At 37.0% G+C, this 72,089-nt stretch overlaps 1 protein-coding gene and 1 non-coding gene across 5 annotated transcripts; one reads left to right on the top strand and one right to left on the bottom strand.

The window, feature by feature from the left end:
- Positions 1-15,522: 15,522 nt before the first annotated feature.
- LOC120068143 (ribosome biogenesis protein WDR12 homolog) lies at positions 15,523-21,848 on the bottom strand. Of its 4 annotated transcripts, none has more exons than XR_005479107.1 (16): positions 21,474-21,848; positions 20,507-20,679; positions 20,298-20,398; positions 20,014-20,120; positions 19,517-19,552; positions 19,346-19,431; positions 18,052-18,110; positions 17,857-17,967; positions 17,614-17,736; positions 17,192-17,335; positions 16,420-16,528; positions 16,209-16,345; positions 16,083-16,118; positions 15,905-15,998; positions 15,742-15,804; positions 15,523-15,650 (listed from the first exon to the last, which is right to left on the bottom strand). XR_005479107.1 is itself a non-coding variant. In XM_039019847.1 (15 exons), exons 2-14 carry the CDS (start codon positions 20,667-20,669, stop codon positions 15,906-15,908), a joined length of 1,305 nt encoding a protein of 434 aa, XP_038875775.1. In that variant the 5' UTR covers positions 20,670-20,679; positions 21,474-21,848; the 3' UTR covers positions 15,523-15,804; position 15,905. The 4 variants fall into 4 exon arrangements, 2 of the variants coding, with proteins under 2 accessions (XP_038875775.1, XP_038875785.1); XR_005479110.1 differs by having other exon boundaries at positions 15,742-15,794; XM_039019847.1 differs by having other exon boundaries at positions 15,523-15,804.
- A 15,436-nt stretch (positions 21,849-37,284) lies between these two features.
- LOC120070378 lies at positions 37,285-37,391 on the top strand. Its single transcript, XR_005479874.1, has one exon. It is a non-coding gene; the product is annotated as a small nucleolar RNA R71 (small nucleolar RNA).
- Positions 37,392-72,089: the final 34,698 nt, after the last annotated feature.

Raw genomic sequence — 72,089 nt, 5'->3', positions numbered from 1 at the left:
AGTCTAATGTTTAAGATCTAATGAGGTAAAAAAACCTTAAGCAATTAAGGTTTTCTATTTATAGTTTGGTCATACAGTCGTTAAACTTTCGACATGATATTTTGATCATGCACAATAACCAAGCTCTTTAACTAACTTATTTTTATACTTGTTGTTAAAACTACTCGCCACATGTCACAAGTAGAATATGTGATGTGCATCTTCCCAGCGTTGTTAGGGTTTTGCAAGACAGATATATGCCTTGTGTCTATCTAAATTACACACATCTCCTTCCTTCCATGTATCACATTATCCAATATATTTTTCAAGAACCAACCCCATAAATTGGTGCTTTTTCCTGGTACAATAGCATATGCAACTAGATAAATATGTCCATTTGTATCGACTAAGGTAGTTATCAACAGTTTTTCACCATATTTTCCATACAAATGTGTTCCACCAATCTGAAGTAGTGGTCTGTAATGCTTAAAATCTTCAATAACAAGTCCAAATGACCAAAACACACTATATACACGACAATCCTATCATCACCATCTACCTCATATAGCCTCCAATCGATAACTATATCAGGTTTTGTAATTTCTAATATATTCATCCATCAAGGTAACAAACTGTACGATTCAATCCAATCTCCAAATATCTTGGCAATTGCTTTCCTTCGTCCATCTCATACTTTCCAATAATTGAGAAATAGCTCTATTTTTTCAATATAATAATTTTGTAATGTTCTAACATTAATAGATGAATTTTTTTTTAACAATGCTACTCACCTCAGATACAATTAGATTGGATTCCAATTGATTGTGATCTTGACTCAATCTTACATATACATTAATGAGGACTATTATATTGTGTAATTTCAAATTTTATCATGTCTTTTATTGCAGCCAGCATGAAGTCTCCACGTGCAACCATTGTGATATCTTTTGCACCTAACAGTCCAAATCATTGTATTTGACTCAATGACTTCAAAATTTTGATGATGAATGATTGAAGAGCTTTTAACTGTGTTTTTTAAATCAAGTTTTGAGTTAAATATCATCTTCTTAACACAAGGATTCAAACCAGTATTTTCTCTTTCGATGGTGAATCTAGTAAAATATACACGTCGTTTAGGGCTATCTCAGTGAAGGTTTCAGGGACATCATGAACACCATGAAGTTCATGAGGTTCTTACTCTATAACACTATTGTCATCATCTATTTCAACTTATTCATCGTTTGTGGTGGTAGTTGGGTCCAAAATTTCTTTTCGACATTATGACTTTCAACCTCAATAGTATTTTTAATTTCTCTCATTGAGGTTGGATTTGAGATATTTGGTTGAGAGATATAAAGATCCACTGTATTTGGAGGAGATGGAGCATTGCTCATCATGAATCTTAAATCAAGTTCACTTCATAATGAGATAGGAATGTAGAAAGTAGATCCTGCCATATAACTATTGTATCTAAATATTACCAGGTTCACTTCATAATGAGATACGAATATAGAAAGTAGATCCCGTCATATAACTACCGTATGTAAATATTACCTCTACTCCATCATCTCTATCTATAGATATGCATCGCATAATCCCTCGATAAATGCATTGAATTCAATTTGACAATTTAAATGAAGACATGGTTGCTCATCATATTCTATATCGTTTGGTTCATTAACAATGTTTCCATTCATATAACATAAAAACACACAACATCCATTGTAGTTTGGTCAATTACATATGATAATTAGAAAATATTATATAAGTAGATATTATAAATATGTAAATGACAATAAACCTCATTTCAATAAAAATAAATAACTAAATGCATCACCTTTGAATGATTGTTCGTAGGATTTTTCTCTTAAATAACTTTCACCATAAACAAAATAATAATAATAGAAAAATAAGTACAAAATCATGTTAAATTTAATTTTCAATAAAATAATATAATAACTTATCAAAAGAAAAATATTGTACTGAAATTGTTGAAAAACAGAAGAACAAAACTAGGTCGAGCAATACGAAGAAGATGAAAAGGATAGTTGGAAGTCGAGAGTGGAGTAATACGAAGAAGATGAGAAGGTTTGCCGGATTTTTATGGTAACAATTGTAGAGGGGATTTTTTTTTTTTTTTTAATTATGATTCGGTAGACATTTGGGTCATCCAATTTTTATTTATTTATTTATTTTTTTTGGTTATCTAATTTTTACCAATAGTTTAAAAAATCAAGTCAAATTTTGGAAACTAAAAAAAGTAGGTCTTCTCTGATAACCATTTCATTTTTTGTTTTTGATTTTTAAAAAGTAATCATATTTTCTCCTAATTTCTTATATTTTCCTTACAATAGTTGAATTCTCAACCAATTTCAAAAAATAAAAACAAGTTTTTAAAAGTTACTTTTTGTAGTTTTCAAATTTTGGTTTGATTTTTAAACTATTGATAAAAAATAGATAACAAAAGAAGAATTTTGGAGGTATAAGTAGTGTCTAAAGGCTTAATTTTCAAAAACAAAAAATCAAATATCAAATGGTTACCAAACGGGGTTATAACTTTTTAAAACTTGTTTTTGGAATTTAGCTAAGAATTCAACCATCATACTTAAGAAAGATGCAAATTATTGAAATTGGAGGCTTAATGTTCAAAAACCATAAACAAAAAACGAAATGGTTATCAAATGGGATCTTGGTTTTTAGTTTTTTTTTTTTTAAAAAAAAAATTAAGCCTATAAACACTCTTTCTAACTCTAAATTTATTGCTTGTTATCCATTTTTTACTAATGTTTTCAAAAATCAAGTCAAATTTTTAAAAATGATGATTGTTTTAAATGACAAAACTGTTGGAAATATTTTAATATATAGCAATATGTCACTGTTTATCAATGATAGATACTGATAGACATCTATCAGTGACAATGATAGACACTGATAGATGTTTAATATTATCTATCATTGTCTATCAATGATAGACAATGAAATTTTGTTATATTTTTCAATATTTTTCAATAGTTTTCTATATTTATAAGCAGGCATTTTTAAAACTTGCTTTTGTTTCGTGAATTTGGTTTAACATTTAACTCTTTTAATGTAAAACATAGTAAGAACCTAAGAGGAAATAGATTTTATTTTTAAAAATCAAATAGTTACCAATTTTTTAATTTTCAAAATTTGACTTGATTTTTTAAAAGTAAATGATAACACCTGAAACGTATTATTTTCTCGACCTAAGTTAAGTTAGTTTAGAGTTTATTGAGCTTTAAATTATTGTTTTGTAGGGGTTGATGCTACACAAAAGTAGATCGGGCTTTTGTGTCCATATCACATTTAAACGAAATATTTTGAGCTTAAAATCATCAACCAGATCATAAATGATGCAAAAAGATAGTTATGCCCCTAAGGAAATCTTAATACTTCCAAAGATGCTCCACGATGCTTTAGGATAGTGTGTGAGCATTGCGACGCTCTCACTTAACACTATAGGGCTCTAGGGGAAATTTTTGCTACTTTGCGATACTAATTAGTGTTGGATGAGATGCCCTAAATCTCGTGGAGTCCAGTAGTTTGTAAACACCTATATAAACAAACATTATGTGATGTAATAATATGAGATATTTTATTCACTACAGTTTTTGAAATATGAGATATTTTAGTTGAATTAACCACAAACCAATAAATTAAGATCCCTGAAATTAAGATCCCTGGATTTGTTGTAACTTAAGTATATATGTGATGACATACAAGTATCGTGCTTTAAGTGATAACCTAAATGGTCTGTACTATATGGATAAAGGAAGGAAACCTTATCTTGTTGACGCTACGAGTGTGGCCTGCTTTGTAAATATTACAAGTATTATAAAATGTTACAAATAGTCTGATCCTGACCATTCATATATTAGACATGCGAGCGGGATGCTCTATACAAAATATTTAATGAAAGAGACTTTCATTTCACTAGGATAACCATAGGTAACATGACCTTGATCCTAAGTGAGTTGGGAACTCTTGCCTATAAGGGCGGTCCTTTAATTTGTATGGGTGCGAGTGGCCAGATCGCCGACTCAAACCTACCACTTTGGGGATTTTTCTGATTGGGGAGTTGGGAACTCAGCTACACAAGATGAAATTCACTTCTCCCTCGATTCAGGGGTAAGTAGATAAATTGCTCCATTAAAGGCTGATTCCGGGGCTTGAACAATATGGCGTCACACCTTCTCTTGGCCCGAGAAGGATTTACTCATAGTAAGACTATGATGTATTGTTCATTAGAGGAATCAGTGGTACTTAAGAAGTTAGATGTAATTACAGGGGCAAAACGGTAAATTGGTCCGGCTGTACTTATGAGCGATTTGTGAAGGATCATTGTACTGTTGATTGGTTATATCCAATGGACACAAAAATATATCTGTAGTGCGAAGAATGCAGCTGTCGGTCTTTAGTGGAATGTCCGATAGTTAACGGATGGTAGATATCGTGATTAAAGAGTTTAGTCAGTTATTCATGTACCGTTAAAGCTCCAAGCTACAGGTCCATAAGGTTCATTTGATAGCTCAATAGATTCATGTTGAGAATCAATTTTTAGGTTAGTTTGAAGTGTTCAAATTAACAAGAGGAAATTTGATTATATATGATATAATTAAATTACATCAATTGGAGTCACCGCAATTGGAGGTGGACGCAATCTCTGGATTTATCGCTTATTTTTCTCCTTCTTCTTCTCGAGTCACCGCAATCCCAAGTTCCAGCACAATTGGAACAGTTCGACTAGGCTTCTTCTTCTCCCCTACCACAGTCTTTCCACTCCGCAATGTCACGACTTGACATTGCTCTTTACCCGTACCCTCTAGGTTGCGTGGGAGTTCCGTTGAACTCGACAAGGCCCCTTCCGGTCTGTTCTTGAGTTCGCTCACAATCTGGCCCATCTGTAGCTCCAGGTTATGGATAGACGTTGCCTGGTTTTGAAGCACAGTTTCGCTCTTCTCGATATATTGCTTCAACAAAATTTCCAAGGAGGAAGATTGCGGCGCTTGCGAACTGCTGGCTTGATTACTCGTCTGACCGTTATTTCGTGGAAAAAATTCGGGTGGCTCTTCTTTTTATGCCACTGATTGAAAATTTTGCTGTTAATTTTACCACGCAAAATTGGGATGGTTTCTCCACCTAGGGTCATACGTGTTAGAGAACGGATTATTCTTCACAAAATAAATAGACTGTGGGTTTTGCGGGCATTCCTCCATTGCATATCCTTCACCGCAAATCACACACCTTGCGACAGTCTGATTGATTGTGTTCACTTGCCCACTATGCGGTGTTGGGTTGTTGATTGTGATTCCTTGTATCAAGTTCATCATCGCAGTCATCTAACTTTGAAGTGATGCGATAGCACTAGTGTTTGCGTCATTATCCTTTATTCTCAATCTCTGATCGTTCTTTCTCCAATCCTCATGATTTTTAGAGATGCGATCGAGGATGTTCTTGGTCTCATCATACGTTTTGTCTAGCAGACCTCCAGCGGCTACCGAATTGGCAGAGGTCTGCGAAGCAGGGTTTAATGCCTGATAAAAGATCTCCATTTGCAAGCAGTCTGGTAATCCATTGTGTGAACAGTTCCTTACCAGTCTCTTAAACCTCACCCGGGATTGCTGAGTCTGTCTCTTATACACATCTAGATGTGTATAAGAGTGCGAAGCAGGGTTTAATGCATGATAAAAGATCTCCATTTGCAAGCAGTCTGGTAATCCATTGTGTGAACAGTTCCTTACCAGTCTCTTAAACCTCACCCAAGCATCACTGAGCGACTCGTCCATGTCTTATTCAAAATTGGTTATTAATTTACTTCTCTTGGCAATCTCAGTTTGTGGGAAATATTTCTTCATAAACTTCTCTACTACTTGTTCCCATGAAGTGATCTCCCACGGTTTGAGAGAGTACGCCTATTTTCATGCCTAATCACACAAAGAAAATGGAAATAAAGTTAGTCGAACTTCTTCGGTAGAGATATTCGGGAACACAAAAGTGTTATAGATTTCTATAAAGCTCCAGAGGTGGGTGTGCGGGTCCTCGCCTCGCCTTCCTCTGAACTGTCCAGCAGTCTGGATCATCTGCAGCATCACCGGTTTCATTTCGAATCGAGATCCATCTAGAGCAAGCCTCATGATTCCTAGGGAGAAATCATAGAGGTTGGGCGATGCATAGTCCTGAATGGGCCTATTGCGATCATTTGCCAGTAGGATTGGATTCTTCATGACATTATTTTCATTTGGTGCTCCATTTTCAGGCTGCTCCGCCATATTGTCTTTATCTGGTTATTGTCGGCGGCTATCTCTCAATCTTCATCGGAACGTCCTCTCAATCTATGGGTCGTAATTCGCCAGAGACTGAGAGCTGCAAAGAAATCAGAGAAATTACCGTTAGCACACTGAATTGCCGAAGTCCCCGGCAATGGCGCCAAAAACTTGATGCATTATTTTGTGCGGTGAAATTAATGAAATGAATTGCGGTGATGAGAATGCATTGTGCAATAAGTTTTCTCGGCAGAATCCAAGTATAAATCCTACTAAGTTTCCTGGTAAGTCCAGGGTCGAACTCAGGGACTAGGAAAAAACGGTATGCGGTGATAATTTTTAAGAAGACTTTACGGTAACCAATAAACCAAAGAGTTGTTTTGGGTTGTTGTTTGCGGTATAAAAAGTATGCGACATATTTGAGAAAAGATTGATTATGCGGTAGATACACTGAGTATGCGGAGGAACGGGTTAAGAAGGTCTTTAGCTAGCGTTTCTCGGGAATGCGTCAAACTGTGCGATCATGCTACACTCATGCGACAGCAAATCATTTTCCAATGCAAATGCGGTGCTCCTAGTTCTAGGACCCATGCAATGAATGTGATAACGTCCATAGAGCTTATTCCTAAGTCTCTACTTCTTGCCTATGCGATGATGTAAGATGCACACAAAGACAAGATGACAGCATACAATCATAATCTATCTCTAGGATGCATGCAATGTATTGATAGCAAACAGTGCTTATTTCTAAGCTCCTATCTCTTGATTATGCGCTCTAATCTAACTCTCCCGAGCCTAGATTCTAACCTGACTTTTTCAAGTTTAGATTCTGTCCTTAGACTATCCTTCCGAGTATCTCTAATGGACGAATGATGCATACATAATACAAGATAATCGCATAGAATGAAGATCCCCAGTTATGCTAGCTAAGTGATTCTCAACCCATTCGAAAAATTTAGCTACTCATGCGTAATAAACAGAGAGTGAACAGATATAAAGAAGTAAATTCCATTTCTATAGATAAGTTCAAAGTACAAGATGACAATGGAAGATAAGGATAGAGAGCCTGGTAGCAATCTCTTGCTTCCTAAGGCTTTTACACTGTTACTCTATTCTGTTCAAAAGATATTCCTACTTCTGTAGAAGTTGACCCTCTCTCTGAATCGACGCTTCCGGCATTCTTCCAAGTTCACCGGAACGATCTCTCGGCACAATCTCGCTTCTCTCGCTTCCACCTTCTAAATAAAAGAAAAACTAAGAACAAGGTTACTTCTAACTATGGAGAAAATTATCTAACTGTTGAACTAGACGAACCCTTTCACTGAAGATTGCCTTCGGTATTTATAGAGCTTCAGGGTAAAAGGCTTCTTCTCTCTTATGATTGCACTGATGGGATAACATTAATTCTCTATCTAATGCGTCGAATATTTGTCACCAAAAAGTTGAGTGTACTTGCTACAGTAGTTCGTTAGCGGCATGTCAACTTAATTTGGAATCGACCATCATCAGTTTTCTATCCCATCGTGATTTATTATGCTTTTCACCCAGATGCACCCACCAAGTTGCGCTGGCTCTATGCGGCAATCCTTCTTGAGCAGATATTTGTGAGCACAAATCACCACAAAGCCTTACGGTAATGTTGCGCTCGACCGTTGCTTTTTTGTGATCACATTTTTCACCTTACGTCAACGCATATTCTGCACAAAAAATACAAAAGTTAATTATTTTCATGCGATGAATGCATACAACCGCAATGTTATGAACTTAATGCTTTTTGGACGCAGTCTTATATATTTTATCAACGCAAACCTGCATTGTTTAATAACTTAGCACTGTAATAACGTGTATTTTTGCCCGTTATCAATGTGCGAGCCAGTGGAGGTTATGAGTATTGCATCACTTTTTACTGATGATTACTCAAGGTATGGGTATGTTTATTTGATGCAACATAAGTCAGAATCCTTGAAAGTTCAAAAGAGTTCAAGGCTGAGGTTGAAAACGCATTAGATAAAGGAATTAAGACACTTCGATCTGATCGGGGTGGAAAGTTTTTAGATTCTAAGTTCCAGAACTATTTAATAGAACATGGAATCATTTCTCAACTCTCAGCACTTGGTACACCTCAGCAGAATGGTGTATCGGAGATGAAAAACAGAACCCTGTTAGACATGGTTCGGTTGATGATGAGTTATGCTTCCTTATCAGACTTGTTTTCGGGTTTTGCAGTAGAGATTGCAGCCTATATCCTCAACTGTATTCCTTCCAAGAGTGTTGCCAGAACACCTTTGGAGCTGTAGAAAAAGTGTAAAGCTAGTTTGCATCACTTCTGCATCTGAGGTTGCCCAACAAATGTGCTTGAGACTAATCCTAAGAAATTGGAACCACATTCAAGGTTGTGCCTATTTGTAGGCTACCTCAAAGAGACACGAGGGGGTTGCTTTTATGATCCTAAGGAAAACAAGGTGTTTGTATCGACAAACGCAACCTTCCTTGAGGAGGATCATATAAGGGAGCACAATCTAAGAAGTAAAATTGTATTGAGTGAACTTTCCAAAGACACTACTGAAACTTCAACAAAAGTTGTTGAAGGGTCTGCTACATCGACAAGAGTTGTTGATGGAAGTTCATCTAGTAGGTCAAATCCACCTCAAGAGTTGAGGGAACCTTGCTATAGTGGGAGGGTTGCGAACCCATCTGTTCGCTATATGAGTTTAACTGAAATCCTGGCTATGGTAGCCGATGGCGAAGTTGAGAATCTGTTGTCTTATAAGAAGGCAATGAAGGATATTGATAGAGATGAATGAGTCAAAGTCGAGGATCTCGAGATGGAGTCTATGTACTTCAACTTAGTATGAGATCTTGTAGATCAACCTGATGGGGTTACACCTTTAGGTTGTAAATGGATCTATAAGAGGAAATGGGGTGCTGATGGGAAGGTGCAAACCTTCAAGACTAGACTTGTGGCAAAGGGTTATACTCAGGTGGAAGGAGTTGACCATGCGGAGACTTTCTCACCTATTGTCATGCTTAAGTCTATTCGCATCCTTCTGTCCATTGCCTTATATTATAGGTATGAGATATGACAAATGGATATCAAGACTGCTTTTCTGAATGATAATCTTGAGGAGACCATTTATATGGTGCAACCCGAGGGATTTATAGCCCAAGGTTAGGAGCAAAAGGTTTGCAAATTGAATAGGTTCATTTATGGGCTGAAACAGGCATCTCGATCTTGAAACATAAGGTTTGATACTGCAATCAAATATTATAGCTTTGACCAAAACGTTGATGAGCCTTATGTCTACAAGAAAATCATCAAAAGTTCAGTAGTTTTCCTAGTGTTATATGTAGACGATATCCTACTAATTAGGAATAATGTAGGTTTACTGACTTCAGTTAAGAACTGACTAGCAACCCAATTCCAAATGAAAGATTTGGGAGAGGCTCAGTTTGTTCTTAGGATTCAGATCTTTCAGGATTGAAAGAAAAAAGTGCTAGCACTGTCTCAAGCTTCATACATTGACAAGATGTTGATCAAGTATTCGATGTAGAACTCCAAAAAAGGCCTTTTGCCTTTCCGTCATAGAGTTACATTGTCTAAGAAACAATGTCATAAGACTCCTCAAGAGGTTGAGGAAATGAGACGGTCCCCTATGCATCTGTCATTGGCAGTTTGATGTATGCGATGTTATGTAATAGACCTGATATCTACTACGTTGTGGGGATATTCAGTAGATATCAGTCTAATCCAAGACAGGGTCACTGGACTTCCCTCGAGAACATTCTCAAGTATCTTCGGAGAACAAGGGAATACATGCTTATGTATGGATCTAAGAATTTGATCCTTACTGGATACATGGGCTCTGATTTTCAGACTGATAAGGATACTCGAAAATCTACTTCAAGGTCAGTGTTCACTCTTAATAGAGGAGCTGTAGTATGGCGAAGCACTAAGCAGGGGTGTATCGCTGACTCCACTATTGAGGCCAAGTATTTAGCGGCTTATCAAGCTGCTAAGGAGGTCGTTTGGCTCAGGAAGTTCCTGACTGATATGGAAGTTGTTCCAGACATGTATAGGCCCATCACCCTTTATTGTGATAATAGTAATGTTGTGGCGAATTCCAGAGAGCCTAGGATTCACAAGCGTGACAAATATATCGAGCGAAAATACCATCTCATCAGAGAGATTATGCATCGAGGGAATGTGATTGTCACAAAGATAGCTTCGAAGCACAATGTTGTCGATCCGTTTATGAAGGCTCTCACAGCTACAGTGTTTGAGGGTCACCTTCAAAGCATAGGTCTACGAGGCTGTTTGCGGCTGGACTAGGGCAAGTGAGAGTGTTGTTGGACTGGGCTTTTGTGCCCTAGTTTATCATTTTGTACTCATAATTTTCTTATACACCGCACTAGCTTTAGGACAAGTGGGAGATTGTTGGGTGAGATGTCCTGAATCTCATAGGGTTCAGTAGTTAGTAAACACCTATATGAACAAACATTATGTGATGTAATAATATGAGATATTTTATTCACTACAATCTTTGAAATATGAGATATTTTAGTTACATTAACCACAAACCAATAAACTAAGATCCCTGGTTATTGTTGTAACTTAAGCATGTAAGTGATGTGATGACAACCAATAAACTAAATGGTCTGTAGTATATGGATAAAGGAGGGAAACCTTATTCTGTTGACGCTATGAGTGTGGCCCGCTTTGTAGATGTTACAATTGTTGTAAAGTGCTACAAATGGTCTGATCCTGACCATTCATATATTAGACATGCGAGCATGGATGCTCTATAAAAAAGAGTTTGTATAAGATCGAACCATGAATCGTTTAGTATCGTTATATAACGCCGCTCATGACAGAGACTTTCATTTCACTATGATGACCATAGCTAACATGACCTTAATCCTGAGTGAGTTGGGAACTTCTGTCTATGAGGGCGGTTCTTTGATTTGTATGGGTGCGAGTGGCCAGATCACCGACTCAAACCTACCACTTTGGGGATTTGTCTAATTGAGGAGCTGGGAACTCAGCTACACAAGACGGAATTCACTTCTTCATTGACTCAGGGGTAAGTAGATAAATTTCTCCCTTAAAGGCTGATTCCGGGACTTGAACAATGTGGCGTCACACATTCTCTTGGCCCGAGAAGGATTTACCCATAGTAGGACTATGATGTATTGTTCATTAGAGGAACCAATGGTTCTTAAGAAGTTAGAAGTAATTATAGGGGCAAGACGGTAAATTGGCCTGGCTGTACTTACAAAGGGTCATCGGTACTATTGATTGGTTATATCCAATGGACACAAAAATATATATGTAGCGCAAAGAGTGCAATTGTCGGTCTTTAGTAGAATACTTGGTAGTTAACGGATGGTGGATATCGTGATTAAAGAGTTTAGTTAGTTATTCACGTACCGTTGGAGCTTCAAGCTACAGGTCCATAAAGTCCCCTTGGTAGCTCAATGGATTCATGTTGAGAATCTGTTTTTGGGTTAGTTTGAAATGTTCAAATTAATAAGAGGAAATTTGATTATATATGATATAATTAAATTGCATCAATTATATGAGGTATAATTGACTTAATGTATTAGATACATTAATTGGATGAATTATTATTAAATGCTATAAGGGAGAAAAAGAACTATGATTTATATATTGCATGAGATGTGATATTAAAACTATAAGTTATGAATATATATTATTTATATTTGTAATTAAATCCATTATGAGATATTTGGTTTCGATTTTTTCTCTCAATGATCATCTAAGTGGGAAAGTTGTGATCAATTATATGGATAAAACGAAAATCGTTTTCATTTTTTCACGATCTGATCATTAAGTGATTAACAATCAGACGCATAAGAGAAATAGCTATACGATAGCTTGAGAGCATAAACGATCGTGCAACGAGTTTACTATATGATAGACACTTGTTTTCTAAACGATCAAGTACTCGGTCTATACGATAGATTTTAGTCATCTCCTACTTACTCGATCGTCTACACAATCTGTCAATTACTCCTACCCTCTATCAAATCCATATAGAGCCCACAACTCCTGGATTCTCACGCTGAGAATACTAAGGTAACCTTCTGGTGGTGTTTACGTACTGTTCGAGGGTTGAATGTTGTTTGTTCTTGATCGTGGAGATTGTTGAGGCGTGACGTTCGTTTGGTGAAGGATCGTGCTGTTACATCGAGGGAACAAGAAGAATAGTTCTTCAAGGATAAATTCTCTTGACCCTTAGTATTTTCTTTTTGAAGCATGTTGTAATTATAAAGTTTATGCATAACTATTACAGTTTGATTGTGAATGTGTATGTTCTGTCACAATGGGATTTGGAATGATCTCGCTTCCGCTTACTGGTCTCTTTGATAAGAGTTCCTTCAATTAGAGCATTGTGACGCTATCACGTCTACTATAAAATTCATCTCTTCCATAATTAGGTCATAACTTTTAGAGTAATGGTTGTTTTGAGTGAACGACCAAACATTTTCTTCCTTGTTCATTAGCTATCCATCTACAATCTAAATTTTAGGCCTTCGTTTGGATTTTCCATTGAAAGTGAGTATGTCGGGTTTACAACTAAATAATGTCAAGTTTTAGCTTCCTCATAATGGGAAGGCAACATTCACTAATTTCTAGTTTTAGACGGTTTTGGAGAAACCCGAATGTAATTTCGTGACAATTGTAGTTAATTTCATATTTTTTATTGCAAGTATCTTTAGTTCATGTTTGAATTCTTTAGCATATGTTTATTAATTAGATTGACGACCCGCTTGTGAATGCATGCTTAATAGCTAAAAATCTTCGCAAATCCATAGTTGTTGTGTGGTTAGCTATCAAGTTGCAATAAATCGATTAATGGGTATCTGTCTTCCACAGTGTTACTAGAAGCACATAATTGGCTTCATTGGTTTAGGATTAAAGAACAAATTAATTAATTAACTAGTCATTACATGTTAATTAATTGTGAGAGTTATATCCTTAGATCTTAATGAAAGTGTTTGATTAACTTTGAATGTAGCTCATCCCTAATTTGATTTAGCTCTTAGTTTAATTAGGATGTGAGATTTAATTAATGAATTAGGACACTTAATTCGATTTTTTTGCGCTAAATGATTGTATGCTTGTAATTGTCTGAATTCTATGATCAAATGCAATTGAATGATTTCATTCCTCTAAGTTAGAACGTTCAATGAGATTGCATATCTATCCTTTATTTTCATGCATTTTACTTTTTGTGCTTTTCTTTCTCCCTCGATGCCAAACCCCTCTATTTACTGCTTTAATTAGGAAATTAGCTAGTGCAAAACTATTTTTGAGTTTCCTTGTCAACGCCCCAGTCTTATTGCTAATGCTATCTAGTAATAGTAGTCTTAGATTGGTTGTTTATAAATAACGAAACAAAAAGAGGTAAAATTAGTGTCTGTAAATATAATTTTCAAAAATCAAATAGTTATTTGGCCTAACACTAATTATCACTCACTTTGAGTTGGATAAGATTTTAGTTTGAATTTTCAGTTTTCACATTTTAACTAATTTATATTTGATTCACCGTCAAATTTTTAATATTATTAAGAGAAATATAATGCGTAAATATATTTTTATTAAAAAAATATATTTTAAATTCTTTTAGGAAAAACTTTTTAAATATTTTTCAATATATGGTCCCATCCTCCCTCTTCTTCTTTTTACTCCATTTTCTCTCTCCCTCTTCTCAACTCTCTCTTCTCCATCTATGGTTGTCACCGCAGCTTATCATTATCGCCGTCATCGCTTTTCATCTTTCATCTACTTGCTATTAGTTATTAACAAAATAATAATTACGATAACAACTAAAATGTTACTAAAATCAAATCTCAAAGGTTTATATATTGAGTCAACTCTACGACCAAAATACTAAAACTCAAACCTCACATATCAAAAATGTAATTTTTTCAATAAAAAAAGAACAATGATTAGATACAACCTAGATTGCACCTGCACCTATTATTTGTACTCCCTACTTCTCTACCACAAAAAAAAAAAAAATTAGAAAAAAAACTTATTTTACAAAATAAAAATACCAGTAACAGCATTTGGTTAGACCATATATGGAATGCACCAAGATAGATGCACCCAAAGGAACACCAAAGTTTTTCTCTAATAAAAAACAAAGCAATTATTTAGGAAAAAAAAAAAATTCAAGTTCAACCCTTAAGCTCGTTAATTTGAATCAAATTTTACTCTAAGCTTTCAATTTTATCAAATTTGAACCTAAAACCTAGGTAAGTGTTAGAAATTTTACCATCCATCCATAAATTTTTATTTTTATTTTTTATTTAAAAAAACAATGTGAAAGTTTCCATAAACTTATTAATTTCAATAAATCATGGAATAATTTTCCCAAAATTTACAGATCTCAACAAGAAATCGATTTTCTTTAAATTCTTATCAGATGTATACACATGGTTCACAATTTATTTAATGTAGGTAAAAGTACTACTGTTAATGGAATTTCAAATGCAAATTTACCATAATAATCTATAATCTAAGTTTGATGTGTAATTTGATGAAATTAAAAGTTTATTGTGAAAATTAATTTAATCGACAAGTATAATGAATCATTAATCGTTCAAACTTTAGGTTAACTCATAGATCATTTCTACATCTACCACAAAAGAAAAGAAAAAAAATTAATATACTATTGATAAACAATTTTTATGTTCAGTGTTGATTAACATGGTCTAATTAGTAATAAATTTATCTTACGGATCATTTCTTATTTGTTAACTATTTTTATTTCCATCAATCGTTGAACATTTAATAATAAAAGTGGCCTATAAATCATTAATAGTTTTTAATGATAGTATGTGTATCTATACGAACAGATATTTTGACATTATATGAAATAGAAGTCAAATCTCTAATCTTAAAGTTGATAGAGTTATATTTATTTAATATTATTTTTTTATATTAATTTTATTTATTCAAATTAATGAAATATAAATCTAATTTCACATTAAATTATTATTTCATTTAACTTATTTAGACGGTAAGTAATTTGAAAAGAAATGCATTATGTTAAATATTGCTAATTGACAATGGAATATCATGTATAAGTTGTAAACATCCAAGAGACAATGTTCCTCACATATGCTAATAAAATAATAGATCAATTTTTTTATTACTTTAACAAATCTTTTATGTTCCAAGTTGAAAAATTTTAATACATCTAACATAATTTTGAAAACTTTGAAAGAATGAAGACCAAAAGACTAAATGATTAAAATATCAATCGTGTATTTAACCAAGATTGTTAGATACCTTACCTTCTCATACAAAATGCAATAGAGAAATTTGTATCATGATTCCAGTAGTTATTGGGTAAACTAAAAAAAACAAAGGAATGAAATATAAATATTAAAGCCTAACCAGTCTCAATTTCCACTCACTCAGCCTATTTAAAAATAAGCAATTTACCTTTTCTATTTCCCTCTGATACAGCTCTACCCAACACTGGAAAGAAGAGAGTCCTGAGAAAAACTTGAAGCAACAAAGGGGCAGTCATTTTATCAGTAAAAATCAGGACAGTCATTTTGTGGTAAATTGATATCTTTACCACCATTGCTTTAGCTTCTTCTACCTTACGAAACATAAATTCCCAACGAAATGCGCAGTTTAGAGTCTGCCCCGCCACTGATAACACTGTCATCTTTCCACCAATCAGCAGATAGCACCTGAAATTTGCAAAACATCACCAATGAAACGAGATTGTACAGGGCAAAGGCTACATTCCTGAGGAAGGAATTAAACAGCTGTACCTTCTCTTTGTGAGAGTCAATTACCGCTAAAGGCCACTGCAAGATGAACAAAACACAATTTTTTTATTAGGTCAATGCATTTAATTCAAACCAAACAATAGAGAGCACAGAATAATATTTGAGTACCGCAGTTCGAAGATCCCACAGCATAACTTTCCCATCATACGATGCAGAGAGCAAATGGAACCAAGATTTATTGTGCCACTTGCAAGCCGAAACCCAGGAAGTATGGGATGAGAATTGAAAGATGGGACTAGAAGTTCCTATACAAAAATCATAGCATTAGAAACATAAGTGTTTTAGAGTGAAATCTCTTTGCAGCCCATTTCCTGTTTACCTGGCTTACGAGGATCCCATATCCTAACGGTCGGGTCTGAGCCACCAGCAGCAATGAGAGCGGAACCTTCACCTCCAATGTCGAGGCAGTTGAGTGCCTTACCACATAACTGCCAGTAGTGACAATTTTTTGTTCTTTTATGAGTGGATTCATCTTTCATTAAGATAGAGACAAGGTAGTTCATTCAGAGAAGGGGAACCTTAGCTAAATTGTTACAAAATTACTAAAGGACCTTCACCTGCTGCTTCACAATGGGTATGTAAAAACCACTAACATGCTCATAAAAGGGATATTTTCAATTGTCAAATATCTTTCCCTTCACTATTGCTAATAGTTTCAATCTATCAAAGCCTTTTGAATGGTTAAAATTACTTTTGTCCTGTTCAACTCACTCCAAAACATACTTTCAATCATACAAAAACAATTTTGATGGTATGATAAAAGTAATTTTTAACTATTTCAAAATTACTCCCAAACATATCCTTCCAAACATGTCCTAACAACTCTACACCTGTTTAATGTATAATGTATTTCCCTAAAGAGATCATCAAGCTTTGGAGACCACACTTCCATAATAGTTGATTTCTAAAGAAAATTCATGCCCACCTCATGCATTTAAAACACAAAAAAGAAAAAAAAAACAAAACAAAACAAAAACAAAAACAAAAACAAACACAAAACAAAACAAAACAAAAGATAATAATAATAAACTAAATTTTACTTAAAAAAATACTTGCACAAAGAGAAACATAGAGAGAGTTTGGAGACCTACATGATTAAACAAAACATTGCCTGTCTCGACATCCCATTTTCTTACAGAATGGTCCCATGATACTGAATAAATTTCTTCATGCTTTGGCCATGCAACTGACGATACACATTGTGAATGGCCAGCAAGTGTAGCAACAGAGTCCTCCTGTTAGATATATTTGTATACATTAATTTAATCCGGAGTCCCTAGACATAAGCTCCATTATAGAGTGACTTCTATAATCATTCAACGAAAACAAATATTTAACTAGTTCTGGCTGGAGGCATTCCTTTTGCTTGGTTTCATAACCATAATCTGCATTTTCCATAATCCTCTTGAAATTGGAGCTTCACAGTAATGTTCTCCCGTGGTAAACTAATACCAAGTCTTATAACATGATGTAGATCCAACTAACTAAAAAAAGAAGAAAAACAACGTTTTACCTCTAACTGAGATTCTTCAGCCTGGTCATTCTTTTTTCTCTTCTTAATGGAGACATCGCCTTCAGAATGATGCTCATCTGTCCGCCATAATTTGATTGTGCAATCCCAAGAACCTGAACAGATCTACATCACAAATTAAAAATTTCAAAGTAATATGAGCTAAAGTTGTGAGCTGATAGCTGTTGCTTTCACCTTTTTACTTGAACAGATTTACACAATAGAGCCATACAAATGAGATCATACCAGGTCTCCAGATTTCTGTGATGCAACACTTTGTACAGATAATCTATGTCCCTTCAAGATTTTGAATGGCCTTATTTTGGTAGGGATGCTAACTCGATCGTCTTTTGAATACTTCAAATGGAAACAAGAAAGATTGTTTTGTTAGATTATCAATTAGATCAGTACAACTTTAAACCTGTACTTTTCCAAAGTTACCTTCCACAGCCTGAGTGTTCGATCCTTTGAAGCAGTGGCAAGAGTGACATTAGTTGCTTCTATATGAGCATGGTCAAAGGTTAATAAACCATAGAGACTAGAAAGTGGAATATAAATTGGAAATTAAAATATCAATTGGAAATTCGAACTTGAATTAAAAAATAAAATTTCAGTAAAATAATAAAATATAAATTAGAAGATTAATATTTTAATGGCCAATCATAGATAGTTTATATGGCCACAAGGTCTAAAACCCAATGACTGAGTTTCTAAAATGGAAAAGATCTTCATAATATATGGAGAGGAGCACCGCTTGCACAAGAAAATAAGGATTTCCTAGCACTTTCAGTGAAGAAAACTTGTGTTAAAGATTAGCCTTGGAACATGGAAGCACTTCAGCATGTACAACAAATTTCTCAAACACAGGACTAATTCAAAATTTTCATGTTAGCATATAATATTCTAATTCGTTAAAATGCTATTTACTTTAAACATCAATAAGCCATTGTTATCAACTAAAAATAAAGGCTATCCTGCCATTGGAAGAAGTAGAAATCGAATAAATATAGTGATGATTTGATATAGAAAATAGTAGCAAGGGCTTACATGCAATGTTTTAAAAAGCTATTGAGGCTTATGCCTTGAGGCTTGCCACGAAGCAACGCTCTACGTTTTAGCATCAAGACTTGCACCTTCGTTGAATTGAATCATAAGAGGTTTATGCCTCTCATAGACCAAGGGTTACGTCTTTGTGAAAATGCAATCAGGCTTAATATCTCTACTCATCGTCCAGTGATTAGAAAATAATAGTGATTTTCCTCATTCTTCAAAAATATTAAAGTTCGAGTTGTGACAATTTGAACTAGGACTACTTTTAATGTTGTGACTTTAAAAACATTGAAGGAAATTTTTTTTTAGTATAAATCAATTCGATTAATGGTAGTAGTGGTGATGATAAAGACGTCCTTTTAGGATGATTGATTAAGTAAAAATTGTGGGGGTGAATTTTTTCACTTTTATACGACTAACATGATTTACAGTACTTGGTCATACCAACCAATTTAGTATTTGTAAAATGATTTTAATTCAGTATTTGAGGCTTACGCTTTATACCACCTTATGTGCCTCAAGGCTTACGCCTTGCCTCTTTAGGAGGAAAAGCCTCAAGGCCGCTTTTATCCTCTTCAAACATTGCATACATGAAATAATTAATAATTTGATATAAAAAATAATAATCAGCTAAAACAACAGGCAAAGCATTGTTCGATGTCAAAGCTATTAATTGTAGTATTACCTTCAGGGTTCACAGTACAGACAGAAGATATGGCATCACTATGACCTTCAAGAATATGTGTACACAATCCTGCAGGCTCCCACACCCTAAGGAACAATAATAGAAGTTAAGGCAATAACTCATGGGCTCCTTCAAGTACTAAAAACTATATTACAAAAAACTACAGATTACCTTCCTAAGCCATCATAACAACCTGTCAAAATGAACCTGCAAAATACAAGTGAATTCAAGTTCAAATTGTATGTATGTAAGTATGTATATATATAAAAATTAAATTACTTCTTTCAATAAGACATGACTACAACTAATTATTGTACTGACAGAGCAGCAACAGTTAATGATGTGCATCTAAGCTGTTATTACTAAGAAAAGAAAATACAACACTAACTGCAAGTATGCACATTCATCAAACTACACTATATTGTGCTACACGCAGCTATAGCATACACCGGCTTAGATAGAAAAAGCTTTATTGTCATTGATCATTATGAGTGACAAGGTGTGAACGCTAAATCTTTAGAACTTGTAGGAGTTTTTAAAACATGTGTGTGTGTGTGTGTGTGTGTGTGTGAGAGAGAGAGAGAGAGAGAGAGAGAGATGTGAAAGTGATAATAAGAATCATAGATGACTACAAGATAACAAAGTAGACGTTGCATTCAAATGCTTACCCAGGACAAGACCCATCAACTGCACTGACCCAATCATCATGAACAGAAGGCTCTTCCTCCCTTCGTGGGGCAACAGCCTTTAAGTACTCAATTTCCAATGTTTTTTCCTATTTTATGCCAAAATAACAGATAAGATCTTCAACTAACAAAATTCAATCTAAACAAACTGTATATTTCAAGGGTTCAAGAGTTTCTCATTTTCTTTAACCACAGGTTTGGTGCTGAGCATTGATTAAAAAAAAAGAAAAAAGAAAAAATACAAGTCGCCCAAATTAAAATCTTACTGCTGAGATGCCCTTGGCAAGAAGGAATTTCTCTAGCGACATTCTGACAAGCTCGCCATCAATTAGAAAATCAAATGGTTCTTCTTTCCACTCAGGATTCCCTATCAAATAATTTTAATTTAAAAAAGGTTCATATGAAGCTCAGAAGCATGGTTCCAGCCAAACATCAAATAACCAGAAGACATCGTAGAGATGATCAGAGAGCATACCAGCTGAAAGAAGATTGTTAACAATAGTGGAAAGACCCAGTCTGGTTAGGCTAGAGGGAATGGCAATGGCATTTGCCGGAACTTTGAAAGGAGCCTTAAGTTTGGTGATAAACCGGACTTGAATTCGGCGAGAAGTGTCATCAAAAACCCCATCAGTATCCATCACCACGCCTCTGCGAATGAAGAATAAAAAAAATTGTAGCACATATCGCTGCGAGCAAAATCTTGAGTTGCAAGGGTTGAAAACAAGAAATAGTTTTACAAAGAAAAAGCTACAAAGTACGACCGTTGTGCAAAAACCTTAAGAATGCATTGGGGTTTTTCATTTTACGTTTGTAATTTTGATAAATTAATGTAAAAACCCAACTACTGAGGACCTTTTAACTGAAGGCATTACTCCTGATATTTTTTTAACTCAAATAATAAAAGAAAGATTGAAATACATTATACATTCAGAAACGATTCTAAATAGCGTTTCAATTTGGGATCCCAAAAATTTTAAAAACAATGAAACCTTAACAAAACATAGAAATAACCCTCAGAACAAAATAATTTTTTCTTGCCTTTTGGAAGCCCCGGTCCAACGTCGTCCCTTGATCCGAAACTACCACCAAATCCTAGTAATGAGTTGAACCCAATCATAAAGTATTTAGGGGCTAGAGACCAACATCTATACTGACACTACTACAAGTGTCCAAGTGTCACTTAGACTCTCAAAATTACCTAAAAAAGTCGAACTTCGACTCTCAAAACTGGTTTTCTCCAAGGTGAGACATTGGGACGTATGAAAACTCTGTCGAAGTTTTTGTATTCGTGACTTGGGCTACTTTTAACTCTACTAAAGCCACTCTATAAGAACCCTATGTCATTCCATGATTGAGGTTCACATCAAGGTTAAACCCAACCTCCAACATTCAGAAACAACTCATAAACAACGTAATTCCACTACCGAAACTTTAGTGCTTACCAAACGGATCAACAAATGTCCCTAAACTCGCGGGACAGCAGCCACGATCTCCTCCAACGGCCGATTCTAATCTCGAAACAGCAAGGATAGGAAAATTTATTGAAAATAGCCACCAAACAGCAACAGATATTCTACTGATCGGTGCAGGCCGGCGAACCCGACGACCAAGTGGCGGCGGCGTCGACGCCAACCGTGACGAAAAGCGCCGCGGCGGTCGACGGCTTCGTTCGTGGGTATGAGGCTGAAGAGAGAGAAAGAACGGCGGCTTACCAGCGGCGACCGGCGACTGAGCGTGCGGTGGAAGAAGGTGGCTGGTCGAGGCGGCGATAGTTGAAGGAGTTGCCGAGAGTAAGGGTTATCGAGAGAGGAGCAATGGGGGGGAGGGGGGGGCGCGTTGCGGACCTTTTTCAAAAAAAACAAAAACAAAAAAAAAAAAGTTTTTTTTCTTTAAACCCAAAACCCTAGTTTGACTTTAACTTGGGTCAAAGTTCCCCTTCGGCCTCCTTAGGCCAAATTAAGCCCAAAAATTAACCCAACGGGGTCTGACAAGTCCAATAACCGACTCTTTCCCTTCAATTCACACCAAAATAATAATAATAATAATAATTAATAGCTCATAATTAAAACAGAAACAATTTAATAACTCAAAAACCAAGGATCCTAACCGGATTGCATCGTCCCCAATAAATTTTTTATTTATTTAACATATATATATAAACGCAGGACCCATTTTCTCGATGGAGAATCCCTGTCCCTGCCTTCAATTGGCAGGGACGGGAGTAGAAATGGGGGATAGGGAGTCGTCCGCCCCGCCCTGGCCTCGACCCTACCCGTTGTCAACGCTAAAAGTAAACTCACTCAAAACTTGAAAATATTACACATATTAGAAATGAGAGTTTTGCTCTCAACTCATGTTCACCTCTTTTACTAGTAGTGATTTTGCAAGATCTAACCTACCTTTCTTTAACACCAGTATAACTTCTTGTTAACTTCAAGTTAGATTACTCATCCTTTTCAATTCAAAATTGATAATTTCATTAGTTTCTTGTTCTAAGTTACGTCCAAAATCAAATCTCTCAAACTCTGCTAATTAACAAGTAACAACTACCTCTTCACTTATAAAGCTCAATGGTTAAGTACGATAATTTATAATGCATAATTATTGTAATAGCAACTACTTTGAAAGATTTCGCTCTCAACTTCTCTATAAAACTTTGAAAGAAGGTTATCGAAACACTTTTCAAACATTTTGATTTTTCTTGTTCATTCTTCTATTTTGAAAAACAAAGATTCACATGCTTAAGTTGAGTTTTACAACCAAAGTCTTCTATAGATCCTTTCAATCAACACAAACCAAGGTCTAAAATTTCAAAATTTAACAAGACTTTTATTTATTATTATTTTTTTTTACCAAATTCAAAGGCAAACACACAACACAATTATATAACAAAGCATACTTGTGTATTTTGAATCTTAGTATATCAGTCTCCTTATCTTTCAAAGTGACAAAAATTTTCTTTTACTATTCCCTTTTTCCCCTCACTCTACAAGTGAGATTGAGGTGTTCATCGATCGATCAGTGTCAATTTTTTTACTAACATCGACATCAACAACAACATGCTAGTTTTGATCGATCAATTTTTAGCAATTATGGGAGGTTAGTGATGTCGACTAATCATCCACGATTTTGGTCGATTTAGTGTCTGTACGAACTAAACAAGAAAAGAGGGAAGAAATGGAAAAAACAAAAAGCAGACGGATGAGAAAAACAATAGAGAAAAAAGAGGAAAAGAAGAAAAGAGAAAGATTGAGAAAAAGCACTATTTTTTAGCTCTTCTTTTAAAGACTCATTTAGTAAGTTATTTTTACTATTTTTGTTTAACCAATTACCTCTTGGTAATGGTTAGTATTGTATTTCTTTATTAGCTTCTGTTAATTTTCTTTTACGCTTCGGTTAAATGGGTAAAGCGAGGTTGTAATTTCTGTTTTCAACTGATAAATAGGATTGAAGAGTTTCCTTTGAAGTTAATGAGAAATTGATCATTTTTTTTAGCATTTTAATGAGAAATTGATCATTTTTTTTAGCATCTGTGCACACTACTTTTAACTAAGCTAGAGCCCTTTTCAACATAAGAGAATGGATATAATCCAAGTACCTTGACATGTTTTCTGAATAATTCTTCAATTCAGAACCAACAACTTGCTTTTTCCAATTTCCATTCTAAGTTTCAATAGACATTTACTTCATTAGCTAGTAAGTTTTCGGAAACAATAGTCTCTTATTCCCTTCTCTAACTGGATCATCGCTACATGCATGCAATTTTAAAAATGACAATTTTAAAATCTTAAATAATATTTTCTCGATATTTAAAATTAGGAGTAAAGAATTAAGATGTACGCAAAGTGCACACAACTTGAGATGTATCCAGAGACACATAAACTGATATATATGTACCCAATTGTACATAAACTGAGAGACACATAAACCAATATATACTAATAGGAAGGTAATTGGTACTAAATTAAACTAACATGCAACTTGCAATAACGAGGTCCCACGTTATAACTTCCCAACTTTCGATGATTTCTAATAGGGGTCATAACAACATGCATATAATTGCAAAAGTTAAAACTAATTGACCATCTCCTTCAAAATAAATAAGTTTAGAAGTAAAGTTACCAAAACATTGCTAACACGATTTAATGAATGCCAAAACAAATTTTAGTTTGAGATCCTTTTAATTGTTAATGCAATGAAAATAATGAGAATTTAAGTCAAAATACCAAACTCTTCTAAAACATAAAAACAAGCGAAAACAATGACACTAGTCTTGTGATACCTTCAATAGATCACCTCATTAAATGCTCGATACATTCTTGGTATTGTCCTAAAAATGTTAAGAAAAAAGACTGAGTATTAAAAATATGAACCAATAAATGACTCCACTACTGGAGTTAAGCTATGCAATCATGAGTTTGAAAAATCTTTTAATTAGTGGAGCCTAAAACTTCAAACTCGACCATAATGTTAGCCGCTCTATATTATTACATTGTCAATCTAGGCATCAAACTTAGCCAGTCTAGGGCTAGAACTTTGCCATTTTAGCCTTAAAACTTAGCCAATCAACGTTATAACTTTGCTATTCGAAGCATAAAACTTAGCTAAACTAGTCTAGAACTTTTCCATTCCAGACATAAGACTCATCAGTTTTTAATTTCATGAACATACACATGTATGAGGTCCTATATAAAATAACATAAAATCACGAGGCATGCTAAAATACTATACATGACGATCATTCATAAATCATCATAATTAAATATGTAAGAAGTCATGCATAGTTAACATAGACAATTAAGATGGTAAGTCGACAATATTATCATATCAATTTTAATTTTAGTAGTAGTGTCACTTACCTTGAAATCATGCCCAAATATTAATATCCAAGTAAATTGATCTCTTTTTTTACTCGAAGGAATCTTGAATCAGAGTTCTGACCCTAAACTTAAATTAGTTTCACAAATTGAGAAACCCAGAAACACAATGTAAACTCACTTTAAACGTCCTTAAAAAGCTTACCCAGACTTTCTTTTGATCCAAAACCACCTCCATTCCTCCAACAACTGTTTGAACCTTCAATAAACAAGTTAAGAGCTACCGAATCCTACTGGACAATACACTAAAATCTCCAAAATCCTTGAATCAAACACAAACCATTGTGGATAAACAAAATTAGGACCCAACCAGTCATGGATGATGAGCAACCAAGATGTAGCCCTGAACTGTGTAACCCTGTGAAAGTATGGTATTTATTCTCAGTGCAAGTGCACATTATCAGCAAGTAATACATGAAGTACTCTAGATATCGTACTCAAGGGAACAAATGTAGTAAAATTTCTAAGATGAATATGACTTTCCTCAAGAATGCAATTATGAAGCAACTGACAAAACAGAGGGAGTTAGTTGTGTATATGAAAACAGACTATAGATAATGAAAAAGGGGGGGGGGGGTAGTTAGAGAATGTCACCTCTCATGTAGTTGCAATTTCGACTCAAACTTTAGCATGCTGGAATGAATGAAACACCTGTTTGACCTTCTATGAAATATCTTTAGGAGTCTAAGTCATTAAACCTATATATCTATGATTAATGAGAACTTAGATGAATAAAACACATTCCAAAGTCCTAAAGGTTTTGTCCAATGTCGAGGGTGAAAAAAAAGTCTTATATCTTTTCCTAGTTTTATTTTATGAAAACCAAGTTTCACCTAACCCTTTCGGTATTACACTCAACTTTTGTATAATAATCTATGCAATTATTTTAAACTAATAATGGTATTAACTCAATAAAAGCAAACCATGTTATTAAAGGAGCAAAACAACTTTTTGTGCATAAAGGCTTATTCTTCTCCCTTGAGGTACTTATATAATTGAATCCCAAAGGAAGGTTTAGCTCATAATGAAATAGAAGAAAGCAATAAATAGAGAGAATGACATACTAAAAATAAAATAAAGGAAGATGAAGATATTTGAAAGATTAATCACTTTGTAAATGGTGTGAATTAAATTAGTAACTCTTAGTAAAACAGTTATTTAGTTACAGGAATATGTTCCTATAAATATCCTATAATCATGAGAAAATCAATAGAACTAAGAGAGTTCATTAAGAGAGTGAATCTGAGATTTGATATATGTTCAAGGCATTTCAAGACCCCAAACAAATAAATTTATAAACCACTCTCAAAAGCTTGTAGGCTAGTGGGAATAGGTCATCTCCACAGGGAACCTTGAAATATTAAAGCTAATTAATGAATACGATGAGCAAAAGAGAGTTTATGAGATTGTTTTGATTGCAATGAAATTAAATAACATGAAAGTAAATATTAATTTAAATGGAAATTACATTGATTAAAAGACCTAACTTAGGGATTCAAAATTCATTCATTTGCTTGGTTGCTTATCGAATTCAAAGGATTACTTGCATGCTTAATTTTATTCTTGGTTCGTTTGCTTGACTTTGAGATGAAAAATAGCGCCTTATTGAACTAATCAATTACTTTATTAGTCTAAATGCTTAATTAACTAGTTCTGATAGAGGCCTAATCAATTAAACACTGCATTAAGCCTAGGTAGTCTACCTAAGTTCATTAGCAATCTCTGGTAGCCCTAACTACTAACGACTTGATCCTTTAATGTTTAGTCATACAATGTAGCAAAAGGGTTATCCTAAACAACCTAAAATTTACATACAAGTTTGCTCTAATCTATGGCCTATTGAAATTAATACAACTAGACCCATTCCTCTCTAGAAAAGCAAAGAAAAGACAATGGGTGATCATGCTATATGTGATTCCTAAGCATAGAAGATGAAATATATCAAGAATCCATAGAAAATTAGCAATAAACCATTAGTTACAAGTCTCAAAACCAAGTCAAAATGAATTTCATCCTAACCCTAAGCTAGGGAAGACTTACCTTAGCCACTCATTACTTGCCAAAATGAAGTTCAAATGTAAATAAATAAATAACTACAAGAAGTTAATGTTGGGAAGAAGAAAATATAGAGAAATTAGAATTGGAGGTTGGAAATTCAAGGTTAAAATGTGATAGCACCGAAAATATGCTATCTTCCTTTGTTTAATTCGAGATTGTTAAGCTAATTAATGTGTTTAAATTGATGGTTTTGTAGGATTCGAGTGTACAAGAGGTTGAATGAAGCGTTCAAGACAAAAAGACGTTAAGATGGCCAAGATATGAGCTAAATTGCACAAATTGAGAAATAGGCCAAGAAATTACTTAATTTTGCCCAGTCGAAGTGTTGCAACGCTTGAATTGAGTGTTGCGCGATGCTGAAAGGCAGTAGCCAACCATTCCGTGAAGAACAGGGGCAGCGTTGCAATGCTGCAAACATGAAGGCGGACGCACGGAGACAAGGTAGCGTTGCAACGCTGTGGCAACTTCTATAAATACACGTAAGTTCGAGCTTAGGTTACACACACCAAAACACACAACCGCCACTCTGTTTTTACTCAATTTTTTCCTCTCCCTTGACCAGATTATTGATTTTTCTTGCTCCTTTGAGTACCACAGAACTTGAGGATTAAATTTAGAAGATGATTTATGGCTAAAGGGTAAGTACTTAGCATGAGTTTCGTAGTTTATTTTCATTCCGTTTCGTTCTTGAGACTTTTGTTGTACTTGGTTGAGATTATTCTGAATTTTATGAATTTTATCTTGAATTTTATCTTTAATCATCTTGTATGGAATAATTTGACAAATTAACTATGTTTATATAATTGATTGCTTTAATTGGCCCCAATTTGTAATCGTTAGGTAGTAATCACTTAGAAGCAAGGGTTAAGTAAAGTTTGTGAAGTTAAATTGGGATTCCATTTAATAAGCATTACTTTCTAACCTAGATAATTCTCGCTCAAATAATTGATTAGACGATGGAAATCGATTGTTTTACTTAGCGTTTCCCTTAATTTTAATACCTATTGATTTGTTGATTAGTTGAGGATTCTCGCTTTTCTTTGAATTAACTTGATTTTACGAACTACCGATTAGGATTCCAAACGAGTAGTCTAAGTTTAAATTGGAATATTCTCGCATTGATCTTTTGAATAAGTATATGATACAATTGAAAATGAATGGTATAAACTAGATTGACCCAAGCTAAATATTTTGTTTCAATTGATACTTTTACACAAAATTCTCTCAGGTTACGCCGTGCATTTTAATTTTCGCGCAATTTATGATTTTCACAAAACCCCCCTTGGTTACATCCTATAAGCTTCAAACTTGAGAAATCCAAATCGACTCTTAGTGGATCGCCCCTAGACTTGCCACTTATACTACCAATTAGTTTATAGTTCATCCAGTGAATTATAATTATTTGTGTGGCAATCTTTTGGGAGTGACATCAATAAGATTTCATCCAGCCAAATTGGCGTCGTTGCCTGGGAGCCAACATATTTATTGATTTTTTAGGCTTGTAATGCCTTTCTTGCTAATCAATTTTCTCTTTTGGTGCATGACCCACACTCCCAAGGGCTCTAGACAGTTATATTTTGCAGTAATTTCCAAGGAAGAGCGAAGAATCAGGAGAAAGAGGTCTAGCAAGCTGTGCTTGAAAGAAATATTCATTTTGAAGACACGTTTGGAGAAGAAAATGTTCCTGAAAATTCACCAATCATGGCTGAACGTGAAAAGACGCTTAGGGAGCATACAACACCTGATTTCACTCAGCAGCCCCTATGTATTGCCTATCAAGAAACGATAGGTAATTTGGAACTCAAGTCTAGGTTAATTCATTTACTCCCTTCTTTTTCTTGTCTGTTGGGTGAATATCCACGCAAGCATTTGAAGGAATTTTATGTGGTGTGCGATAGTATGAGACCAAACGGGATCTCAAGAGCAGATTAATATGAGGCATTCCCCTTCTTATTGAAGGACGATGCAAAGGAGTGGCTCTACATCCTATCACCTGGGAGCATCACATCCTGGGAGAAGTTGCAGAGGCAGTTTTCGGAAAAGTTCTTCCCAGCATCTCGAGCTGCCAGTATCAGAAAGGAGATTTATAGTATTATGCAATATCAGAAAGGAGATCTACAATATTATACGTTAAGTGAAATTAATGAATCCTTCATGTCTTAAGTCCTTGGCTTCATGCCCATTTTATAGCCTCCAAGGCTAGGGTTTCTTCAATATTTTTTTAGGGATAAAATCGCTGAGAGTTTGGCCATAATTCGTAGAGAATCCTTTCAAAACTATTACAATCATGATAATTTTATTCGAATATGAAAATCTATATGATAGCTCCTAAATGAGCTATCTTTAGTGGCCTAAATTGGGTTAGTTCTTATGTATTTAATGTTTAAATGTGCTATTAGACAAGAAATCAAGCAAAAGAGACTATTGGGGATGTTTCAGGTGTAAAATAGGTCAAAATAGAGCAAACAACCTTAAAAGAGGGGCAAAAGACAAAAATGCCCCCTGAAAGAGGCGCTACAGTGCCGTGCAGTGCGCAAGACAGTAGCATGAATAATTGACAACACCATAACACTGTCGCTAAAAAACACTAGAAAAATGCTTTCTTAGGCTTAGATTTTAGTTAGCTTTATTGCAAAAATACATTCTTTGATGCTCTATTCATTTATTTTATAGGAAACGAGCACTTAGATCGAAATGTACCAAATATGATGTAAAAAGAAGACAATACCCCTTAGGAAGGTCAAAATTTGACCTAGGGCAAAAGAAGAAGTAAAAAGAGGTTTAAAAAGCACAAAAAAAGAAAGCACAATGCTGAACACAGAATAGGCTACTACAGTGCAGCCCGACGACGCTATGAAATTTTCCAACACACATTTTTTAGTTGGCACCGCGATGCTACATTGATTTTCCTATTTTATAGCAGTTTTGCAGTCATTTGAAAGGGGAATTCAACTTGGGATCGCTTAGGGCTTTTGACAGAGGCCAAGGGTTGCTACTCAAAGGACTTTTGAGAGTTGTAACGATGAGATTGAGTGGAAGAAATTAAGAAGACAATGGAGAGAATGGTGTCAGGGACAGATCAAGATCAATGGAAACTTCTTATTCCTTTGCTTTATCTTTTTCTATGAAAACATACAACATGTTTAGGGATTTAATTTTGGATATGAGTTGCTAAATTATTCTTAGTTCTATGTTTTGATTGATTTTGACATTGTTTGTGGATGATTTTTCATTAATTTAATTGATTGAGTTATATTTACTTTTTATCATGTTTGTGGTTTTCCAATTGAATGTTTGATCACATCTCATTGATTTAGGGTTTTTAATTATGCTTGAGAGAGAGATTTATGAAGCAAAACTAGCATGTTAAACTAACAATATATTATGCACGAGAATGATAAGAAATTATTATGCATAGAATGATAAGAAATTGTTAGAAGCTCATAATGAGGAAGCTTAATGCTATGTCTAATAATTTCAATTGCATGAAAATAGGGTTGACATTTAGACATTAGATAGGGTTGAGCTCGAAAGAGGAAATTTAGATTATAGACTTTGAAGCCCAAGTAAATAATTAAATTTATTGAATGAAAATCCTTCGAAACCACAAACTTTGTAGAGTGAGATGAATACCCTAGGATTTTTAGCTAGATGAGTTCCTAAATCGAACGTTTATTTGCTTTCTTTATATTATTGTTTTCAAAACAATTAATTTTCGAATCTCTAGATAAAGCTGAGACGATTTCCTAATAGCTAGTCGAATTAAATAAGTAATTCTCGGAGGATGATGCTTGGTCTCTTGACTATTTTAAACTATACTAAACTAGACGTGTACGCTTGCACATACCAGTTACGCATCAGGCAAGGGAAACACACATATTCGCATTGCCACCATGCATTTCAACCCCAATGCCGCAACGTTGCATGCGATACTATGGCAATCAAAGGCCACAAAGATGCAATACTACTCACGTCATCGTAGCGTTGCCACGCCACTATATATATTTTCTTAATTTTAAGGTTTTGGAAGGAAGAGAGGTTTTACCCCGAGCTTTGGAGTGCCCTCTTAGTTTTTCTACATTTTTACCTATTTTCTTAGTTTTAGATAAATTTCTTTGGGTTATATGATTGACTCATTGTTGGCGAGTCTTGACTATGTCCTCATGGTATGTATTGATGGTTAGTCATGAAGGAATCTCGACCTGAGGAGATCCTTGAGCGAAAACAGATTGTCTAAATTCCATTAATTATTGAATACAAATTTTAAAGTAAACATACATTAGATATGCATTCAAGGTTAAACTACAACATGCTTTTACAAGGAAAAACAGGTTTCATGAAACCTCACCTTTGAAGAACCTTTCTTCTAGTAATCCTTCGTATTAGCCACGATCAGAACTCATTCTTCACACATGGACACTACCAAGCGAGAACCCTTTGTATTCTCTTTTGGGATTAAAGGATTCAAGTAGGAGTTGTGGGTTTGCTTGAATCATTGGAAGAGGGAAGGAGAAAGAGAGGATGAGAAGGAAGTTTTCTTCAGAGAACCTTTCTCTTTCAGATAACTTTTCTCTGTAATTGTGAGTCAATAAAGAATATGATTCCCTCAATTTCTTTTATCACTTGTTAGTTTTCTTTGAGAGAATGTGGGGAGTGAGTTATAACTCCTTCCCTTTTATTAATTTCAAATAAATTATATATATATAATAACTACTTTATTATATATATACACTATATGTTATATCAAATATAACATATAGCCTATAGTTGTATATTGCATCAAATACAACATAAACTATAGATTTTATTCTCTCTCAACTATATATGACATTTAATATAAATCACATTTATATAAATCTCATCCATATAAATGATATTTGGATCATATCCAAATATTTTAATTCCTCTTAATATAAATCATATTTATATTTAATTACATGAATCTTAGCCATATAATTGGTATTTGAATCATATTCAAATTCCTCTCATAATGTATCAAATACATTATAATTAATTATATAATATATAATTAATTCCCTCAATTAATTTGAACACTTCAAATGAATCCAAATAATAAATCCTTGTTGAGCTACAATGGGGACCTTATGGACCTGTAGATTGAAGCTCCAACGATATTTGGGTATATAATTAAACTACTTAATTAAATTGCCCAACATCCGTTAACTACCGGTACTCCATTAAAGACCGACAACTGCACTCTTCGCACTACAAATAAATTTATGTGTCCATTGGATATAACCAATCAACAACGTGATGACCATTCACAAATTTCTCGTAAATACAGCTGGGCCAAAATATCGTTTTGCCCCTATAGTTACATCTAACTCCATAAGTACCACTTTTCTCTAATGAACAATAAGTCATAGTCCAATATGACCAAGTCCTCTCGAGCTAGGAGAGGGTGTGACCATTATGTTCAAGATTCGGAATCAGCCCTTAAGGGAGCAATTTATCTACTTACCCCTGCATCAGGGAAGGAGTGAATTCCATCTTGTGTAGCTGAGTTCTCAGCTCCCTAGTCAGACGAATCTCCAAAAAAGTAGACTTGTTGAGTTGGTAGTGTGGCCACTCTCACCCATACAAATCAAAGGACCGCCTCATAAGCAGGAGTTCACAACTCACTCAGGATTCAGGTCATATCACCTATAGTCATCCTAGTGAAATGTAAATCTCTATTAACGGGGATCGGACCCAAATCCCAATTTTTACAGAATTCTCAATTTTATAAAATCAACAGAAACAATATGCATTAATCAACATTTACAACATGCATTTATGAAATAAAGAAAAGAACAATAAGGAGATGGAAAACTAACCCTTGAAGAATGATTTCTTCACGTTTATCCTCTTTACAAAAAAAAAAAAAAAAAAAAAAACACGAACTCAAAACCCTAATTTATCCCAAATGGCCACCACCAATTGGTCTCCTTTGTATTCTCTAGGATGAAAATCCAGGAGTTTTGTGGGTTCTGACTTTTTGTAGAGGGAATGAGAAATAGAGATGAGATGAGAGGAGATTTGAGATTGGGATGAAAAAGAAATTTCTGGGAATTCTTTTTGCAAAATTTTTTTTTATCTTTTTTCATCTTCCAAAACAAATAAGAAAAAGATCATCACTTCCCACAATACGTGGTTGAGTGAGAATAGGGGAGGGAGGTTATTTCCCTCCCTTAATTTCAAAAGTAAATAAATTTAAATTAAATTAAAAATAATTTAATTATATATATATTCATATACATATATACATAAACTATATTTTATATAATATATAACATATAACCTATAGTTTCTATATTGTATCAAATACATTACAACCTATAGTTTCAATTTTCTCACCAATGACATTTAATATAAATTTTATTTATATTAAATTCAATTATATGAATTATATAATTCTAATTCATATAATTGATATTTGAATCATTTTTAAATATTCATTTCATCTCAAATAAACTTTATTTTATAATGTATCAAATACATTATAGTAATTATATCATATATAATTAAATTAAATTAAATTAAATTAATTATATCACATATAATTAATTCCCTCAATTAATTTGAACAATTCAAATTAATCCAAAATTGATTCTCATTTGATCCCTGTTGAGCTACAGAAGGGACCTCATGGACCTGTAGCTTAAAGCTCCAATGGTACTTGAATAATTAATTAAACTCTTTTAATTATATTATTCAACATCCAGTAACTGTTGGGCACTCCACTATAGACTAACAGCTGTACCGGGCCAAAATTACCATTTTTCCCCTATAGTTACACTAACTCCTTAAGTACCATTGATCCCTCTAATGAACGATAAATCATAGTCCAACTATGACTAAACCCCTCTCAGGCTAAAAGAGAGTGTGGCGCCACATTGTTCAAGCCCTAAAATCAGCCCTTAAGGGAGCAATTTATCTACTTTCCCTTACCTTGGGGAATGAGTGAATTATGTCTTGTGTATCTGTGTTCCCAGCTTCCCAATCAGACGAATCCTCAAAATGGTAGGCTTGTTGAGTCAGAAATCTAGCTACTCTCACCCATACAAATCAAAAGATCGCCTTCATAGGTAGGAGTTCACAACTCACTCAGGATTTAGGTCATGTCACCTATGGTTATCCTAGTGAAATGTAAGTCTCTATTATGAACGGTGTTAAATAATGAGATTAGTTGTTTTGTGATCTGGTCTTATACAAAATCCTTTGCATAGAATACCCCCTCTCACATGTCTCCACGCTTTTTGGTTTCATTGAGCTTTCGGCTCTCATATGCTACTGGGTTACCTTATTGTACTAGCACACTACCTAGGTAAAGGGCGTAGTGAACTGTAATTGTGAAAAGGTTAGAAGATCTGGCCAAAGAAGGTGATAGCCCTATAGATTCGTTCCCATGGTTCCATCCTTCCCAGTATGCAATTGAGAACATTGAAGTCGAGAAGTTCAATGCGAAGAAAGCCAATAGTGGATCTCATAAGGTGGATATGGAAATGAAATGGATCGAGGTCTTATGAATCGTGCTTCATAAGTATTCATTTGTTAAACCTTGGGGATAACAACATTAAGGTCAATCACCACACCACCTCTATCATACATACGACATTCCATTCCGCGAGAGTGCATGGTCAACACATACCTAAAGTGCCTACGTTTCACTTACAGCCAATACAACCACAACCTAACTTGCACGAGATTCTGCAACCAAAACTACTGGTAGTCGAGAGTGGAGTTACGGAAATAGTCATCTGATGGATTAGAATCAGATCATTTGTAGCACTTTACAACAATTATAACATCTACAAAGCGGCTCGTACTCGTAGTGTCACAAGGATAAGGTATCCAGTATCATCCATCTACTACAGACCATTTAGGTTATCACTTAAACACGATCTACCTGTATGTCTCTACATACATGTTTAAACTATAGAAGATAACCTTGGATGTTAGTTTATTGGTTTTTGGGTTTAATGCTACTAAATGTAAAATAAAACATCTCATATTTTATTAAATAAATAAAATGTTTGTACAATACAATTACAAACTACAAGACCCTACGAAATTTAGAGCATCAACCCCAACAATTTGTAGAATCTCAAAATTTTGTGATTCTTGATGCTCCTTTATACTCCTTGATTCTTGATGATATGATAAAAATATGATTAAAAAGAGAGATTTTTTGTGACTCTGAACAACATTTTTTGCTTCAAATGTATGAATGTTTGATTGTTTGAATGTATGAAACACAACAAATAAAATCAATTCATTTTGTTTTTGCTTAATCATTTCTTTCTAGTCAATGAAAAGTTGATGATGCATTCCTTTAGGTGTATGCTTTCGAGACCTTAGATACAAAAAAAAAAAAAAAAAAAAATTCAAATGAGATTTTGACCTCATTTAAAAAAAAAAAAAATTCTTGTCAATATCATGAAAAATTGAATGTCTTGTTTTGAGTTCATTTAAGAATCCTAGTTTCCTAGAAAAGTTTTATCCTCCTTGATTTTCTTTGTCACCTTGAAAGCCCACCTTTAGCCTTTAGAGTAATTGAATCATTTTAAAAGCAAAACTAGACAAAGTGGATAAAAAAGGACCTAATGTGTGGTGTATTAAAAAAAAAAAAGGCAAAATAGTTGTAAAAAGAAGGAGTTATTTAATGCATAAAAAAAAAGGCAATGCTAGCTTGCTTGAAAAAAGCGTATGTGTATGCATGGATAGAGGTGAAAATAGCTACATCTGCTAGTCGAGTTAGGGCTCCGTGAGAAAAGAGTAGATATGTTCTCAACGGTTGAGTGTGAAAGCTAGCCCTCTAGGTAAAAGAAATGCCTTCTAAGCTTTCTGTGTTGGGATTGGTGTCCTAATTCTCCCAGAGTCTCGTAGTTTGTTATGAATAAAATAAGAGTTATTTTATTTGGCATTTGCTCATATCTAATAAACAAAGCTCCATGGTTATTGTATGTAAACTTAAGCATGTATATGAGATATACAAGTGGATCATGCCTTAAGTGATAACCTAAAAAGGTCTGTAGTATAAGGATTAAGGAGGGATACTTGGTCTTAGTGACATTACGGATATGGCCCGCTTTGTAGAGGTTTACAAGTGTTGTGAACTACTACAAATGGTAGATCCTGACCATTCATGTAGAGACATGCGAACGGGGGTGTCCTATACAAAGAGTTTGTATAAGACCAGACATCGAGATGACTAGTCTATTTGTATAACGCTGTTGATACTTGAGACTTACATCTCACCTAAATGACCACAGATGACATGACCTCAATCCTAAGTGTTTTGGGAACTCCTGCCTTTGAGGGCGGTCCTTTGATTAGTATGGGTGAAAGTGGCCATATTGCGAACTCAACATGCCTACCTTTTTGGAGACTTTTCTGATTTGGGAGTTGGGAACTCAGTTACACAAGATGAAATTCACTCATTCCTCAAAGTAGGGTGACGAAAATTAGGGAGGCGCAATTATGTGATGCATGTCTTAGGTTATGCGTTTATACTCATGCGTCGTGGTCATGCGGTGGAAAAGAAAATATGCATCGATCTCAAATGCAATGACCATGCATTCCTATCACAAGTTTTCTTGCGCGCGCGCCAAGTATAACTCGAACGCAAGTTTCTCGGGTGATCCAAGGTCGAATTCATGGACTTGTAGCTAAATGTATGTGGTGATGTGTTTGCGGCGGATAAACAAACAAATGATGGGGGTTGTAAGCTATAAACTACTCCTACTCCCAACTAACAGACAAAGCAGAGAAAGTATGAATGAGAGGTAGAGACATGACAACTGTTGACGCGTAGTAAAATGCATGGAAAAATGGATAAAATGTGAGGATGTCTTCACTGCAACACTGAGCTTGACCGCAAGGGCAACCCCAGCCAGCGTAAAGCTATGCGATCATGCTACACACACTTGTGCCTAATTCTAGGATGCATGCGATGTATACGTGATAGTGTTGAGAAGCCTATTTCTAAGCCTTCATAACCCGCTCACGTGATCTCACACATAAGTGTGATGACCACATACCACTGTATTCTACTTCTAGACGCATGCAATATCCTATCCGTAGGGTGCATACGTTGTGTAATAGCAAACAGAGCTTATCTTTAAGTTCACCATTCTTGCTTATGCGATCCAATCCACTCTCTCGCATCATAGATTTAGGTTTTAGACTACTTTCCCAAGTATGCCTAAATGATGAATGATGCGCTCATAGGACAAGGTAATCGCATAAACCTGGCTGACCTAAGATTATTCCTATCTCTCTTTGATAAAAAATCTCCATCTACAAGTAGTTTGGTAAGCCATTATGTGGACAGTCTCTTACCAGCCTCTTAAACCTTGCCCAAGCATCGCTGAGCGATTCATCATTTTCTTGTTCAAAATTTGTTATTAATTTCCTTCTCCTGGCATTCTCGGTAGGTGGGAAGTATTTCTTCATGAACTTTTCGACGACTTGTTCCTACAAGGTTATCTCTCCTGATTCGAGAGAATATGCCCATTTTCTTGCTTGATCACACAAAATGGAAACAGAGTTAGTTAAACTTCTTCGGTAGAGATATTCAGTAACACAAAAGTATTGCAGATTTGTATAAAGCTACGGAGGTGGGCGTGCGGGTCCTCACGACGCCTTCCTCCAAACTGTTCTATAGTCTGGATCATCTGCAGCATCATCGGTTTCATTTTGAATCGGCTTCCATCAAAGGCAGGCCTCATGATTCTTGGAGAAAAATTGTAAAGGTTTGGCGATACATAGTCCCGAATAGGCCTATTGCGATCGTTTACCAGTAAGATTGGATTCGCCATGACCTTGTTTTTGTTTGGTGCTCCGTTTTCAGGCTGCTCTGCTATATCATCTTTATCTGGTTGTTGTTGTTGGCAGCTGTCTCTTAATTGTCATCGGAACGTCCTCTCAATCTTCAGGTCGTAAGTCGCCAGAGATTGAGAGCTGCAAAGAAATTAGAAAAATTACCGTTAGCACACTGATTTGCCGAAGTCCCCGGCAACGTCGCTAAAAACTTGATGCGTTATTTTATAAGGTGAAATATGGAATGAAATGCGGTGATGGATATGTTTTGAGCGACAAGTTTTCTCAGCGGAATCTAAGTATAATTCCACTGAGTTTCCTGGTAAGTCCAGGGTCGAACTCAGGGAATAGGGAAAACGATATGTGGTGGTAATTTCTCAGAAGACTTTACGGTAACCAAGAAATCAAATAAGTGTTTTGGTTTGTTGTTTGCGGTATAAATAAATGTATGCGGCGGATTTGAGAATAGTTCGATTATGCGGTAGATACACTAAGTATGTGGAGGAATGGGTTGAGAAGGCCTTTCGCTAGGGATTCCTAGGAATGCGTCAAACTATGCGATCATGCTACACTCATGCGACAACAAATCATTTTTCAATTCAAATGTGGTGCTCCTAGTTCTCGGACACATGTGTTGAATGCAACAATGTCCATAGAGCTTATTCCTAAGTCTCTACTCTTTTTCTATGCGATGATGCAAGATGCACACAAAGACAAGGTGACTGCACACAATCATATCCTATCTCTAGAATGCATGCGATGCGTTAATAGCAAACAATGCTTATTCCTAAGCTCTTATCTCTTGATTATGCATTCTAATCTGACTCTTTCGAGCCTAGATTATAACTTGACTTTTCCAAGCCTAGATCCTATCCTTAGACTACCCTCCCGAGTATCTCTAATGGACGAATGATGCATACATAATACAAGATGATTACATAGAATGAAGATCCCCAGTTAAGCTAGCTAACTGCTTCTCAACCCATTTGACAGATTTATGCGTAATAAACAGAGAGTGAATAGATATAAAGAAGTGAATTCCATTTCTATAGATGAGTTTAAGTATAAAATGACAATGGAAGATAAAGATAGAGAGCCTGGTAGCAATCCCTTGCTTCCCAAGTCTTTTACACTGTCAAATCTATTCTGTTCAAAAGTTATTCCTACTTCCGCAGGAGCTAGCCCTATCTCTAATCTTGAAGCTTCTGGCACTCTCCTAAGTTCACTGAAATGATCTATCGGCACAATCTCGCTTCTCTCGCTTCCGCCTTAAAATAAAAGAAAATCTAAGAACAAGACTATTCTAACTACGGAGAAAATTATCTAAGTATCCAAACTTGTCGAATTGACCGAACACCTTTGCTGAAGGTTTCCTTCGGTATTTATAGAGCTTTAGGGTGAAATTTGAGTAGATGTTTGCGAGCACAAATCACCGCAAAGCCTTGCGGTAACACTGTGCTCGTCCGTTGATTTCTTGTGATCGTGCTTTCTACCTTGTGTCAACGCATATTCTGCATAAAAATACAAAAGTTAACTGTTTTTATGTGATGGATGCATGTGACTGCAATGTTACAAACTTAATGCTTTTTGGACGCAATCTTATATATTTTATCAATGCAAACCTATATTGTTTAATAACTTAGCACTGTAATAACGTGCATTTCTGCCCGTTATCACACCCCCAAATTTAAACAATGCTTGTCCTTAAGCATAAGCTAAAGATTTCCTTTAGAAAGTTGACCACAATCTCTTTTCCTAGATTTCTCAAGAATACATCATTCAAATCCTATACACAAAAATTTCCTTAATTCTTATTCAAGTCTCTTCTTAAAATATTTCTAAGACCTAGGGACTGCAAGTTTAACCTTCAAAAGGACTTTACTGGATTCCATGACATCATAGGATTTATTTCAAAAAAACTTTTTCACTGGGGTGTTAACCGATTTTTATCCTTGCATATTTTTGACATTGTCATTTTTTTTGACCTTGCGCTAATCTAAGTGCCTCACCTTCATTTTGGCTTGCCCCCACGTGTGTCATGCGGACATCCAACTACGAGCAATGCGCTCTTTCTCAGATTAAACTCATACCTACTTGGCAACGGAGTTGCGATCATTTATTTATGCGTTGATCCTGGCAACTTACTTTCGTTTGACTTGCCCCCATGTGTGTCATGCAGACATCCAACTACGGGTAAGTGCTCTTCACAACTTAACTCTTATCAACATGGGTTTCCCCATTGTGTTGACAGTGGAGTTGTATTCTCAAAATTTTCCCTCTGTTTTTTTTTCTTTTTTTTCATTTTTTTCATAGAGCTAAAAATAGCAAGGTCGAAAATAAATACCTCACCCCCAAATTTAAAATGTGGCAATGTCCTCATTGCCAAAAGATTGAAAGAAGTCATGCGATGTTCTTAGAAAGTTTGGTAAAGGGTCAGTTTGAAAGAAAGCTAGCAGACCACTAACTTCTAGAAATATTTCATGAGGTGACTTTTCTAAGATGAAGTTGACTCTAGTGTATATGAAAAAATAGAAGCATGTGTTTCATCATTGAAATCATAATTGACAAAGAGAAAGCATGCGGTGACTTACTAAATTTATCAATGTTAAATGATTGCAGTAATCAAAGAGGATGCGGTGATAAAATTTCAAAATTAAAATGCGACGCGATACTGCAGAATTTGGAATAAAGTTAAGGAAGAATACAACCACTAAATTTGCACTATCGCTCGCATTGTTTGTTGACACATCCTGCTTTGCGGCGATCTACCTTCTTTGGATTTCGGTGACGGAATAAGATAAGTTGCTTCTTTGTGTACTGCCTCCGCAATCGTTCGCCTCGATCGTTGCAAGAAACACATTGAGAGGGTCAAATAATATTAAACAAAGCAAACTCTTTTATTGCAATCGTTCAACACAAGTAAACTGCAAATAGATAAATGATAACAACAAAGCGATGAAAGTTCATGAAGTATTGATGTAGGAAAAAGTATATTCAACAGGATTGCGTCCCTGATGAGGTTGAGTCATAAAGTAACTCAGGGACCGCTTATTCCAAGCTGGGCTTTTCACATCCATGCTGGCTTTTTCTTCTTTTCTCGATCTTCTGGAATCTTGACTGCCTTAATCTGAATCTTTTCCTTATTGATGTTTTCCTCCTTGCACATATCAATTTGAGCGCGGCCGATCGAGAGGAATGGTCGTCTCAATATGATGGGTACATTTTCGTCCGCTTTATAATCCAAAATGATGAAGTCTGCCAGCAAGATGAATTTATCAATTGAGATTGTGGCATCTTTCAACTCTCCTTCGAGATGTATTCGGGATCTATCCGTAAGTAGGAGAGTCTCTGTTGTGGGCACGAGTGTGCCAATATTCAATCATTTGAAGACTGATAGCGACATTACATTTATACTCGCCCCAAGATCGCATAGTGCTTGGCCACTGTAGACCCCTCCAATGGAGCATGGTATCATGAAGATTCCTGGGTCGCACATTTTTGGTGGGATCATGACATTTTGCGTTGCTGCTACTATCGCGATCTTTCTTCATCATTTTGTTTTTCTTTCAATCCTTGCGGGGCTGGTGGTAGCTGGACTTGTTTTATCTCATGTTCTGAAGGCTTGAGGGTGGACGCAACTTCGGGGTTCATCTTTTCGAGCTTTTCCGAATTATAAGTCAACGGGTCCTCGGTTGTCATCGTATTCAAGTTGGTCGTGATGGGTTCCTCCCCTACTTCCGCAGTCATTTAGTCGCTTAGCGAGGAGACTGCTAAGCATTGTTCCTTCCCTGTACCCCCAACATTGCGCGGAAGCTCAGTTGAGCTCGGCAACGCTCCTTGCGGTCTATTTTTGAGCTGCCCGCAATTTGTCCCAGCTGAATTTCGAGATTTCGAATGAATGTTGCTTGATTCTGAAGCACTGATTCATTCTTCTCAATGTACTGCTTTAACAAGCTCTCTAAAGACGAAGATTGTGGTGTTTGCGAGCTACTGGCTTTGGTTCGTTGGACCGTTATTTCGTGGGAAAAATCCAGGTGGCCCTTCTTTTTGCGTCACTGGTTGGAAGCTTTGTTGTTGATTTTTCCACGCGAAGTTTGGGTGGTTTCTTCACTCGGGGTTGTATGTATCAGAGTAGGGATTATTCTTTATGGATGGATATTGTTTTGAGCCGACAAGTTTTTCTCAGCGGAATCTAAGTATAATTCCAACTTGAGTTTCCTGGTAAGTCCAGGGTCAACTCAAGGGAATAGGGAAAACGATATGTGGTGGTAATTTCTCAGAAGACTTTTACGTGTAACGCAAGAAATCAAAAGTAAGTGTTTTTGGTTTGTTGTTTGCGGTATAGATAAATTGTATGCGGCGGATTTGAGAATATCGATTATGCGGTAGATACACTAAGTATGTGGGAGGAATGGGTTGAGAAGGCCTTTCGCTAGGGGGATTCTAGGAATGCGTCCAAACTATGCGATCATGCCTACAACTCATGCGGACAACAAATCATTTTTCAATTTCAAATGTGGTGCTTCCTAGTTCTCTCTGGACACATGGTTGAATGCAACAATGTCATAGAGCTTATTCCTAGTCTCTACTCTTTTTCTATTGCGATTGATGCAAGATGCACACAAAGACAAGGTGGACTGCAAGCACAATTTTTTTTCATAAATTTTTCCTCCTTATTTCTCTAAAGAAAAAAATTTTGGCAATGGGATTGCGTTAATAGCATAAACAATGCTTATTCTAAGCTCTTTATCTCTTGATTATGCATCTAATCTGACTCTTTCGAAGCCTAGATTATAACTTGACTTTTCCAAAGCTAGATCTTCTATCCTTAGACTACCTCCCGAGTATCCTCTTAATGGACGAATGATGCAGTACATAATACAAAGATGATTACATAGATATGAAGATCCCCAAAAAAGTTAAGCTTAGCTAACTGCTTCTCAACCCATTTGACAGATTTATGCGTAATAAACAGAGAGTGAATAAGATATAAAGAAGTGAATTCCATTTCTATAGATGAGTTTAAGTATAAAATGACAATGGAAGATAAAGATAGAGAGCCTGGTAGCAATCCCTTGCTTCCCAAGTCTTTACACTGTCAAATCTTATTCGTTCAAAAGTTATTCCTACTTCCCGCAGGAGCAGCCCTTAATCTCTAAATCGTTGAAGCTTTCTGGCACTCTCCTAAGTTCACTGAAATGATCTATCGGCCACATATCTCGCTTCTCTCGCTTCCTCCGCCTTTAAAATAAAAAAATCTTAAGAACAAGACTATTCTTAACTACGGAGAAAATTATCTAAGTATCCAATACTTGTCGAATTGACCGACACCTTTGCTGAAAGGTTTCCTTCGGTATTTATTAGAGCTTAGGGTGAAAATTTGAGTAGATGTTTGCGAGCACAAATCAACCGGCAAAGTCCTTGCGGTAACACTTTGGCTCGTCCGTTTGATTTCCTTGTGATCGTGCTTTCTCTACCTTGTGTCAACGCATATTCTGCATAAAAATACAAAAGTTAACTGTTTTATGTGATGGTTAGATGTAAGATATGCATGTGACTTGCCAATGTTACCACAAACTTAATGCTTTTTGGACGCAATCTTATATATTTTTAATCAATGGCAAAACCTATATTGTTAATAACTTAGCACTGGTAATAACGTGCCATGTTCTGCCGGCTTCTTCGGTAGAGATATTCGAGAACACAAAAGTGTTGCAGATTTCTATAAAGCTACGGAGGTGGGTGTGCGAGTCCTCGCCACGCCTTCCTCCGAACTGTCCTGCAGTCTGGATCATCTGCAGCATCACCGATTTCATTTCGAATCGGCTTCCATCAAGGGCAGGCCTCATGATTCCTGGAGAGAAATCGTAGAGGTTTGGCAATGCATAGTTCCGAATGGGCCTATTGCAATCGTTTGCCAGTAGGACAATTCACCGTGACGTTGTTTTCGTTTGGTGCTCCGTTTTCAGGCTGCTCCGCCATATCGTCTTTATCTGATTGTTGTTGTTGATGGCTATCTCTTAATTGTCATCGGAACGTCCTTTCAATCTCCGGGTCATAATTTGTTAGAGATTGAGAGCTGCAACGAAATCAGAAAAATTACCATTAGCACACTGATTTGCCGAAGTCCCCAGCAACATTGCCAAAAAATTGATGCGTTATTTTATGAGGTGAAAATATGGAATGAAATGCGGTGATGGAAATGCGTTGATGATAACTTGTAGAAATACAAGTTATTTATACAGTTTTATTTAGATATTGTGGCAAAAAGAAAGGAAAGTTGCATCAATAGTATACAAATTGGCTAAGAAATGTGAAAATTATGAAATGTCGTGAATACACCCACTAACACCATTGCGATGGCGAGATAGAATGTTTCAATCTCTGTTTTGAAGGAAATAAGTCACCGCATGCGTTCATGGTTCGAAGACAAAATAAACAACGCATCTACGTCGCATTGGACCCATCAATCAAGAATGAAGAGATGATCAATGCAATGACAGTGCATGCGAAAATCGATCAAGAGCTTTAGTGATCAACACAATTTCAACCGCATGCGGTAACCAAAAACAACATTGCATGCGGTGATAGATTGAAGTTGTGAAGAGCAATGCATTTGCGGAAGATTCTAACAAATGTACAGCTTTTAGTTGTGCATTTCTGACAGATTGATTGCGTAACAGAAGGAATTTTCCATTCCGCCATTCCAGGAACTACCATAAATATACAGTGGGGACCATAAATTCAAAGAGCTAAGGTCTCGCCTATAAATAGCTTCTTCAAATTCACTGAAAATATATACATGTATACATAGAGACGTGCATATATTGATTATGAGAAAGAGGCTGGACTGAAGCGACTTGATAGAGTAAATCTGGGAGAAACACGACACAAGGCCGAGAGGTGAGTCTCCGAGCAGAGAATTCTTCCAATTTCAGAAGTTGAAGCTCTGTGCAAGGGTCAATTCTACTAGGAAGGCAAGCCTGAGAGGGAAGCTTTCCTCTCCACCACTTCCACACATTGGCAAGCATAAATCTCCGATCGGGATCTGTGTCTAGACGTTGACACTCTTTCCGTATTTGTTTCTACTCTATATTTAATCTTATGTATTCATCTCCTTTAATACTTCATTCACAACATGTATCAAACGCTTAATTTTAGAATTAAATGTTATCATCGTCACCATTATCATCTCTCTGTCTTTTTCCATACTTCTATCATTCACTTTCTCCATGATGTGTTCTTAATCCCCAGAGTAAATAGAGAGAATTAAGCGAGTGAGTTAATTTATGTTAAGGAATTAATTAAGTTTAGCTAAAGCATGCTCGACGGCATTTTACACTTATGAGAGTCGAAGTGAAGATCTTATTCCGCCTATCGAGAGAAGGTTAGAAGAATGCATTAAAGAAAGCGAGAAGTATTTCTGAAGATGGAAACAACCTTGCGTTCATCATGTTCATCCCAGTTTCACCATAGAGATATGGGAACGCGGCCGATCACCGAGAGGTGTACACCAAGGGAAAGCGGAACCTTAGTTGCGTCCTTAACGCGATTGGCAAACTTGTGTTGTTTTTAGTCTTTACTCTTTCTCTTTCTATTTCATTCATCAGACTTGCCATCACATACATCGATTCTTTGTACAACTTCACAGTCAATTCTCGACCTCAGTATCATGTATCATAATAGATTACGAATTTACTTTATCCATGCATTTTTAATTTACTTTATTTACGAATTTTTACTTTCATTGCAATTTACATTTTTGTACACACCAATATTCTTTATTCATTATTAAAACCGGTCGCATGTATCACATAAGTATCACATTAATGAAAACAATCCTCGTGTTCGACCTCAGATCATTCTGAGAAACTTGCGTTAGAATTATACTTAGTTTCAGCGCAAGGAAACTTGTGACACACACTACTTCATTGCATACTACGAGCATATCACTATCAACGCATACACTTAGAGCGTAGTGTCACATAAATTATCTTTATCGCAAAGCACTTGAGTGCATTTAGCACATCATTCATTTCATTCACAAGCCATGCGTTTGAGTTAGATAAAGATAAAGCATTAAATTTCAGTCATCAAGTTTATGGCAACATGAACTTGAATCATATATATCATCACAGTGCATGCATAAACAAGGACATTTATAAATTTTGGTTACAAGTTTATGGTGCCATTGCCGAGGATTGGTAACGGTTAGTGTTGAATACTTTTGTGGTATTTTGCAGGACAAATCTTTGTTGTACTGTCTGTTTATCGCGAAGAGCATACTGGCGGTTTATGAGTACTGGAACGATCCAGAATTCGAAGCTGACCCAGAGATCAAGCGTACTTTTTGCGAGAGGGCACGCCAGAACAGAGTTAGGCGAAGAAGAGTCAATATGGAAAACAATAACGAGAGTCCCGAAGGAGATCGAGGGGCGAATCGACCAGCGCAAGATCCTGTTTTTCTTGCCGCTGACCGCAATATCCCCATGAGAAATTATGCGGCGCCCAATATTTACGACTTCTCGCGTGGAATTTCATGACCAATGGTTGAGGAGAACACACACTTTGAAATAAAGCCGGTCATGCTCCAGATGATACAAAACATGGGGCAATTTGGAGGTCTACAAGGTGAAGACCCACATGCCCATCTGACCAGCTTTGTGGAGATGTACAACACTTTCTCCATCCCTGGCGTCACCCCTGAAGGAATTAGACTTTACCTTTTCCCATACACATTAAGGGAAGAGGCTAAGAGGTGGGCTCATTTGTTAGAGCCAAATGAAATCACGTCATGGGACTAGTTGGTAGAACGGTTCATGAAGAAATTCTTCCCTCCAGCAGTCAACGCAAGGAGATGAAAGAACGTGTTGAATTTCGAGAAAATGGATAATGAGACTCTAAGCACCGCTTGGGTGCGTTTTAGAAGGATGGTGAAAAATTGTCCGCATATCGGGATTCCCGATTACATTCTGATGGAAACTTTTTATAACGACCTGAATCGATCAACGCAAGCCGTTGCTGATGCCTCCGCAACGGGAGGATTCACGGATAAGACCTACACGGAAGCCAAGGTCATCCTTGATCTCATTTTGCGAAACACGGATGACTGGGTGGATGATGGGTATGGGGGAAGAGGCCCCGAGAGAAGAAGAAATGACAACGCCATTGTGCCAGCGGATAAAATGACGACCTTGGCCGCACAAATGGCTGCGGTGACCTCTCTCCTCCAAACAATGGCAATTAATCAAGGTGCCCTCTCTCAGAGTTTAGCGCAACCAAATGCGCCTACGCAAGTGGCCGCAATAAGTTGCATCCAATGCGGAGGGGGCCATGCTGTAGAAATGTGTCCATCAAACCCACAATAAGTGTTTGCTATCTAGAATAACCCTTACAGCAACACTTACAATCCAGGTTGGCGGAATCACCCTAACTTCGGTTGGGGAGGGAATCACAACCAAGAGGGCCCGAGTAACCATCAGAATAACAATTCTAGGAATCGAGGAAATCCTCCATCTTTTCACCAGAATCAGAATCAGAGTCATCAAAGGCAACCGAATAACCAACCGTCCTCATTAAACACCCTGTGAATTCGTCATCATTGGAGTCCTTGCTGAAACAGTATATTGAGAAAAATGAAACAGTCATGCAGTCGCAGGCATCTTCAATAAGGAACTTGGAGATCCAAGTCGGGCAATTGGTAGCTGAGCTTCGTAACAGAACATTAGGAATGCTGCCAAGTAACTCAGAAGCCCCAAGATCTCATGGGAAGGAACAATATCCTTGATGACATTGTGCAGGCAAGCTTGATCGCCTGCGGAGGTGTGGATTGCGGTAATCATGGGAAAATTGTCTTTCAATCTGTAAAAACTCTATGTTTAATTGCTTTCTTAATTGCTTTCCTTTATTTCTCTCTACATTATGTTATTTATTGCTTTCTTAAACTAGCTTTTATTGCTTTATGAATTTACTTTTCATTTAATTCAATTGTGTTATTTCCTTGTCTTTTTCAATTTCCTTTCTTATTCTGCATTAGTTACGTTATTCTTAAATTTTTGTGAATGACTGACTAAAAGAAAATGAATATCGCAAAGTCCTAGCGACTTGCGTTGTTGATAAAAAAAACAAAAAAAAAACAAAATAATAATAATAATAATAATAATAATAATAATAATAATAATAATAATCAACATCCGGTATGCATTGCGATGATGGGTGCATCTTGCGCTAACAAGATATACTTTGCATCTATCTTTGATAAATGCATTGCGCTGAGGGGTGTGTTGTGCGCGTATGTATTCTACACCCATCCTTGTTGAAAACGCACTATGTCGAGGTAGTGTTGCGCCAGTAGAAATACCGTGCACCCGTCCTCCAGAAATGCACTGAGTTGAAGGGCGTGTTGCGCTAGTACATGTGTTGTTGCCCGTCCTTTGCAAATATGAATTTGCGGTAACAGATGCACTTTGCTAATCTTTATCCTTGCACCCATCCGAATCAAATGCAAAGGATACATTCATTTCATTATTTTTATTTATAGAAGCTATTCCCCTATTCTTTGTACATGCTCAAAATTTTGTATTGCGATAATTATAATTCTTTGTATACTTGGTTAATTTTAATACAACTATGTAACTATTCTTTCCGTATGCGTTAGCCTCTTTACTTATCATCCTTTGTCAATTATTGCGATGTTCTTTATCTTATATTTTGTGTTATTCATTGCGCTACCATGATGAGTAGTATGCATATCCTTAGTAGCATTTCTCACACTTTGCATTTTTTTGACTAATACTTAGATAATTCATAGCAATAGCACTGCTTTACCATTTATACTTCAAGAATCTACTCAAACCTTCTTTTCAAAATTTTGACTAAGTGTTTTGTCTTTTCTATCCAAAGCAACGCAATGAGAACCTTGTGCACCTCTAAATTTGGGGGTGGGAAAGGTCTAAACAGATGCGATCAAGTGGATGTGGTTATCATTAGGAAAATGCGTTCATTATTATCAAAAAAAAAAAAATAAAAAATCCATACAAATCCAATGTCAGTGCAAGGGAAAATTCCAACCTGATAAGAGTTAAGTCGTGAAAGGAATCTGCTTGTAGTTGGATGTTCGCATGACACCCGTGGGAGCAAGCCAAAAGGAAGGTGGGTTTCCAAGATCGACGCAATATGAAAAAGAAAAGAAAAAAAGAGAGAAAAATAAGAATATAAGAGACAACTCCTCTGACCAGCAAAAGTAAAACTTAGCTGAAAATCAAGAGTTGAAGTTGAGATTGACACACAACCGTAGTTGGATGTTCGCATGACACCCGTGGGAGCAAGCCAAAAGGAAGGTGGGTTTCCAAGATCGACGCAATATGAAAAAGAAAAGAAAAAAAGAGAGAAAAATAAGAATATAAGAGACAACTCCTCTGACCAGCAAAAGTAAAACTTAGCTGAAAATCAAGAGTTGAAGTTGAGATTGACACACAACCGTAGTTGGATGTTCGCATGACATCTGTGGGAACAAGCCAAAACGAAGAGTGTAACCATGATCAACAGTCTCTAATAAGATGATGCAAACTAGACCACCGCATAAAGTCATACCTAGTTGGTTTTGCAAGAAGAGGTAAACATTCTTTTCAAAACAAGAAGGGAATTTTTGAGTAGAGATTTGTTGTATAAAAGAATAAAGTAGATCATGTTTATGAATTATTAAATGATAGAAGGAAATTGCATTGTTAAGTAATGTTGTATAGGTGGAGCATTTGGAGCAACCAATCGACGCAAAGTTAGGATAGGAATTGAGCGATATTGCCTTAGTTGAAGATATGCTTGAGGACAAGCATATATCTAAATTTGGGGGTGTGATAACTTGTAGAAATACAAGTTATTTATACTGTTTTATTTAGATATTGCGGCAAAAAGAGAGGAAAGTTGTGTCGATAGTATACAAATTGGCTAAGAAATGCGAAAATTATAAAATGTCGTGAATACACCCACTAAGACCATTGCGATGGCGAGATAGAATGTTTCAATCTCTGTTTTGCAGGAAATAAGTCATCGCATGCGTTCATGGCTTGAAGACAAAATAAACAACGCATCTACGTCGAATTGTGCCCATCAATCAAGAACGAAGAGATGATCAACACAATGATGGCGCATGCGACAATCGATCAAGAGCTTTAGTGATCAACGCAATTTCAACCGCATGTGGTAATAAAAAACAACACCGCATACGGCGATAGATCGAAGATGTGAAGAGCAATGCATTTGTGGAAGATTCTGACAAGTGTACAACTTTTAGTTGTGCATTTCTGACCAATTGATTGCGTAACAAAAGGAATTTTCCATTCCACCATTCCAGAAACTACCATAACTATACAGTGGGGACCACAAATTCAAAGAGCCAAGGTCTCGCCTATAAATAACTTCTTCAAATTCGCTGAAAAGTATACATGTAAACATAGAGACGTGCATATACTGATTCTGAGAGAGAGGCTGGTCTGAAGCGACTTGATAGAGTAAATCTGAGAGAACCACGAGACAAGGCCAAGAGGTGAGTCTCCGAGCAGAGAATTCTTCCAATTCTCGAAGTTGAAGCTCTGTGCAATGGTCAATTCTACCGGGAAAGCAAGCCTAAGAGGTAAGCTTTCCTCTCCACCATTTCCACACGCCGGCAAGTACAAATCTCCGATCGGGATCTGTGTCAAGACGTTGATACTCTTTCCATATTTTTTTCTACTCTCTATTTCATCTTCTGTATTCTTCTCCTTTAATCCTTCATTCACAACATGTATTAAATGCTTAATTTTAGAATTAAATGTTATCATCGTCACCATTATCATCTCTCTGTCTCTTTCCATACTTTTATCATTCACTTTCTCCATGATGTGTTCTTAATCCCCGGAGTAAATAGCGAGAATTAAGCGAGTGAGTTAATTTATGTTAAGGAATTAATTAAGTTTAGCTAAAGCATGCTCGACGACATCTTCACCTGTGAGAGTAGAAGTGAAGATGTTATTCCGCCTATCGAAAGAAGGTTGGAAGAATGCATTAACTAAAGCGAGAAGTATTTCCAGAGATGGAAACAACCTTGTGTTCATCACGTTCATCCCGGTTTCACCATAGAAATATGGGAACATGACCGATCACCGAGAGGTGTAGCCAAAGGAAAGCGGAACCTTAGTTGTGTCCTTAACGCGATTGGCAAACTTGCGTTGTTTTTACTCTTTACTCTTTCTATTTCTGTTTCATTCATAAGACTTGCCATCACATACATTGATTCTTTGTACAACTTCACAGTCAGTTCTCGACCTCAGTATCATGTATCATGTATCTTGTATCATGTATCATAATAGATTAGGAATTTACTTTATCAACGCATTTTTAATTTACTTTATTAATGCATATTTACTTTCATCACAATTTACATTTTTGTACACACCAACATTCTTTATTCATTATTAAAACCGGTCGCATGTATCATATAAGTATCACATTAATGAAAACAATCCCCGTGTTCGACCTCGGATCATTTTGAGAAACTTGCGTTCGAATTATACGTGGTCTTAGCACAAGAAAACTTGTGACACGCACTACTTCATCGCATACTACGAGCATATCACTATCAACGCATACACTTGGAGCGTAGTATCGCATAAAATTATCTTTATCGCAAAGCACTTGAGCGCATTTAGCACATCATTCATTTCATTCACAAGCCATGCATTTGAGTTAGATAAAGATAAAGCATTAAATTTCAGTCATCAAGTTTATGGCAACATGAACTTACATCGTATATATCATCACAGTGCATGCATAAACAAGGACATTTATAAATTTTGGTTACAGTTGAGCGACAAGTTTTCTCAGTGGAATCCAAGTATAAATTCCATTGAGTTTCTTGGTAAGTCTAGGGTCAAACTTAGGGACTAGGGAAAACGGTATGCGGTGGTAATTTCTTAGAAGACTTTGCGGTAACCAAGAAATCAAATAAGTGTTTTGGTTTGTTGTTTGCAGTATAAAATAAATATATGCGGCGGATTTGAGAAAAGTTCGATTATGTGGTAGATACACTGAGTATGCAGAGGAACGGGTTGAGAAGGGCTTTTGCTAGCGTTTCCTGGGAATGTGTCAAACTATGCGATCATGCTACACTCATGCGACAGCAGATCATTTTCTAATGCAAATGCAGTGCTCCTAGTTCTAGGACNGCTACACTCATGCGACAGCAGATCATTTTCTAATGCAAATGCAGTGCTCCTAGTTCTAGGACGCATGTGTTGAATGGAACAATGTCCATAGAGCTTATTCCCAAGTCTCTACTCTTTTCCTATACGATGATGCAAGATGCACACAAAGACAAGGTGACTGCACACAATCATATCCTATCTCTAGGATACATGCGATGCGTTAATAGCAAACAGTGCTTATTCCTAAGCTCTTATCTCTTGATTATACGTTCTAATCTGACTCTCCCGAGCCTAGATTCTAACCTGACTTTTCCAAGCCTAGATCCTGTCCTTAGACTACCCTCCCGCGTATCTCTAATGGATGAATGATGCATACATAATATAAGATGATTGCATAGAATGTAGACCCTCAATTAAGCTAGCTAAGTGCTTCTCAACCCATTCTACAGATTTAGCTACTCATGCGTAATAAACAAAGAGTTAGCTAAGTGCTTCTCAACCCATTCGATAGATTTAGCTACTCATGCGTAATAAACAGAGAGTGAATAGATATAAAGAAGTGAATTCCATTTCTATAGATGAGTTTAAGTACAAAATGACAATGGAAGATAAGGATAGAGAGCCTGGTAGCAATCCCTTGCTTCCCAAGGCTTTTACACTGTCAACTCTATTATGTTCAAAAGATATTCCTGCTTCTGCAGGAGCTGACCCTCTATCTGATCTTAAAGCTTCTGGCACTCTACCAAGTTCACCGGAATGATCTATCGGCACAATCTTGCTTCTCTCACTTCCACCTTAAAATAAAAGAAAATCTAAGAATAAGGCTATTCTAACTACGGAGAAAATTATCTAAGTATCCGAACTTGCCGAACTGACCGAACACCTTTGCTGAAGGTTTCCTTTGGTATTTATAGAGCTTTAGGGAGAAATGTGGCTTATCTCTTATGATTGCACAGATGGGATGACTTTAATTCTCTGAATGATGCGCCAAATATTTGTCACTGAAAAGCTGAGTGTACTTGCTACAGTAGACCGTTAGTGGCTTGTCAACTTAATTCGGACTCGACCGTCATTAGCTTTTTGTCCAATCGTGATTAATTATGCTTTTCACTCAAATGCGCTCACCAAGTTGCGCCGGCTCTATGCGGCAATCCTTCTTGAGCAGATGTTTGCGAGCACAAATCACCGTAAAGCCTTGCGATAACGCTGCGCTTGATTTCTTATGATCGCGCTTTCTGCCTTGAGTCAATGCATATTCTGCATAAAAATACAAAAGTTAACTGTTTTTATGCAATGGAAGCATGCGACCGCAATGTTACAAACTTGATGCTTTTTGGACGCAATCTTATATATTTTATCAACGAAAACCTGCATTGTTTAATAACTTAGCACTGTAATAACGTGCATTTCTGCCCGTAATCAGTGTGTCATGCAGACATCCAACTATGAGTAAGTGCCTTTCACAGCTAAACTCTTATCAACATGGGTTTCCCAATTGCGTTGACAGTGGAGTTGTTATCTTTTTTTTTTTTTTTTTTTAAAAAAAGATGATCGCAATGTAGTGAACGCAATTCTCCGGGATTGCTGCCACCCCCAAACTTAGAGGTTGGTAGCGTTCTCTCTGCAAAGCTAAAAACAAACTTAACAGGAATGCGGTAACAAATGTTTGGGCAAAGGTTTGCACATAACAAAACTTAGACTGTCAAATTTTGAAGAAGCAATTAAAAGTAAGGAAAGCCTTACGATGCTTAGTTAGCGGATGTAGTGTATTATACGTACCATCATAGATGCATCGCAAAGGAACGCAATCGGACAAAGAGAATTTCGAAAGGATAATGCATAAAAGATAACAAGAAAAGAACCTTAAGTAGAATAACGCTTTCGACCATGCTTTAGAATTCATGCGGTCGAAGCCATGCGTTTAATGATGAAGAGGATCCTTCCATTGTAACTACGCATCGAGGAGAATTATTGTCGCACCTTCAAGGAGAAAACATACCATAACCAAGGAAGCAGTCGCATATCCAAAATAACAATAAAAATATACTAAACTAGAAAAACCAAGGTAAAGATAGAGTAGAAGACGTCCCTAGAGAAATTGGAGTGTTGGCACCGCAAGGAGTCTCCCATGTAGGAGATTTCTCTTAACTGCTTAGGTCAAGGGGCTCGCCTTGACCATTAGAACTTCCGACAATTGGTGGGCGCATGCGCCCGTCATGTGCTTAGAACTACCTTCAACTCATGTGATCGATTGCCCTTCTATCTTGGGGTCAATACTGGTTTTTAGCCCATCGCCTACACTTCAATACTGTCTGCAACTTGGTCACACAATCTACAATACTCCTAAGGTAAAAAGGTTGCCTGCAAAAACACCAAACTCAACAAACTATTAGCTGCCAAGTCCTCGGAATGGCACCAAAAACTTGATGACGAAAATTAGGGGGGGGGCGCAATTATACGATGCATGTCTTAGGTTATGCGTTTATACTCATGCGTCGGTGGTCCTGCATTGGAAAGGAAAATATGTGTTGATCTCAAATGCAATGACCATGCATTCCTATCATAAGTTTTCTTGCGCTCGCGCCAAGTATAACGCGAATGCAAGTTTCTCAGGTGAGTCGAGGTCGAACCCAGGAACTTGTAGCTAAATGTATGCGGTGATGTTTTTGCGATGGATAAATAAAAGAATGATGGGGGTTATAAGCTATAAACTACTCCTACTTCTAACTAACAGACAAAGCAGTGGAAGTATGAATGAGAGGTAGAGACACAACAACTGTTGACGCGTAGTAAAATGCATGGAAAAATAGATAAATGTGAGGATGTCTTCACTACAACATTGAGCTTGACCGCAAGGGCAACCCCAACCAACGTAAAGCTTTGCGATTATGCTACACACACTTGTGCCTAATTCTAGGACACATGCGATGTATATGCGATAGTGTCAAGAAGCCTATTTCTAAGCATCCATATCCCGCTCATGTGCTTTCACACATAAGCGTGATAACCACATACCACCATATCCTACTTCTGGACGCATGCAATATCCTATCCGTCGGGTGCATACGCTGTGTAATAGCAAACAGAGCTTATCTTTAAGTTCCCCATTCCCCATTCTTGCTTATGCGATCCAATCTTCTCTCTCGAGTCTTAGATTTGGGTTTTAGACTACTTTCCCAAGTATGCCTAAATGATGAATGATACGCTCATAGGATAAGGTAATCGCATAAACCTGGCTGACATAAGATTATTCCTATCTCTAGTGAACACTTGCTTACATTGCTTAATGTGACTAACCACTTACCCTCCCGAGCAGTTGGTTGATGCTGATTATACTCATAGACAAGCATTGCGTCCGCTTATAGACAAGCATTGCTACAACTTCACACTAAGCAAATAAGGTTTTCTTGCAACACTCACGCAATGCACACCTTCTGGTGGTTTGCTACATGCTTCATATTCCTATGCCACATGATTAAGTATGTGATGATGGGAAATTAGACATCAAATATTCGACAACTAAAATCCCTTAGACGCAATATACGATGCACGTTCTTAAGATATACGTTGATAGTCATGTGTCAATGGTCATGTAATGGAATGGATATGCATTAATAAATGTATGCGATGACCATGCGTCCTGTCACAAGTTTTCTTGCACTCATGCCAAGTATAACGCGAGCGCAAGTTTCTCGAATGATTCGAGGTTGAACACGGGGACTTGTAGCTAAATGAATACGATAATGTGCATGTGGCAATTTAAATAAAAGAATGGATGGGAAGGTTGCTAAACTAACTCTACTTCTACTCCTAGCTAACAGACAATGCAATGAGAATATACATGAGAGGTAGAGACACAAAAACGCTTGACATGAAGCAAATGAATGGGAAAATAGATAAAAGGTGGAGATGATTTCATTGCAACCCTTAAGAGTGACCGCAAGGGTAACCTTATTCAACATAAGCCATGCAATCATGCTACACACACGTGAACCTAACTCTATGACGTATGCGGTGGATCTGCGAATTAATGCGAGAAGCCTATTGCCTGCCTAGACCTCCATAACTCGCTCACTAGCTCTCGCTGCATGAACGTGCTAGCTGCATACCACCTTATCCCACTTCTTGGACGCATGCAATATCCTATCTGTAGGGCGCATACGCTGTGTGATAGCAAAAAAAGCTTATCTCCAAGTTCCCCATTTTTACCTATGCATTCCAATTCGCTCTCCTGAGTCTTAGATCTGGTTTTTAGACTACTCTCCCAAGTATGCCAAAATGGTGAATGAAGCGCTCATAGGGCAAGGTAACCGCATGGACTCTACTGACCTAAGATTGTTCCTATCTCTAATGAACAATGCATACACTGCTTAATGCAACCAACCACTTACCCTCTCAGGCAGTTGGTTGTTGCTGACTTTACTCATAGACAAGCAATGCATTAGCCTATAGACAGGCGTTGCCGCAGCTACACACTAAGCAAATAAGGTTACTCACACACTCATGCAACGTGCACTTCTTGGTGGGTTGCTACATGTTTCATATCCCTAATCCACATGACTAAGTATGCGATACCATAGCAATCTCACTAAGTGTTGCAATGAAAGTAAGAATGCTAAGCAAAGAAGATGAAGATGGAATCGAAGGAAACAGAGAAATGCATTGAAAACAAATTGTATTAATTCCTTAATCACAAAATGTCATACAACACAATATAAGAAAGGAAAGGAAAATGTAATGACCGGCTGGAAGCAAAGACTTACTTCCAGCGGATGTGCGTCAAGGCTGCCGGTGGTGCCATGGATGGGCAGTAGAGTTGACTCTCTCGAGATTTAGCTCTGGTCGAAGGCTCCGATCATCACTCGGAATGGATAAAGGTGGTGAAGAACTCTCAGGCGTCTTCTCATGCATTTTGTCTGGATCGCAGGGAAAACCTTGGGTTGCAGTGATAATCCTCGGACAATTTGGAATTTTGCTCATCGGCTTCTATTTATAGAGCTTGGATCGTTGACAACATTAATGGACTGCTCTGAGTCTGACATTTGGTGTATTAGTCCTTTTCTGAACCTCTGTAGCTAACGACGTAGTAGGTGAAATGTCAACTTCATCTTTTGATTTTCCCAAGGTAGATGAGTTGATGCATTCATTCCACCAACCTTGTGTTGATCCCTTTATCATGCATTATCGTGTAGCTGTAATCATTCGGTGACCGCATTCGCTTAATACCGTAACTCTACACGATGACCGCAATCGCTTGACGAGTGCAACTCCCATGCGATGGACGCATGCGGCTGATTACCACAACATCCATGCGTTGATCAACGCATTCGCCTTTGCGATGGATAGTTTCTCCACATGCGGTCGTCTATGCGGTGGTCCGATTTTCGCATTTGCATCCACTTCTGCATTAGCTAAAAAAATAGAACATTGAATGTATAATAACGCATAATAACGGATTAGCCGAGATTCATCATGCTGAACGACGTAAGCTCGTGAATTTCTAGCATAATTGTCACATATTCTGCCTAACAACCTTCATAATTCTAATAAAAGGCCTAAGATGATATGCATTTCTGCATGTCATCAGTATGCGATACTCTAACAATCTTACTAAGTGCTACAATGAAAGTTAAGGATACTAAGTAAATGAAGATGGAGATGGAATTGAAGGAAATATAGAAATGCATTGATCACAAAATGTAGTAATTCCTTAAGCCAAAATGTAATACAATACAATATAAGGAAAGAAGGGAAATGGAAAGGCTAGCTGGAAGCAATGTCTTGCTTCCAGCAGATGTGTATCAAGGCTGTCGGTGGTGCCATGGAAGAGCGATGGAGCAGACTCTCTCAAGCTCTAACTCCGGCGAAGGCTCTAGTCGTCACTCGGAATGGATGAAGGATATGAAGAACTCTCAAGCTTTCATTTCACGCTTTAGTCTGGATCACAAGAATCCACCCTAAGGCAGGGAACCTCAGGCAAAAAACCTTGGATAAATTGAAATTCTGCTCAATGGCTTCTATTTATAGAGCTTGATCGCCGACAACATTAATGGACCTACTCTGAATCTGACACTCGCGACGCGATGGTCCTTTTCTGAATTTCTACTACTAACGGCGTTGTAGGTAAAATGTCAACATCATCATTTGATTCTCCCGAGGTATGCATTCATGCTTGCATTTCATCAACCTTGCGTTCATCCCTCTACTATGGTTATCATTATGTAGCCGCAATCTTCTTGCGATGACTGCATTCGCTCGATGGCCGCAACTTCTTTGCGATGACTGCATTCGCTTGACGACCGCAACTTCTATACGATGGACGCATGCGGTTGATTGTCGCCACATCCATGCATCGAACTATGAGTTCGCTTTTGCGATGGAGAGATTCCCTGCATGCGGTTGTCTTTGCGATAGCCCGACTTCTGTGTATGCGCTCGCTTCCTACGTTAGCTAGAAAGATAGACAATTGAACGCATAATAACGCATAATAGTGGGTTAGCTGAAATTCTTGATGTTAATCGACACAAACTTGTTTTCTCATGAATTCCAAATATATTCGCCACATATTTCTCTTAACAGCCCTCATAATTCTAAATAAAAGGCCTAAGATGACGTGTATTTCTGCTCGTCATCATAGGGATAAGTAGATAGATTGCTCCCTTAAAGGTTGATTTCGGGTCTTGAACATAGTGGCCAAAACTTCTCTTTGGAAGAGAGGGCTTAGTCATAGTAGGACTATGACTTATGTTCATTAGAGGGATTGGCGGTACTTAAGAAGTTAGATGTAACTATAGAGGCATAATGGTTATTGGCCCAACTGTACTTACGAGTGATCTTTGAAGGATTATCGCGCTGTTTATTGGTTGATATGGACATAAAATATATCTGTAGTAAGGAGAGTGCAACTGTCAGTCTTTAGTGGAGTGCCTGGAAGTTAACGGATGGTGGATCCCGTGACTAAAGAGTTTTGTTAGTTATTCACATATTGTTGGAGCTTCAAGCTACAAGTCCATAAGGTCCCCTTAGTAGCTCAATAGATTTAGTTGAGGATCAGTTCTTGGTGTTGATTTGAAATGTTCAAATTGACAAGAGGTAATTCGATTATAAATTATATGATCAGTATGATGTATGAGATACATCTAGTGGAGGATTACTATAAATGAGATTTACATTAAGTACCATGGAATAGAAAAAGAGCTATGGTTTATATGTTTCATGAGATGAAATATTAAAACTATAGGTTATAAATATAGTATGATAAGTTAGTTATCATTAATTTATAATAATATTAATTATTGAAAATTAACTCTTTTTTCTCTAATAACCAATTGAGTGGGAGGTTATTGGTAGTTTCATGGTAACCGTGAGATAAAAGGAAAAATGTTTTCCTAAATTTAGTAGTTGTTATGAGAGTTGCTATTCTCAGAAACTCACTCACAGTTTACTGTCAAGTGAATAGGATTCACTAAACGATAGCTTAAAGAGAGACTAAATGATCGTGGAGTGACACTACAAGATAGTTCATTCAGCTAGTCGTCTTCTAAACGATCGTGATGCATTTGCTAAACGATTGGGCATTCGTCTATACGATAGACTTTTGTCATCTTCCACTTGCTCAATCGTTTACACGATTGTTATTCCTTCGGTCTCTTCCTCTAACCAAGCCACACAGAGCCAACACTTCTGGATTCTCACACCGAGAATATCAAGGTAGCCATTGTGGTGGTATATTACTTAACTCGACTGAGGTCGAGGTTTTTGGAGGCCATTCATTGTGTTCATGGTGTTCGTTTGATGGTGGTTGATTGATCGTGCTATGTTGCGGTCATTGTGTTCGAGCGTTCGTGTGTTGCAGCCTTGGAGATAGAACGAGAGTTCGTGATCGAGGAAATTTGAAGATGAGTCTTCAAAGATATGTATTTCTTTCCCTTGATCTTATCTAAAGCATATTGTAATTTCGTATTGTGTATGTCCGATTAGTTTCCGTTTCTTGTTTGTAATTCTTTATGTTCAATTTTGAATGAAATTTGGAACGATCATTCCGCTACTCATGGAAATCCTTATGTTTGATTTCCTACAATTGGTATCAGAGCCAGATTGTTCTGATATTCCAAATTTCACTTCTGTTTTGAACTTCTTTTACAGTTGTGGTGGGTTTTCTGCATTGCGTTTAAGTGTTAAATGTGTTTGTGGATGGCGTTGATGAATGTTTATGGGTTAATTGCCCCTGTTTAAAGCTTTCTTTCAATTATAATGTGTTAATTTGTAAGAGCCCTTGTGTTTTTGGGCATAATGAACAAGCAATCGAGTATGTAATTCAAAGTGTTTGAGTTCGTGAGTTGTTCGTGATGAAGTTTCGAAGCATGGAGATGTGGTTCTCAGCGAGGAAGAAGACCAAGAGTTCGTTGTGTCATATGGCCTCAGGTAAACGATCGTGTAGATTTTTCTATGCGATCGTGTAGTATTTACTAAACGATCGTTTAGCTAATGCTAAATGATGGGGTAAAGTGTTTGCTCTATCGTGTAGTGTTGGTTGCCCGATCGCGTAGATGCTGGAGGTAAACGATCGAGTAGGAGAATTCGATGCTCATCGTTTAATAATAGACGTGCGCACTAAACGATTGTGTAGTTAGCATGCCTCATTGCATAGTCATTGATTACACGACCACGTGGTATACGATACTTAGGCGCTCGCTCAGCGATCGTTCAGACGATTGTGCTTCACCGCATCATTGTCGTTTAGACGATTGTTTAAGGTTTGTGTTGTGCGTTGTGTATTGCACGATCGCATACCTCATGCTTCATCGCATAGTAAAAGGTACACGATCGTTGCTAAATGATTGTTTAGCTCTGGAAGCATTGGTAAACGATTGAGTTAAGTGTTTACTCTTTTGTGTAGACGATAGCTTGGGTTTTTGGTACACGATCAGTGGAAATGTGGACTTCAACCAGACGGTTGAAGACCCAATTCGCCTATTTGAAACGGTGAATTTTTGCATTTGTAATAATTAGCTTTTGGTTTTGAAGATTTGAGGCTAATTATCCCAGTTCATTGATTTTTGTTTAATATACATGAGATGTATGTGATTTATATGGCATAATGTATGACATATAGATTTGAAACCAACCTTAAGTTATGCAATTATTCATGCATCATGTATTATAAGTGTTATAATATGGCATGATGAAATTACAAGATAGCATGCACATGCATCATGAAATATAAGGGTTATATTTATGCATGCAGTAAGCATATTCATGCATCATGTTTATATTATAAGTGTTATAGTATAAGGGTGAATTGAAACATGTTTTGCTTGGTTCGTTGCTTGTTTGTATAAGAGTTATATAACAAGTAGCAATGAATAAACAAGACATGAAACATGACACTTGGGCTGTTTATAAGCGTTATGAATATCTTGCATGTGTTTACTTTGCGTTGTGGATGGCTTTGGTTGTTTCTGTAATAAGCGTTATAATAGAAATTAGAATTAAAATCGATAAGAAAGAGTTGCATGCGGACTTAGGCAAACTCATGTTTTAAAATTGGATTGAGATAGACCTAAGTTCAAGGTTCTAATGGGATTAGCAACCTAGTTTAATTTTTTTAAATTGGTTTAATAGGATTAAATTGATTGGTATAAAAGATTAAAATTGTATTAAATCTATCTATAAGGGACCTTTTGTCTAAAGCAGGTTCTGTCTAGGCTGGGGTACTTAATGTAAACCCCGTACTCCATTTTTCCTACATAAGTGAGTAACAAGCGTGTTAAGTAAAATTATGAAAGGAGGTAAAGAAAGTAGGCAGATGGAGGAAGAAAATTCTAAGTATTAGAAATACTTAGTCAAGGGTGAGTTTTAGATAATATAACAAGTGAAAATTAGCTAAGTATGGAAGCAAAGTGTAGGCATGCGTTGATGAAGAACTGTGGACGCATGGAGTTGCGTGTGTAGCAACCAAGGCTTTAGAGGTTAAGTGTTGAAGGCAAGGGTAAACTATGCATTGGTACTAAGGATAAACGCATAGGTTGGAAGGCATGATGCATTGATAAGGCTTGTGACACCCTCAAGTGTGTGCAAGCAAAGGCGCTGGACGATAGTGTAGCAGATGAGCGGCACTACATGATTGGGTATGCGATCGTCTCGTAAGTGAACGACACCACACGATGAGGTAGGCGATCGTGTAGATGAGTGCTGGGTGTAACGGTCATGCTTGTCCAGGGCCTGTTGCCCATGGCCGCATGCCCAATCCAACCCCCTTCTAGCTTACTTTCATATCCTGTATTGTATTAGTTTAGTTAGCTTGCTTTCTTTAAATTTTCATTGTAAGTACCACTCGCCCTTTTGCATATGCAAGGGCGCCAGTTGGCTTTTTGTTCAGAATTCACTATATGGGGATAAGACTAACCATCACTTCCTCATACCCGGAGTAGTACTCTATAAAGCCGTTGTTGTTGCTTATTGCTTTCTAGTCTACTACAATCTTTCTTTCTTTATACACACTCTCAAATCTTCTTACGAAAACCTTTTCTCTAAACCCGTTTTCTAAAACCATTTTCCCTAAAACGGGGTTGGAGGTTGCAAGAGGCACTCGGTGTGCCATCGGCAGTCCGTATTCGAGTTGGCTGGCTTGTTCGTGCGCGGGAACAAGTGCCGCACAATCGCTAAGAGAAGCTTTCGAAAGAGCGATTGTGACACTGGGCGATCGCTGTCTCTTATACACATCTAGATGTGTATAAGAGACAGATGATAAGGTAGGCGATCGTGTAGGCAGGCGCTGGGCGATCATGTAGTAATTGCGCGGAGGTAAACGATACTCGCAGTAGCTAAGCGATAGGCTATGTGCGAGATCGTTGAGAGTGAGATCATTTGCTAAACGATTGAGCTAGACGATAGGCACTAGGCTCTAGACGATACGAAGGATCTCGCTAAACGATAGCGCTATACGTTGGACGATAGCATTAAGCGATGGGGCGTTGGCACTGCACGATTGGCATCAACACTAGACGATGAGTTGCATGACAAGTGCTAGACGATGGACGTTGAATGCTAGATGATAGACGTCAAATGCTAGATGATAGATGTTGAATGCTAGACGATAGACATTGAATGCTAGACGATAGACGCTGGAAGCTAGACGATAGACACTGGGCATTAGACAATGAAGTATGCAATGCATGCTAAATTTATATTATGAGGCGAAGGCCTAACGTGGGTTATGAAGGAAGGGAAGGAAAAATAAATTAATTAAAGAAACTTACTAATGGGAATTGGCCGGAAGCACTAAGTGCTGGATGAGGTGGCAGTTTAACCCTTGAACAGGGGAGGCGGATGGAAGTATAAAAAGGAGAGGAACTTTAGAAGCTCGGTTTTATAAAATAACTTGAGCAAATTAAGTGAGATTGGTGCTGTTCGAAAGCTATGAGAATCTAGTTTTTGAGGTTGTTTTTTTCGGAGAAAGATCTCACACGGAGAATAAGCAAAAAGTGAAGAATTTGCAGAAGGGACAGATTCTCAGATTAATCAGGGCCCAAAGTGAAGATTGGAAGCTCTAAGCCAAATTACAAGGAATTTGGAGCCGATATTTTAAGGTAAAAAAGTTAATTCAATTCTAAACAAGTTTGTAGAAGAAAGTTTCTTAAAAAGAATTCTGAATTTTGAGTTCTGAATTTTTGAAGTTGGAATAGGGAATTGGTGTGTAAGCAGGCAACTGCTTGGGAAGATTAAGCAGGCAGCTCACCATAGTGAGCGAGAGCAAATGAGAGATAAGAAAATGAGCAAGAGTGAGCGAGAGATAAGAAAATAAGTGAGAGCGAGAAGTGAGTAAAGGAAGAGGAGGATCTCACTAAGGATGCAAATCTTGCTGGAAAGTTACAAATCTCGCTGGAAAATTACAAATCTCGCTGGAAGTGGTAAGTCTCGTTGATGAGGATGATTTTGCTCATGATAATCATCTGACTATTAATGTTGTTTTGTTAGTGGAAGTTTCATTAGTAAGCGAGCTACCTGAAACATTTTGCTGAGAATTCTAAGGAATCTAACTGGGGATTATGTCCTTTCAGGCCAAGAAGAGCTAGGAGAGGCATATAAACCGTTTAAGAGCCCCGACGAGCTGTGAGTGACTAATGTTTCTAAATGATAAAGTATATGCTTTGCAAAATATTCTCATGCTAAGTTTTATGTGATTGCAAGCAACTTATTTCTATGATTGAAAGCATGACCATTGCATGATGTTTACTAATGTATGAGTTTTCCAAGTATGTTTTCCATGTCTAACGCATCCTAATGGTTTTTACAAGCTAGCTCAACATGATTTAAGCCAACTTACTTTACAAAGTATGAAGCATGTGTTAGGATTATAGCTAAGGTTGAATGAAGCTTGAGGTATTATGTTTTAAATACCTAAGGTTGTCAAAGTATATGCGTTGGTATTCCTAAACACAACAGAAAAGGATACTGAAGGTAGGGAAGGTATCCTCAAGAGCTTTCTATGCTATATTTGAAAACTATTATTTTTAATGCTCTTCTAGAACTTGATAGCTTAAGTGCATCGGATACTGAAGGTAAGGAAGGTATCTGGGTAAATGTACCTAAGGTGTTGACGGTACTTAGAAAACTCCATGTGCACGTAGGTAGTTCTGAATGAGAGGCTGAAATATGGGTGTCCTAGGCCATATACCAGTACAGGGAGGCCGAATGGGTCTCTTGGCCGGTAATAGACGTTGGAAGCTAGAGCGATGTATGCTCGTTCTCAACTAGGGAATAATGATGTTTAATGGTTTTTAAGATTAGTTATCAATGTTTATGTTTAGAGGAAGGTTCTTGAGATGCCCATCGATATATTTAAAGAGATCGACGTAGGGGTCTCTCCTAGCTATAGTTCAATATGAAGAGATTGAAGTAGGGGTCTCATTTGGCCATGGCTTGGCATTGGGAATTAGAGCGATGGATGTTCATTCTCAACTAAGATTCAAGTTTCAGATACAATGGTTTTAAAGGTTTTATATACACGTTGCTTGGCATGTTTTAGTTCTAGTATTATGTTTTCGAACTTTTAGTTTAAGCATGAGATTTATGTTTTTATTAAGTCACTCACTGGGCTTCTAGCTCATGTTTTCAAATGTTTTCCTTTCAGGTAGCGATCAGTTCCCAAAAGACTTTTCTGTTGCTACTCTGTCACTCAAAGAAATAGGTTGAAGGAAACATAATTGAAGACCTGTACTAGTTAGTACACATGTGTCTGTCTAGTGACTAGTATTCTAGATGGGGCTCACTAGGTTGTAATATTCATGTATGAACAATGCTGCAAAACCCTGTAATGTAAATGTGTTAAGTTTTGAGTTAATATGTTTGTATATTGATGATATGTATATTTAGGGTTTGAGCAAAATTTAACAGGTTAGATAGGTAGTAAGTGCCAGCAAAAAGGGTTGGTAACTACTGCAGTCACCATTCCATCCAAGTTAAGAGGGTAATCTGGAGCGGAGTGTGACACTTAAGTTGACGAAAATGGAACACCCCTACCTGGAAAGGTGAATTAGATAGTTTTTCTACAAGCATGCGATAGTTGATCAAGACTCCATTAAAGAGTTTAATGGATGACGATCAAAAGTTGTTTCAACTATCTAAGGTAAAAGTTACTCTTGGGCAAACCTAAAAAGTCACTTAGTTAAAATTCTTAGCCGTGTTTTTTTCTAAGTAAACTAAACCCTAGGTTATAAAATACTCAATGGGAGGAAGAGATGTATCTGATATGTCAATGATTCCACTCACGTTTCTCTCTGAATGTTCACGCCATGAGATTCATGCTTGTCTCGTGGTGCCCTGGGAGCATCCCCCTTAGGATGGTATTTGCATGAGTCAATATCAAGGTGGACAGAAAGAGTGTTTATAGTAAGTGGGTGAAGGGTGTGTGTCAACATGTCCTACAATCTCTATCATTGGTTCGCACTGTGAGATCATTCTGTACTCCCTCATGGCGCCCTGGGAGCATCCCCCTACGGATGAGTTTTGTGCAGTTGGTCAATATCAAGGTGAACTCCAGAAATGGATAGGGTCACTTTAATTTTGCCCCAATCGAATTTTTTCCCTTTCAATTAGCTGCTTGGGGTGAAACTTTTGGGCCTAAAATGACGGGTCACAGTTAAGGGAAATTTTTAAGTAAGCTAATGATTTCTTGACTAAATCATTGATGGCTAGTCGTTATAGGAGCAAGAGTTTTTCTGGTATTAATGACTGGTTGAGAATGTCTCAATTCAGAGGAGGGATAAATTGACCACCATTTGGCGACTTTTGTCCTAAACCTTTGGAGTGTCATTGCGAAACTAGATGTCACACGGGGTTCATGTTAGTTTTGCTAAACCGTATTGGATGTTGTATGTTTTTTCAATAGGTGTTTGCTTAAAACCCAACGTAGGTCAATGTGTTTTTGTTTTCAGCAACATATTTGGTTTTTTGTTTAATGCCTCTAGTTTGACCGATTACATACAATGGAAAGAGTCTTGTAAAATGTATTTCGTGCTAAACAACCTCGAGTTTTTCATGGTTAAGGAATGTCCTCAAGTCCCGACCTTTGATGCTCCATGAAGTGTTTGTAATGCATATGAGATGTAGATGAAGGCTAATTCATTTGCCCGACTTCACATATTGGCTAGCATACTTGATGCTTTGGCCAAAAGGGTACGTGCGATCATGAACTTGTTGCAAGAGTTGTTTGAACGCCAGTTCTTAGTTTTCGAGCACAAAGGGATGGATGAAAATACTGGTAGTGTCAGTTCCTAAGTTAAACTCCAGGAAGAGAAAGCGAGTGTTGCTGATTCTGTTGAGGTTCATAGACAAGAAGTGTTCTCTAACATTGAACTTGGAGCTTATTTAGGTTCTGATACTTATCCCACTACTCTCCAAAAAAGGAGGATGTCTAAAAACAGTAAATATGATTTATTGGTCTTGGAGACATTTTTGGTAGAGAATGATGATTCTGTTTGGATCCTTGATTCGGGTGCTACCAATCATGTTAGTTCCTCTTACCAAGGATTTAGTTCTTGGCAAATGTTGCCACAGGGACAGTTGACTCTTCGAGTCGGTACTGGTGAGGTTGTTTCAGCTATTGCTGTAGGCAGGCCAAAGTTATTTCTGGACAAGAAACATTATCTATTACTGGATAATGTTTTTATAGTTCCTCATTTCAAGAGGAACTTAATCTCGGTTTCTTGTCTCACTAAACAAGGTTATACCGTCTCCTTTTCTGAGAGTAAAGTGTTTATTTTCAAGAACGGAATGGAGATTGATTTTTGTTCAATGGAGAATAATTTATATGTACTAAGGCCAATAGTCATAAAAGCCTTGCTAAATACTGAAATGTTCAGTACGACAACAACAGCTAAAAGACCTAAGCTTTCTCCTAAGGAAAACACCCATCTTTGGCATCTAAGATTAGGTCATATCAACCTCAATAGGATTGAACAGTTGGTGAAAAGTGGACTTCTAAAGAGTTTAGAAGAAAACTTCTTGCCGGTGTGTGAATCATGCCTGGAAGGCAAGATGACCAAACAATCTTTTACTGGAAAAGGTTACAGAGCCAAGGAAGTCTTGTAGCTTGTGCATTCAGACCTCTATGGTCCGATGAGTGTTAGGGCTCAAGGTGGGTATGAATATTTCATCTCTTTCATAGATGATTATTCAAGGTACGAGTATCTCTACCTAATGCAACGTAAATCTGAAGCCCTTGACAAGTTCAAGGAGTATAAGGCTGAAGTTGAAAACTTGTTAGGTAAGAAAATAAAAACACTACGATCTGATCATGGTGGAGAGTATATGGACCTCAAATTCCAGAATTATATAACAGAACATGGAATTACGTCCCAACTCTTGGCCCTAGGTGCACCTCAACAAAATGGTGTAATTGAAAGGAAAAACAGAACTTTGTTGGACATGGTTCGGTCTATGATGAGTTATATGCTCATATTCCAGACTTCTTTTGGGGTCTTGCAGTGGAGACTGCATGTTACATTCTAAACAACTTTCCCTCGAAAAGTGTTTCTAAAACACCGTTTGAGTTGTGGAGAGACCATAAAGATAGTTTACGCCACTTCAAGATTTGGGGGTGTCTGGCCCACGTGCTTATGACTAACCCGAAGAAGTTGGAACCACATTCGAAAGTTTGCCTTTTTATAGGTTACCCAGGGAAACGAGGGGTGGATACTTCTATGATCTGATTGAGAATAGAATGTTTGTTTCTGAAAATGCTATCTTCTTGAAAGAAGACCACATAGAGATCATAAACCACAAAGTAAGCTTGTTTTATGTGAGACTTCTAGTGAGACTAAGACTACTGAGGGTTCAACAAGAGTTGTTAAATAGACTGATAGATCAACAAAAGTTGTTGAAGTTGGTACATCTAGTCAACGAGCTCAAGCGTTGAGATTGCCTCGACGTAGTAGGAGGGTTATGAACCTGCCAGATCACTAAATGGGTTTGACTGAAGCCAAGAACATCATTTTTAATGACAGGGTCGAGGATCCATTATCTTTTAAGCAAGCAATGGAGGATGTTGATACTTGGGTTGATGCCCTAAAGTCTCGTGTCCTGTAGTTTGTACTAGCGCTTGTGTTGTATAATATATGATATTTACTTCACATCTTGCTTTTGCTCTGTTGTATGTTTTATTTGCTTTACCCCAAACCAATAGACATAAAATCCCTAGTTATCTGTATGCCACTTAAGCATGTATGTGGTGACATACAAGTGGATCATGTCTTGAGTGATAACCAAAATTGTCTGTAGTATATGGGTGTAGGAGGGAAACCTTATCCTGGTAATGCTACGGATGCGACCCGCTTTATGGAATGGTCATAAGTGTTGTGACTTGTCACAGATGGTCTGATCCTGATCATTCGTGTAGGAGACATGCGAGCGGGCACGTCCTATACAAAGAGTTTGTATAGGACCTGACCACGAGGGGTTTACGTCTCGATATGTAACACCGTTCATGATAGAGACTTCACTTCACTAGGATGACCATAGGTAACATGACCTCAATCTTGAGTGAGTTGGGAACTCCTACCATTGAGAGCTTTGATTTGTATGGGTGCGAGTGGCTAGGTCGCCAATTCAAACCTACCATTTAGGGGATTCATCTGATTTGGGAGCTAGAAATTCAGCTACACAAGAAGGAATTCACTCCTTCCTCGAGGTAGGGGCAAGCAGATAGATAGTCCCTTAAGGGTTGATTCCAGGGCTTGAATGATTTGGCGCCACACACCTTCTCTTGGCCTGAGTGGTGTTCACACATAATTGTACTATGTTGTATTGTTCATTAGAGGAATCGAATCAATGGTACTTAAGGAGTGAGATTTAACTACAGGGGAAAAATCGTAAATTGGCCTAGCTGTACTTACGAGCATCTGTGAAGGGTCATCGTACTCATGATTGGTTATATCCAATAGAAACAGAAATATATCTGTGGTAAGCAGAGTTTAGCTATTGGTCTTTAATGGAATGCCTGGCAATTAACGAATGGTGGATCTCGTGGCTAAAGAGTTTAGTTAGCTATTCACGTACCGCTAGAGTGTCAAGCCACAGGTTTATTAGGTCCCCTAGGTAGCTTGGATAAAGTCGAGAATTAGTGTTTGGGTCAGTTTGAAATGTTCAAATTGACAAGAGGGAGTTCGATTATATATGAATTGGTTAATTATATATGATATAATTGGCTAAATGTATAAGATACATTATTTTGGAGAAAATTATATATAAATATGATTTATATCAAGGTGGAGAGAATTACTATAGTAGATATATGATATCAAACTATAGGGTAAGAATATAATATGATTATATTAATTTATTATTAAATTGGTTAATTATGAGATAATTGGCCAAATTATTCTCCTCAATCGTGCTTTAGTGGGAGCAACTATGTTCGGTTATGGTAACTGAAGAATAAAATGAAAATTGTTTGATTTGAAAAAAAGTTCGAAAAAATCGCAACCGATGTGAAAATGTATCGGTCGCCTAGCTTGAGAACCTATACGATAGAGTCTCATCATCTAAACGATTACACACCTCACGTCTAAATGATCACACGTCTTTCCCTAAACGATCGCCTAGTAAGACCTACACGATCGTGTAACTTTGTCTAAATGATAAGCATCCTTGCTATACGATATCTGTCTCTCCCACTTGCTTATCGTCTACACGATCAACCTTTCCTCCTACCTCTACCAAATTCACCAAAGACCACACTTTGGATTCTCACTTCGAGAATACCAAGGGTTCTAATTGGTGGTGTCGTCCCCACTGCTTGCTTGTTCGTGCTTATCTATGTTGCTGCCATTCGTGTAGATGATCATGCTACAGTAGTCGACTAATTTGCTGGGCGATAGAGTTCGTAGAGGTTCTTCCATTGCGTTGAGTTCAAGTTTCAAGGAGAGTCTTCAACTGGTTTGAGTACTCATTCCTTTGTATTTTATTTATCAAAGCATGCTGTTAATTAGTGTTAATTTGCATAACTATCTGTTAGAATGTATGTGTTGTATTTCAGTCACGACGAAATCGGAAAGATCCGATCGCGCTCATGGATGCTCTTTGTTAACAATTCCTTCAGTTGACAAGGATGAATAGATTAAGGCCATGAACCAGGAGATGAAGTCTATGTACTTCAGTCAAGTCTGGGAGCTTGTGGATCAACCTGATAGGGTAAAACCTATAGGGTGTAAGTGGATCTACAAATCAAAATGAGGTGTAGATGGAAATGTTCAAACCTTTAAGACTAGACTCATGGAAAAGGGTTATACCCAAGTTGAGGGAGTGGACTATGAGGAAGCTTTCTCACCTGTTGTCATGCTTAAGTCTATCAGGATACTCCTGTTCTTAGCCACGTTTTATGATTATGAGATATGGCAAATGGACGTCAAGATTGCCTTTCTTATTGGTATTCTTGAAGAGACTATCTACATGGCTCAACTAGAGGGGGTTCATAGTTCCAGATCAAGAGTAAAGAGTTTGCAAGCTTAATAGGTCCATTTATGGGTTGAAACAAGCGTCTAGATCATAGAACATTAGATTTGACAGTACGGTCAAATCATTTGGCTTTGATCAGAACGTTGATGAGCCTTGTGTTTACAAGTAAATCGTCAATAGCTCGATCATGACATGCAGAAATGCATGTCATCTTAGGCTTTTTACTTAGAATTATGAAGGTTGTTAGGCAGAATATGCGTCGATCATGATAGAAGTTCATGAGAATATGAGTTTGCGTCGATCAGCATGTCGAATCTCAACTAACCTGTTATTTTGTGTTAATTATGCATTCAATGTTCTATCTTTGTAGCCAATGCAAGAAATGAAGCAAACACGGAAACCGGACCACCACATAGACGACCGCATGCGGAGAAACTCTCCATCACAAAGGCAAACACATCGATCAATGCATGGATGTTGCGGTAATAAGTCGTATGCGTCCATCGCATAGAGTTGCGCTCGTCAAGCGATTGCGGTCATCATGTAGAGTTGTGGCATCAAGCGAATGCACTCATTGAATGATGATGGCTATGCGACAATACAAACTAATGGGATGAACACAAGGTAGGTGGAATGAACGCATCAATGCATCTACCTCGAGAAAATCCAAAGATGATGTTGACATTTCACCTACCACGCCGTTAGTGGCAAAGGTTCAGAAAGGACGAACGCGCCGAACGTCAGACTTAGTGCAGTCCAATTAATGCTGTTGGCGATCCAAGCACTATAAATAGAAGCCGATGAGCTGAAATTCATTTTATCTAGGGTTTATCCCTGCGATCTAGACAACTACGTGAGAAGACGCTTGAGAGTTCTTCACCTCCTTCATCCATTCCGAGTGATGACCGGAGCTAGATCTCGAGAGAGTCAGTTTCTCCACCCATCCATGGCACCACTGGTAGCCTTGATGCACATCCGCTAGAAGCAAGTCTTTGCTTTCAGCCGGTTTTCCTTTCTTTTTTCATAGTGTATTGGATGACATTTTGTGATTAAGGAATTAATGCAAGTTGTTTTCAAATCAGTTCTCTGTTTCCTTCGACTCCATCTCCATCTTCTTTACTTAGCATCTTTACTTTCATTGCAACACTTAGTGGGATTGCTT

The sequence above is a fragment of the Benincasa hispida genome, chromosome 1 (genome assembly GCF_009727055.1).
Source record: "Benincasa hispida cultivar B227 chromosome 1, ASM972705v1, whole genome shotgun sequence".
NCBI classification, from domain to species: domain Eukaryota; kingdom Viridiplantae; phylum Streptophyta; class Magnoliopsida; order Cucurbitales; family Cucurbitaceae; genus Benincasa; species Benincasa hispida.
Note: the sequence above shows the minus strand (reverse complement) of the source record. Positions and strands in the feature narration are given on the sequence as shown.

What these genes read in the sequence shown, in the direction of transcription:
- LOC120068143 (XM_039019847.1), bottom strand. Translation starts at nt 20,669, where the DNA reads ATGGATACTGATGGGGTTTTTGATGACACTTCTCGCCGAATTCAAGTC. An exon ending in GCAATGTTTTGTTTAATCAT is followed by an intron (nt 16,529 to 17,191) that starts GTAGGTCTCCAA and finishes CACTACTGGCAG; the next exon opens with TTATGTGGTAAGGCACTCAA. An exon ending in ATGGGATCCTCGTAAGCCAG is followed by an intron (nt 16,346 to 16,419) that starts GTAAACAGGAAA and finishes ATTTTTGTATAG; the next exon opens with GAACTTCTAGTCCCATCTTT.